The sequence below is a fragment of the Salvia splendens genome, chromosome 14 (assembly GCF_004379255.2).
Source record: "Salvia splendens isolate huo1 chromosome 14, SspV2, whole genome shotgun sequence".
In the NCBI taxonomy this organism is placed as follows: Eukaryota; Viridiplantae; Streptophyta; class Magnoliopsida; order Lamiales; family Lamiaceae; genus Salvia; species Salvia splendens.
Window position 1 is genome coordinate 4,723,233 of NC_056045.1, and position 61,699 is coordinate 4,784,931.

The 61,699-nt window shown below is 39.0% G+C and overlaps 5 protein-coding genes and 1 long non-coding RNA gene across 13 annotated transcripts; 3 read left to right on the forward strand and 3 right to left on the reverse strand.

Annotated features, from left to right (window-relative positions):
* Positions 1-12,219: 12,219 nt before the first annotated feature.
* On the reverse strand, positions 12,220-13,069 carry LOC121764050 (serine/threonine-protein phosphatase 7 long form homolog). Its single transcript, XM_042160140.1, has 3 exons — positions 12,522-13,069; positions 12,367-12,454; positions 12,220-12,288 (listed from the first exon to the last, which is right to left on the reverse strand). The coding sequence occupies exons 1-3, from the start codon at positions 13,067-13,069 to the stop codon at positions 12,220-12,222; spliced, it is 705 nt and encodes a 234-aa protein (XP_042016074.1).
* Positions 13,070-14,887: 1,818 nt separating this feature from the next.
* Positions 14,888-15,418, reverse strand: LOC121764967. Its single transcript, XR_006042670.1, has 2 exons — positions 15,316-15,418; positions 14,888-14,953 (listed from the first exon to the last, which is right to left on the reverse strand). It is a non-coding gene; the product is annotated as an uncharacterized LOC121764967 (long non-coding RNA).
* A 9,698-nt stretch (positions 15,419-25,116) lies between these two features.
* On the forward strand, positions 25,117-29,043 carry LOC121766076 (zinc finger BED domain-containing protein RICESLEEPER 1-like). Of its 8 annotated transcripts, none has more exons than XR_006042893.1 (8): positions 25,117-25,403; positions 26,068-26,182; positions 26,357-26,434; positions 26,548-28,176; positions 28,265-28,444; positions 28,510-28,574; positions 28,649-28,775; positions 28,861-29,043. XR_006042893.1 is itself a non-coding variant. In XM_042162415.1 (8 exons), the coding sequence occupies exons 4-7, from the start codon at positions 27,931-27,933 to the stop codon at positions 28,762-28,764; spliced, it is 594 nt and encodes a 197-aa protein (XP_042018349.1). In that variant the 5' UTR covers positions 25,117-25,403; positions 26,068-26,182; positions 26,357-26,434; positions 26,548-27,930; the 3' UTR covers positions 28,765-28,775; positions 28,861-29,043. The 8 variants fall into 8 exon arrangements, 5 of the variants coding, with proteins under 5 accessions (XP_042018349.1, XP_042018346.1, XP_042018345.1 ...); XR_006042891.1 differs by having other exon boundaries at positions 26,548-26,707; positions 26,818-28,176; positions 28,265-28,574; XM_042162415.1 differs by having other exon boundaries at positions 28,523-28,574.
* Positions 29,044-34,617: 5,574 nt separating this feature from the next.
* Positions 34,618-38,166, reverse strand: LOC121764051 (exopolygalacturonase-like). Its single transcript, XM_042160141.1, has 3 exons — positions 38,071-38,166; positions 35,834-35,911; positions 34,618-35,670 (listed from the first exon to the last, which is right to left on the reverse strand). Exons 1-3 carry the CDS (start codon positions 38,164-38,166, stop codon positions 34,618-34,620), a joined length of 1,227 nt encoding a protein of 408 aa, XP_042016075.1.
* Positions 38,167-40,279: 2,113 nt separating this feature from the next.
* Positions 40,280-41,893, forward strand: LOC121764978 (polygalacturonase-like). The gene is made up of 2 exons (XM_042161007.1): positions 40,280-40,399; positions 40,838-41,893. The coding sequence occupies exons 1-2, from the start codon at positions 40,280-40,282 to the stop codon at positions 41,891-41,893; spliced, it is 1,176 nt and encodes a 391-aa protein (XP_042016941.1).
* An 8,550-nt stretch (positions 41,894-50,443) lies between these two features.
* On the forward strand, positions 50,444-51,648 carry LOC121764052 (polygalacturonase-like). Its single transcript, XM_042160142.1, has 2 exons — positions 50,444-50,515; positions 50,590-51,648. The coding sequence occupies exons 1-2, from the start codon at positions 50,444-50,446 to the stop codon at positions 51,646-51,648; spliced, it is 1,131 nt and encodes a 376-aa protein (XP_042016076.1).
* Positions 51,649-61,699: the final 10,051 nt, after the last annotated feature.

Consider the following 61,699-nt stretch of genomic DNA (forward strand, 5'->3'; position numbering starts at 1 on the left):
CTTCAAAAGCTTTGGCCATTTCCGATATGTGACTGTGAGCAATATTGGATACTGCATATCTTGTCTTTTTTCCTCTCCAATCTGGTGAGTATCGGCGTGGAGGTACCCCTCTAGTTTGTCGTGGGGGTAGTTCATAGCTGCCCGTACTTCTTCCACTGACTCCACATTCCTCATTTGATTCCCTATCAAGGTTAGTATTTTCCAAGGGTGTATTATCCAAATTGGGACTGTTTACCTCAGGAATCGAAGTCGGGTCTGACAGTTGGTCATTGGCACTTTGCTCGTCGTTCTGCGGTACGGGAGGAGACTGCCCGGCGGTGTCGCTAGCTTCCTCAGGTGGACCAACGTCTGTGACAGGGCTTGGCTGTGGTTCTCTCCCTGTCTGATGTTCCCCCATATGTGGTTCTCCCCCTGTCTGATGTTCCTCCATATGTGGTTCTCCCCCTAAATGGTTGTTTCCAATGTCTGGCAGCCAATCTAGGAGGCTATTGTTTGGATTGTTGTCCGAATTATATATCTCCCCCTGACTACTGGAATGGCTGTAGAAATATTCGCCTTCGACGAAATCGCAGTTCATGGTAGTGTGGATTCTACGGGTTTCTGGGTCATAGCAGCGGTATCCTTTCTGATTTTTTCCGTAGCCAAGAAAGACACATTTGAGGGCGCAAGGATCTAATTTGGAACGTTCATGTTTCGGAATGTGAACAAAGACCGAGCAGCCGAAAACTCTGGGTTCGAGGGACAGGGATGACGGTATTTCGAAGTGTTGTGAGAAGATGTCCAAGGGAGTTTTAAAACCAAGTATGCCTGTGGGGAGTCGGTTTATGAGGTATACGGCGGTAGCTATCGCTTCTGGCCAAAAAGATTTGGGTACTCGGGATTCAATTAATAAGGCTCGGGTAATCTCAAGGATGTAGCGATTTTTCCTTTCTGCGACCCCATTTTGTTCCGGATTGTAAGCACACGTGGTTTGGTGAATTAGTCCCTTTTGCCTAAAGAATTCATGCATTTTATTGTTAACAAATTCCCCCTCCCATTGTCTGATCTAAGAATCTGGATGGTGTGATTATATTGAGTTTGAATGAGGTTATGGAAATCTACAAACCTATCAAACACGTCGTTTTTATGTTTCAAAAAATAGATCCAGGTCATGCGGGAGTAGTCATCAACAAACAATAGAAAATAACAGAATCCTTGGCCTCCATTAATAGGAGCAGGGCCCCAAACATCAGAATGTACTAAAGCAAAAGGAGTTTTAACTCTTGTATTGTTCAACTTAAAAGAATGCCTATGGTTTTTGGCCAACGCACAAGTATCACAATGAAAAGATTTTAACTTCCTAGCTAATTCAGGAAAAATAAGGCGAAAATAGCCTAAAGATGGGTGCCCTAACCGACGATGCCAAAGCCAAGCCTGTCTGTCTGTCGGTCCTGGAGTCAGCATCATAGCAGCACTCTGTTGGGCTATCTCGTCCACATAGTACAGTCCGCCTCGCTCAGTGCCACGCCCAACTATCGTTCCCGTCTTGATATCCTGTAACATGCAAAATGTAGGTTGCATTAGTAATTTACAGTTCAGCTCTTTAGTCACATGACTAATTGATAACAACTTATGAGACAATGACGGAACGAAAAGGTAATTCGGGAGGCAGAGAGTTGGCGAAATATTGATTGTGCCTGCCCCCATAACACGTGCTAGGTCACCACTGGCGGTTTGGACATAGGGTTTTTTTGAGGTTGTAATGGACACAAAATCTGAGGCTTCGAAAGAAATTGTATCTGTCGCACCACAGTCAAATATCCAGAGCGGGTCTTTTGGGCCGGAATTGGAGGTGGAGGAACAGGCTAACACATCAAAGGAGTTCTGACACGGTATGTTAGGTTGGTATTGGGCGTGTACTAAAGTTTGGGGGTTAAATCGTAAGGATTTGGCAAGTGAGGGGCCAGATTGATATTTGTCCGAAGTGTGGGGGCGGTCCTGGAATTTCTCAGACTTTTGGGGTGGTTTCTGAGATTTTGGGAATTGCTGGGGTTGATTTTGGAATTTCGGGAAGGTTTGGGGTGGTAATTTAGAAAGAGTTTTAGGATGGGGTATTGTTTTGAATTGTTGGGAATGTGGGGGGTTTATGTTGGATGGAGTTTCCGGATGGAGTAGGGTGTGTGATTTGGGGGAATTGGTGGGAACCCTAGCCGCCTTCTTCCGATGGTCCTCCCCTGTGCGAACCCTAGGGGTTTCGATGTCCCCTTCACCGTCGTCGGTTTGGCTTTGACGTTGTGATATGTTACCTTCCGACCAGGTTCTTGCAATGGCGACCGATGCGATTGGTGGATTTGTGTCCATTCCACTGTCGCCGCTGCCTGGGTTGACTCCACCGCCGTCGCCGCTGCCTCCGCTGCTGCCCGCCGATTTTTCGGTGAAGGTGGCGCGTTCGAGAGCAACCGCTGGCGACGCTCTTCCACCTCCTCTGCCTCCGCCGTTTCTGCCTGAACTTCAGGCTTGCCTTGCTCACTTCATTTCTTCCCACCACTCCGGGAATCCGTGGATGTGGAAACAGGTATCTCTGGTGTGTTTTTTACCTCCACAATGGCTGCAATGTAGTTTGCTCTTGTCTTCTTCCTTGTGTTGGTTGGGATGTCTTGGTGGTTGGTTGAATTGCGGCGTGGGTGTTCGGTTTCGGTCGTAGACTGCGAGGCCGATTCCGATCCCCGTGTCTGGGGTGAGGAGTTTTTCATTTACGGATTCCCGTCTCACTAGGCTATACGCCTTTCTTGCTGACGGGATCAGATCCATGTTGAGGATGTCCCTCTTGACTTTGCCATATCTGTTGTCATCCAGAGCCCAGATAAACTGGTACAACCTGTGCCTTTGTATATACTGGTTGTATTTCTCGATACTTGCAGGAGTGTCCATCGGATTGGGGTCTCTGGTGTCAATGGATATCCAGAGGTCTTGGAGTTTTTGCCATAGATTTTCCAAGGTTAAATCCCCTTGTTTGATGCTATATGCCTGTCTGTGCAGGTTGGATATCTGGAATTGATCGGCGCCGCTCCCATACGTTGTGGCGAGACTATCCCACAAGTCGAATGCCGTTTCGTATTGCGAGACCTCGTTTATGAGGCTGGCATCGATGTTGCTTATAATCAAGTTAAAGCAACAATCGTCTCACTGTTGCCATCGACTATAGTTCGGATCTGTTGGGGATGGAGGGTCTGTAACTCCGTCTATGTGAGAGGACAGACCCTTCCCCCGAATTCCTCTTCTCATCAACTTCACCCACAAGGGGTAGTTATCTCCATTGAGCTTTTCTGCCAGACGGATTTCGCCTAGGGATTCAATGGATGAAGGCTGTGGATTTTGTGTTTTCTGAGACAAGCTTAGTCTCATGAATTCAGCGAATTGTTCGGCTGAAAGGGTTATCGGTTGGTTGGGTTTTGGTGGATTCTCAGATTCGGAATCTGACATCGTGTTTGGTTGTGTTTTGCAGGTTTCAACGGGTCGGGAAAAGGTATATGAGACGGTGATGAAATTTTTCTGAGTCTCAATCCCACGTAAACCTGCTCTGATACCATCTTAACGATGGTAATCGAGCGGAGCTACGCATATTAGAGAGAGTTTTGGGAGAAGAATATTGATATTGAGTTTCTGTAATTTTTGTGTGTCTGTGATACATTCGTTCATCTCCCTTAAGTAAGGAGGAATACATGGTATTTTTGGTAAAGAATAACTCTATTCTAGTACAATGTATTCCATATCAATTTGTGTATCAATTACTCTTTAATGACTCCCAATTTGGCTCCTCTGATTTAGGTATGTTTGACAGCCAGAGCATGAAAAAATAATGGAGATGGAGATTTTAGAACCTGAGGAATCGGATCAGGTGGAGGCTTCTGGAGCTGACAGAGATGTTGAGTCCGAACAGCAATCAGAGGCTCATAATGAGGAAGAGGAGCCAAGCACTGGTGTTATGGATCCTGAGGAGTCTCAACAAGTTCCAAGTGACTATATCCTAGCAAATGCACAATTAATTTAATAAAATGTTATGGGCTTCCAAATGATGATAACAATTTGAATATGTCATCAAGCGATTAGGGCGTATTATTATTTGAAACTAGTCAACCGAAAAATATGGTCATCCTGCATGTGAAAAAAAAATCAAAGCAAATTGCAATTTTTAAACTACTATAAATCAAACGTATTATACAACTCCAATTTCAATCAATATCGTGATTATTTATAAGAAACGATCCCTTATCTCTTCAAACCCTAATTCTCACATCCTCTTCCTTCTCTTCTGCTGCAACTCTCTATCATCGTCAAAGAAAACGTAGATTTATAGAATCTCAGGAAATTTTACGCTTATTAATTTAAATAAGCATTATCGGAAAGACCACTCTGGCTATGCAATGATCAAACGGTAATATTGTTATTGAATCTTGAGATATAATATGAATTTATTGCTACACCTTCATTGCATATGAGAAATAGAATATATGAAGGCATTAGAAGTGCACACCACTTGCTATCTTGCACTATGGGAATTCCAGTTTTATATTTATATGTATTATGTTGTGCATATGGGAGTATAATATTGTTACAAATTTGTTTAGTTGGATGCCCAAACTATAATGTGATGTGCAGTATATATGTGTGATACGGATGATAATTTTAATTGTTGAAAGCAATATATATACTCCCTCCGTCCCTCTAAATGGAGTATTTCTATTCCGATTTCCGATACGAGATTTTATGTTGTTTTGTGAGATAAGCTGAGAGAATAAATAAAAGGGAGAGAAAAAGTAGAGAGAGTGATGTTTCTATTTTTATAACGTGTCCTTTAGAGTAGGACATCCCATAAATGGAAATGGTTCACTTAGAGTGGGACATAAGGAGTATATTGCAGTGTAACATATGCAATATCACAGTTCTGTGTATCAAATTTTGCTTTCTAGAGTTGCAATATTTTGTAATTATGATTGAAATACTCAGTGTTGGTGAAAATAAGCATGGGGTGAAGATCCTACTCTTCAAAATGACACCAGATTTGTTTAAAAATGTTGTGGAATTCTTAAACATGAAGCAGAAGAAGGCTGTTGTAGAAATGGGCTTCGGTGCCTCACTAAACTTCAAAATGGACTAAATACCTCCGAAACTCGGTTACTGGCTTGCAGCGTATTTTAATCCAGTTGCTTGTGGCCTACCTATAGGAGAGCAGGGGACTGATTGTAACCACATTGACGATGTTGATGGTGCAGTTTTCCTAGAGAAAGAGTACCGATGCAACAGATAAAATGACAGAATAATGTGTTGTAGATGAAACAAATTGCAAAATCTCTTGATAAGCCACGGAAATATGTGAATGCAAATGACATCGCGGCGCTTATGCTAGAGGAGGTAGATGGTGGTGACCACCAGTTCAAGAAGTTATTCATGGTATTGATGGAGTATTCTTTGATAGAACCTCCCGCAGATGGCTTCCTGACACTGAAGATATTGCATTTGATTGAAGATGTGTCAAACATCCACAGTTACGATTGGTGCGGATACGTTATTACAGTTTTATTAGACGTGCATAACCGATGGCTCGAATCTAGCAGTAGATACTACATTGGACCAATAGTATTCCTTGTGGTAAGCTTAACTATCTTACACTATTTAAAAATGTCATGCATATACTAAGCTTTGTTTTGCTTCCGTTTGTCGGGGGTGTTATGTAGACCGAACCATCGGACGAGACCACGTCACTGTACATTTGATAGTTTCGCTTAGATATTGCATCGCACCAGAAAAACGATTTCAACTCATTTGCAGACCCAAGCTCATATTGGTAAGTGAAACCGGCACACGCATTCTTTTTCCTCCGCATTTCATCTAACAACATTTGTGCATCATAACCTTCTACATAAGTTTTCAATTCATAGACATAAATACGAAGTTTTTTCTCAGTGAAGTGTCATAGCCTCCCAAGAACTCGTTCAAGTATTTGAATGTCATGGTTGGTCCAATATTCACTTTTGTGTACTCCCATATGAATCTCCTATATACTTCGCTCAACCTGCGATTTATATGCATGTAACTTGTAAAAGGAAGTTCAATCATGCTTGTGTACCTCACAAATTCGTGAACAACATAACCAACAAACCACCCTCAAAGTCGTACTTGAGTGACATTCACGCCTTACAGTTACACCTTTTAGATGTACATCTACGCTTGGTAATGAAACCCTCCTGATCCATTTCAATCTCCACCTTCACACCCCCTATTGCAAACAACATATTACCAAGTAATAACATCTCTTTTCACTTTGGTTCCACGTTTACGTACATCAAAACCAGTAGCGCGCCCATAACCTTCATTGAAAGCAATCCCCTAATGCTGGCACACATGCAACTAATCCAATTGATGTTTTTATCATGGGATCCAGTTCCATGTGTGCCAGCATGCCCTGACGAACTTTGACCTGTCGTTGCTAAGAAATTCTGTACATTAGATTAGGGGATTGCTTTGTATAAACCTTATGGTCACACTACAAGTTTTGATGTAAGAAAACGTGGCACCAAAGTGAAACGAGAGGTTGTTACTTGACAATACCTAGCTTGCAATGAGGAGGAGTGAAGGTGGGGACTGAAATGGGTGAGAAGCATGCACGTGAGGATTTCATTACCAAGCGTAGAGGTACATATAAAAGGTGCAATTGTGAGGCTAGAATGTCACTAAAGTACATCCATGAAGCTAGTTTTGTGGGTTATGTTGTTCACAAATATGTGGAGGAACACAATAATAGTATGATTGAACTTACTTTTAGACATTACATGCATTTAAATCAGAGTTGAGCGACGTAAATAGGAGAATCATATGGGATTGCATGAAAGTGAATGTTTGCCCAACTATGACGTTCAAATTCTTGAACGAGTTATAGGTTTGTTACGACACTGTGGGGGATGACGGTGGAAGAACTCCGGAATTGTGTCCATGGTTCGAAAACATATGTGGAAGGAAGGCTCTGATGCACATATGTTGTTAGACGAAATGCCGAAGAAAAAGAAGACGTGTGACGAGTTCACTTACCACTACGAGTTTGGGTCTGCAAATGAGTTGAAATCACCTTTTTGGTGCGATGCAGTATTCCAAGCGGAACTATCAAATGTATGGTGACCTGGTCTCATTCAAAAAGTGTTCTCAAAACACTTGTACCTTATTAGATTCTCACTTTCTCTCTCTTTGGCTTTCATCATTCTTTGATAAAGTGTTTTCAAAATTAGATGATGGTTTTATTTCTCAAGGGGATTTGGTAGACATGAGGTGGATGTGATGTTGATTTTGTTTTATTGACACTTCAGCTTTAATTATACAACATCAGTTTTGAATTTTGATATTTATGACCGATGTTAAAAGTGTGTGAAAATTTTGAAATTAGACCAAACATCAAGGTATTAAAGATCAATTGCCATAGATTTAATTGAAACATCAATTTTAATTTAGCAACGTGAGTTTCAATTTTGGGGACGAAGAGAAACTGACAATAAGAGTTGTGTTAAAATTTGAAATTCAGTCAAAGTTCCGTCATATTAGCAATAAATTGTCCTTTTAAAAACACAAGCAATCAAATTGTTTTTTCCAAACTAAAAATTAAATGAAGCAGACAACTTCACTTTGAATCGATTTTATGAATACTTATAAGAAACATATATCCTACTCCCTCTATAATAATTTATCACCATTTGATCCGATATGTATTTTAAGAAATGTAATAAAAAGTGGGTTGAAAAAGTTAGTAGCATGTGGGCCATACTTTTATACTTCCTCCGTCCCTGAAATTTTGTCACATTTTTTCATTTCCGTCTGTCTTACAAAATTTGTCACATTTCACTTTTTACCAGTTTTGGTAGTGGACTCTACCTTCCACTAACTTAATCTCACTCACGTTTCACTATAAATTTAATATTTAAATATAGGACTCACATCCTATCAACCTTTTCAATCCACTTTCCATTACATTTCATAAAATCGGTGCCTGGTCAAACTGTGACAAAATTTGGGGTGGAGGGAGTATATGTTAGTTTTATTTATAATAAAATGCGAGTGAAAATGAGTTAGTGGAATGATAGATCCACTATTAAAAATGATAAAAGTGAAAGATAACAAATTTTTAGGGACGGACGAAAATAAAAATAAATGATAAATTTTTAGAGGTGGATAAAATTTTCTTTGTATCTTCCGTCTATTCATTTCCATTAAATTCATCATTTTATAGATGAAAGTCCAAATCATCATAATGTCTGAATGATAAAACATCATTATTGAAAATTGAAGAAATGGTTAATCTAAAAATGGTCAGCCAAAAATATGACTTTCATGTGAGGAATACAAATTGATGTACGCCATGGATATCAGAAAATAAATATTGCTATCTAATGAATTTATCATCAATGAGTCATTTTAAAATATGCCCAAAGTATATTAGAAAAATGCTATGAAAGTAAAAAATAAATAAACAGTGAGCCCTAATTCTATTCTCTTGCGCCGCCAAGCATCAAACTATTCATTCCTGGGTTTTTTCTTCTTTTGTACTAGACAAAAGATATCATTCCTCGTTTGTACTGCACTTTTTTTTTGTTCCGGATTTAGGAGAGACGCATGACCCTCATGCGTCACTTTTTAATGAGACGCATGACTCTCATGCGTCTTTCATAGAGACGCATGAAAGTCATGCGTCTATCTTTTTTTCCGTTTTATTTTAACGACGCATGAGCGTCATGCGTCTCTATAAAAGACGCATGAGCCTCATGCGTCTTTTATTTTTTTTAAATTCCACCGACGGCGCATGAGCGTCATGCGTCTTATGGAGAGACGCATGAGGCTCATGCGTCTCTAACTTGCTTAAATCTGCAAATCCAGCCAGAATAGGCAGACTACACGAGAGAAAGGGAGGAAGACAAAAATTGGCGATTTCCTTGGCGGTTTCTTGGCGATTCCCGTCGTATTTCGGTAAGTTTCCTTCAATCTTTCAACATTGCTCCCTTATTTGTTGTTTATATGCATATTATTAGGGTTTTTGATAAATTTATTGTAAACTTACTATATTAGGGTTTATTGAAAAAAATTGTCTTTAATTGTTGTTGGTTTGTATGTATATTTTTGCAGAAATCATGCAAGTATTCGTGAGTTTATATTGGGGTGGAAGAATATATCAACTTCCTCATGTGGGCATTTGTTAAGATCCTCCTCGTGCGAGAGCTTCCATCGTATTAGATTTATGTGTTTCATTATCTGAATTAGTTGCAATGATATGTGCTAAGATAAGGATAGATTCCAACCAACACTTCATCGAAATATCTTGGAGGCATTGTTTCTTGGGTACCGGTACGAGTTATGTATGTACTGCGGTTGACAGTGATCAAAGTGTGTTTTATATGTTCAATGCGGCTCTAAATTCTACTCGGCATATTGAATTATTTGTTGAGTATTCGTCTGTTGGAAATGCCTTCATCCTACCAATTGTTGATCATGGTGTTGGATCATCTACGAGGTTTGAACCTATGAGCATCGATTGCGGTATGAATGAGCAAACAGATGCTGCAGATTTTGCAGATGTTGGATTGAATACTCAAGAGAATGTACAAGAGCATGCTGATGTTGATGTTGTACGAGGAGACCTTGCAGATCCAGAATTGTCGTCCTCATCGTCTGATGATATTTTAAGTGATGATTCTGGTGCTGACTCTAGTGATGAGGAGGTAGTGTATAAACCCGTCGTACAAGGTGAACAACCACTTCCAGAATATGTTCACACTGGGTTGAAATATTTTCGCAAACTGCCAAGTGGTCCTACTGAGGTACCTGAAGTTGGTAATGAACGCAGTACCATGTACTGGGATGAAGAACACCCATATCGGATTAATGCTGGAACAAAATTTGATAGCAAGCTGCATGTGAAGACTGCTATTACTATGTGGAGTCTGAGGCAACACCGGCAATTTAGGGTGGTTGAGAGTAAATTAAGAAGGTGGCATGCCGTGTGCAAATTTCCTAATGGACACATTGCGTATCACCCCTGAGCAGTTGCTTTCTCGAAAGCGCGGACCAGGCAGAAGAAGGAGGATTCCTAATCAAATGGATGTCCGCGAGGAAGATTAACCGAGAGCTCCCCGCAAGTGCAGGAATTGCGGTGTAGAGGGTCATGACCGAAGAAACTGCACAGTCGGTCGTGTTATGTAGGGGTTATTAACATTTGCAGTGCAGGTATTTTTTTACCTCAATTTTTTTATGTTCATATAATTTTGATGTTTAGTTCTATGAGAAATCATACTCTTTCTGTTGTAACAGGACTTGTGTAGGTGAAGACAGTGTTGGACAAAAAGCATGAAACAAATTTGAAGACTTTGGAATGAATTGAAGATTTGTTCCATTTTGTATTAACTGAATGTTGAAACGTTTGAGAAACTAGGCGGTTATTGCAATTGTTTGCTAATTCACTAGTTTGTTTCTATTAATTGCTACCACAACAGCATGTTTCGATTGATAGTTGGATCAGTAGATGGGTGTATTTTCGCCTGTTCTGTGATTTAAGCTAGTTAGAGACGCATGAGGGAGATGCGTCTCTACCTAAGACACATGACCCTCATGCGTCTCTATGAACGACGCATGAGGGTCATGCGTCTTAGGTAGAGACGCATGAGAGAGATGCGTCTCTAACTTGCTTAAATCACAGTACAGGCAGAAATACACCCATCTACTGATCCAACAATCAATTCACACAATACTCCTATCACAACAACCAATTGAATTGAGTTTGCAATCCAAATAAATTATAAAAAACACAACAATGTAGTGATTGAGTTTGCAATCAAAATAAATTATTACGGATAAAACACAACAATCTAGTGATTGAGTTTTCAATCAAAATCACCCAACATATTGCAATCTCCAACAAATCATCTAATCAAAATAAATTATTTCGGATTACAGTTTCTACTTATACGACGACGGAGTGTATTTAGACGGTCCAGTCCCCTTATTCTTCCTCGTTGACAGTCTCTTGTACACTTTACTCATGAGCTTCCCAACCCCGCCGCGGGATGAACCCTCCATAGAAGGTCGAGGGTCGACATGGATGCTCTGAACCATTTGAAAAATAAACAAGATTAAGCACATCGATCCAATGAAAATAAGAATGATCGAGCAATAAGTTGAAAATAATACCTGTTCCTCCTCGTTTTCCTCCTCTATGTTGCCAGTTTCTTCTTTTCCTGCATCATCCTCTTCGGCAGATTGTACGGGAGGCACGATCTGGTAATTCTGGAAGAATGAATCGACCGACGCTCGGGCTCCACTCCATTGCTGCACGTCTTGGCTTTGTGAATATGGGCGACGAGTCCAATCGGGCTCCGGCTGGCTAGGAGAATACTGGGGACGCTCCCACTGTGACTGGGACTCATGCTCCGGGTATGCATACCACTGGGGTGGGTCAGGCTCTTGATACTGTGGCTCTGGTGCGGCATAATCGGGCAACGGCTGGGACATCCTAAACTGCTTTGTGTAGCCGTGTCCCCCAGTCCGAACACCAGGCACTCCACGACGCCGTGGCACTACTTCTGGTTCATAAGGCATGACCACATCCTGATGTTGCGAAGCGTGGTACTCCATGACATCAGCGTTGTTCATAGATTCGAGGATATTCTTCACAATTTCTCGAATCTGGCGCACTCGTGGGTCCATTTCGTCTTCCGTAGTTAAATGGAAAACCTGCTGAAAACCCTCAACCTAGACAAAAAAATGATACACGTATCAATACTAAACAATCTATATCACATGAAAGCATATAGTTTAATATAACAAACTTACAAATAGTCTCATCGAAGCAGCCGACTCGTTCATCCCACCAGTGGCCCGTGTCCCAGGCTGAGTCATGTACGTCACGGTAATCCTGTTATACCACGCCATATACCCCGGGTTCATGGGAATACTCATGGACATCGGTACGGCGTATTCGGCAGCTTGGAACCTCTCGTACCTCATGTCCCACTCCCCAATGTAGAACTGATGCGTGTTTGCCCAGTTGTTGCCCTTCCTGCCACGCCGATCATTTTTGCCCAAATGATCGGCGTTCCTTAGCATCCTATCTACGTAATGCGGTATATCCTGATACCGATTGAACTGTCGACGCACTCTTCCAGGCTCATGGGCCTCGACATAGGCCCAACATACCAAGTAGGTTTCGCACTAAGAGCATCCATTCACATCATTGCAGTAGTCAGGCAGTATGCAAGATGCGTATGGCGTCCAGATAAACTACAAAACAATATTGCAAATGCCAAATTAATTTCATAATAAGTTCATAAATGAAGTCTAAACCGAAAGAATATTCACCTGGCCAGGTCTAATCAGAGATATTTGGTCACGGTAATGCTCAACCGAGTATCTAGGAGCATTTCCTATCTGTGTTGTTCCTTTCCACCTATACATAAAATTGATGTAAGAAAATAACCCAATATGCATTAATAAATAAATACTTAGGTATATACCTGGCGCCACATGGTGTATATGGCTCGTGCACAACTGGTCCTATGAACGCAGGCCTCAATGTGGGCATTCTTTCCCACGCCCATAGCTGCAGAAGGATCATAGGCCCGCCCAACTCTTTTCTCTTATCCATGGAAGCCTCGCACAGATAATGATAAAGGTAGGCCAATGCCACACTTCCCCAACTAATATTCTTCACCTCTTCCGGATCCCCAAGCCCATTCAACCACATAAATGGCACCTTACAGCCCGTGGTGTCCGGTAGAATGAGACCTCCTAATAAAACTAGGGCATGGATACGTGCCCTTTGGATGTAAACGTGCGTAGGTAGGTCATCACCCAGTGGCATCCTAGTCTGGTTGATGAGCGCGGTCATCAGCAAACCGTCTTGCTTTGTCTCTGTGGATGAATCTGGTATCCATCCCAGCAGATCGCGGCACTTGCTGGTCCAATCTGGAAAGTTGTCATGATAGTCACGCCCTGTGAAAACGAGACCATCCGCCCTCAAGCCCCAGATGGCTTGCACATTGATAAGGCTAATTTCATGCATCGGTCTAGGGGTTCATTTCATGAAATTGCTGGGTTTAACGCATTGAATTAAGTCAGGTATGTGAAGTTTTTCGCTAGATCCAGGAAAAGAAGAGGACGCTTGCATGGTCCTAGGAAACTGGCGAAAGGGTGAACAATTGGAAGAAAATTACTAGACGGAGGAAGCCTCGGAGTTGAAGGGTAGAATAGGGATTTCTACGAAAACTCTAGAAGGCTATGTCCGCATCTATAAAAGGGAGAAGCATGCAGGCTGGAGGGACCTTCTCGGTGGAGGCCTCACTAACAGCTCCTTGCTCGATTCACCTTTCCACACACTTGACTCTAAATTCGCGAGAGATTCCAGTTGGCACTTGGCTGGTGGTTCACGTTTAGCTTTCCGACAATGGTTCGAGGGTTGTAACACCGTCCTAGTTCAAGGGCGAAGAAACAATTTACATTTCCGTTGCTATTTACGCTGATTCCGCCGAGCTTCGCTGTTCGAAGCTCGGTTTTCTTTTGACAACCAATATTTCCGGTTTTATTCCAGATTTTACTTTCGCTTATGTCTATTGTGTTCATTTCTGGTTTGCTGGTTGAGTTCGATTGATTTCGAGTTAGGATTGTCGGAGTTAGTTATTTTTGCAGTTGGTTCTGATTTATTGCCGATACTTGTTGTTTGGATCTGAAGAATGGTTCTGCTTTTTGGATGAATCGGAGGTTGGGTTTTGCTGGAATTTGTGATTTGTTTGCAGATTGTTCATGATTGATTGAGATTGGAGTAGATCTGTGAAAATCGGAGTTATGGCGTTGGTTTTGCTGTTTGTTGGGTTCGGATGGCTTGGATCCGGAGTGGATTAAGCGTCCGACGTAATCTGAGAAGGAGTACTTGATTTCCATGCCTAGTTTACGTATTTACCTTTCATTTCGCCTAGTTTACGTAGATCTGTCGTATCTTCGAGTTATTGTAAGTTTCCGTCGACCAAATCTGTTTATTATGTTTGAATCTGGGCATTTCCTCTGTTTTCTCCATTTGCGAATCTGAATTAGATAGAAAAGTGCACGAAGATTGTTAGCTGCAGCTTTACCGTACGTTGTCAGGCTTGGCTTTCATGGTCCCCACTTTTTATTTCCTTTGTCTAGTGGTTATCGGTAGTTATGTACTCGGTCTAGGAATTGTTTAAACTTTTCTGCCTGTTACTTAGTTTAAGAGCCCTTTGTTCTTCGGTCTAGTATTTACGTTTTGTGCCTAGGTCTAGTAGTAGTTAAAATCTCAACCCCTTTTGCGTGGCAGCAGCCATTTTGTCCAATTTCTCTCAATACTAGCCTACGAATCCATCTCTGTGGGATCGACTCCACTTCCCTATACTAATCCATAGTATTCGGGTTGAGGAAATTTAATTGTTGAAGGAGAGTCGTGAGTGCCCAACGACCGAAGCGCCATTCGATCCCTCGAGTTACTGGACCCTGTGATTCAGTTAATTCGGAGAAGCGTGGTGTCTCGACCTAGCAATTGCTTAGATCGAATTTTGCAAGCGCATAACTACCAAGACACTCAAACCCCAAACCTTCACACATCTTCCAAGGTGATCGTCGTCTCACCGATCGGTAGATGGAATGTGTGTGTCTCCGGCCTCCAACGCTCAATCAACGCCGTGATCAACTCATTGTCGACCTTCATTGGCTTCCCACAATCGATCACGCCTTTGAAACCAAAGACGTCAAGCCAATATCTTACATTCTCATGAATGTCGACGTCCCAAGTCTTACTTTCAGTCCTTCTGACTTTAAATACTTGGGTTGTTCCCTCTTTCATGAGTTTATTTGAAATGTGATTTTTTTGCATATTTAAAACGGACGGGTCTTCGGGTCCATACAATAAATGTTCGGTAGAACTTGAAGTCGCCATCTAGTATAAGTACATATTCACAAAACAACAATTACAAACTCACAATGGCATGTACAAATAACATAATATAACAAGAGAACAACGAGTGATAGGGTTGCAAGTGTAATGAGTTAGGTTATTTGTTATAAACCCTAATTTACAACCAAAATCACAACATCAATCATCTAAAACATACCAATATTATACAATAGCATGAATTTAGCCACTAAAATCCTTTACAATTAACTAAACAAGAAAAAAATCAACCAAATTGGAGCTATTTGTTATAAACCCTAATTTACAAATATTAGGGGAAATCTAATCAATCTATTCAAATTAACAACAAATAAGGAAGGAAGGTAGAAGGATTGAACGAAACTTACCGGAACACGAGTGGAAATCGTCTTCTTCGCCGAATCAGAAAGAAAAAATCGCCACCAAGTTTCGTCTCTCTGCGTCGTGAATGAGCTACTGCCTTCGCTGGTGTTTTAATTCGAAGTTAGAGACGCATGAGCCTCATGCGTCTCTCAATAAGACGCATGACGCTCATGCGTCGTCGGTGGAATTTAAAAAAAATAAAAGACGCATGAGGCTCATGCTTCTTTTATAGAGACGCATGACGCTCATGCGTCGTTAAAATAAAACGGAAAAAAAGATAGACGCATGACTTTCATGCGTCTCTATGAAAGACGCATGAGAGTCATGCGTCTCATTAAAAAGAGACGCATGAGGGTCATGCGTCTCTCCTAAATCCGGAACCAAAAAAAAGTGCAGTACAAACGAGGAATGATATCTTTTGTCTAGTAAAAAAGAAGAAAAAACCCATTCATTCCTCCATGAGATGGAGGAGGAGACACTTGAGGCAGTAAGTAGGCCAATCTATTTTCTCCAGAATTCATTTTGGTGGAGTAATGTTTGGATTATCCGATCGATTTGAAAAGCATCTTATCCAGCAATCACAGTTCTCGGAATGAGCGGTATTGGAAAATTTACCTGTCGGTAAAATTACTCTTGCTATGCAAATCGATAGCATAAGGTAATATTGTGTATTGAATCTTGAGATTAATGAATTCATGACTACACATGTTTGATTACTCCTATTAAGATGAAGTCTTGGATTGAATTATATTGAAATTTCTAGATTACTCATGAGTTATGACCTCGAATATTAGATCGATTAGTTAGACTAAATGCATAAATTAAATATGAGGAATGCATGATTCAATCTATGAGCTTTATTAAACTACCGTTTGATTTTTCTGTTTGCTGATTTAATTTTAATTTTGGTTATTGATTCATGTAGTTATGTGTAACTGATCCCTCCCCTGCTCTAAATAAATTTGACAATTTGCATTTGATTCTATGTTCTAAAATGCTTTGCGCCTTTGTTCTTGGTTTTGATTTTTTTTGGAGAGAAAAGTATGTGGACTCCATGTGGGTGGTTTGTTTGAAAGCATTTTGAAATTTGAGAGTTTAATTCTAGTCAAATTTCTAGCTTTTTATTCTATGTTCTAAAGTGTATGACTTGTAAAGGGTTTTGCAATTTGAGGCTATTAAAGTAGTTGGATCCTATTTATAAATTCTCTGCAAAACTCTGTAAAAGAAGATTACGTATGAGTTCAAAGCCGTGTCCAACCTATCTTCAAGAAGATAGTTCTCCCAAAAGATTCTTCCAAAAATATCTTTTTGAGGAAGACATTAACATTTATTAGGAAGAATTTGAGGGAATTGTATAAAGCATTACTACAAAGAATTGTCAAGGTTTTACTTGATTATATTCTTTTTTTTATCAATAGGATAGTCTAGAATCTACCTTGAATGTTACCAGAATAGCAAATTTGGAACACTCCTTTTTATATAATTATTTGATGTTGATCTAACACTTTCCTTTTTCTTTTTGTTTTGCAGAAATAGATGCACTAGTTATATCAACAGTATAAAAAATGAGAATAATAAACCAGCCTACTTCACTAATGCCTTGCCTCTACAAACAGCAAACACCTTGCCTCTACAACCTAGACAAAAGATGAAGCATGTGAACTGTTGTTTAAAGATGGTGTATGGTGACGCACATCAAATGAGTTGGTGGAGGAGTTGAGAAAGTCAATCTTTGACTTATTTGAGTTGTACAAGAGAGAATTTACTCGAATGGCGGACCAAACACATCCACGAGCAACAACGGCTACCTAAATGTCGAATAGATCGATTGATCTACGATTTCTTGGTTAAAGTTCTTGTAACATTCTCTGTGTTGCTAGTGAGGATATGACGATGAAGATAGTAGCTCAGAGCTCACTCATTACTTCGCAGAGAAGCAATACCGGATGAATGACCGTGAACGTGCGAATTTTGACATTCTTATGTGGTGGAAGAAATATAGTGTTACCTTTCCTATTCTATCAATTGCTTCTGAGTCGGTATTCAGCATGGGGGCATGTGGTTTTGTTATTTAGAAACTCTTTGGAACCAGAAATGGTAGAAGCTTTGATATGCCCTGAGCATTGGTTGAGATCTAGTTCTACCGATCTCATGGAAGAAGGCGAACTAATACCATTTTTGTAAAAACAATTATGTGATGGTGAGTAATTCATTGCTATGTATTAGTATACATTATTCTTCATTTTGAACCCAATTTCTTTAATTCCTTATTTGTGACGGCGTTTTTTGAATCTCCATAAGGATGGAAAATTGACATGGCCATTGGACGATGCCGATGTAGATACGTGATTGGAAGAATTGGAAATGAGTGATGATGTTCAAAGTTAAATTAATCGTGCATTTGTTTTGGATCTATTTCTTTTCTCTTGGTGAGTTCTCTATTATAAGTACTCTTTTATACTTGAATATTGTAAACTTTGTAAAAGAAAAAATACGTATGACTTCGAAGCTGTGTCCAGTCTACGTCATGAGGTAATTGTATAAATCATTACTATAAAGAATTGTTAAGGTTTTACTTGATTGTGTTCTTTTTTATCAACAGGATAGTCTATAGAATCTACCTTGAATATCACCAGAATAGCAACTTTGGAACACTGCTTTTTATATATTTTTTTGATGTTGTTCTAACACTTTCCTTTTCTTTTTTAGTGTTTTGCAGAAATAGATCCGGTGGTTATTTCAACAGTATGAAAAATGAATAAACCAACCTACTTCATTGATGCCTTGTCGAAAGATTACTCAGACGTGTGGAAAAAGCCTAAGCATATCAAGGCTTAAGATAGATGCTCAACAAATGGGTCTTGAAATTTATGAGCAAAAATAGGTGCTCGAAAACTTACAAAGTAGACAACCACGACTGTTCACCATATAGCGAGCATGCAATCGTGCTGGAAATACTTTAGCCTCGTGCTCTCAAATGCTACCGACGAGGTTCTTACAAGCCCGCTTGGTGCTCGGAAGATAGTTCTTAGAAAATGTATATTACGTTTAGGGGTGGCGAAACAGGTTACCCGCGGGTACCCGCACCCGACAAGTCGGGTACCCATATCCGATTTCAGCCAAATTTGTTGTCCAATACCCGCCCGAAACATATCGGGATTACTCGATACCCGTGTTGGGTATCCCGTACCCGACATTGTGGGTACCCGTACCCGATTCGAAACCCGTATGCTGAGTATGACCCTTCAATCGTTCAGAAAGTGCTTCAAACCAAAGGCTGAGTTCATGAAACCAATTAATATTTATTTTTTGAGTTTTTTTTTATGAAGTAGTACTTATCATCAATGCTAGTCATCTATTGTCGTATTTTATATAAGTCTGTAATGCCAGATTGAATTTTGAGATTGTTACCGCACTATAATTTCAGATTTTTGTTTTTTAATTTGCTCTTCAATCTTCATGCAAAAATTCCAACTATCAAGTATACACATGTGGTGATTTCTAGTCTCACTTAATATGTAATTTGAACATTTCCAAATTTCAAATTCAAATTCAAATTACAATGCAAATCAAAATTTACCGTATTAATTTTGATTGTAAGCTTTGAATAGATTAAGAATAAAAGTGAGGGAACACTCTATAGTTAGTTCTGGTGAGTTTTCAAATGTATGTTCGTTGGAATATAAAAATATTTCAAAAAACTCTTAGAACTTTTAGATTCTATAAAGTATTAAAAGATTGTATATAGCTAATATAATAATATCGGGTATTATCGGGACTAACGGGTATACCCGCGCGAGTAGCGGGTATACCCATTACCCGCAAAACTCTAAAACACACCACTTGATCTTGCTCGGTTTCCATTATCGTCGGGTAGCGGATACCCAAAACCCGGCAGGTATCGGGTTGAAATGGGAATTACCCATTGCCCGCTGCTCATTTTCCACCCCTAATTACGTTTTCCAAGCAATAAAGTAGTTCTTGGAATAGACCTTTTCCTGCAATGATAGTGTTAAAGTGGTTGAAAGTATATATTCATATGTATTCTTTTCATCCATAAAAAATATACTCCATCCATTTTGGTGCTCGGAAGGTACTTCTTAGAAAATGTATATTCCCTCCGTTCATGAATAGAAGTCCTATTTTATTCCGATACGGATTTTAAGAGATGTTAAAAAAAGTGGGTGAAAGAAAGTTAGTGGAATATGAGTTCCACTAGTGTATATTAATTATTAAATGATAATTTTTAAATAATATGTGAGTGGAATGAGTTAATAGAATGTGAAACCTATTACTCCTATTTATAGTAATAGAAAACGGGACTCCTATTCGCGAACGGACGGAGGGTTATGTTTTCCAAGCAATAAAGTAGTTCTTAGAATAGACCTTTTGTTGCAGTGAGTGTTAAAGTGGCAGAAAGTACTCTTATATATTCTTTTCATAAATCAAAAATATGCTCCATCTGTTTTGTTCCTGTCGCGGGTTAAGTGAACTACTATAATATTTTTGTATCCCGAGTTAATTGATCATTTCCATTTCGTTTTGGCAAAATCAACACTTTAATATATCTACTTTATCCTATTTGTTATTATATTATCTTTTCACTTAACAAACTAAACGATAGTACTCCCTTAAATCTGATGCTGAAAAGAAACCTCTTCACTCAACCTGGATATAGTGAGTATTAATTACTTCATCCGTCCACAAATAAGAGTTTTGTTTCTCCATTTTAGTTCGTCCACAAATTGAGTCCCAATTCAATTTTACTATAAATGTTACTCCCTCCGTCCCGGACTACTTGCACTTATTTCCTTTCTGAGCGTCTCAAGTTATTTGCACTCTTTCCATTTTTAGTAAAAATTATCACCTACAGCCGCAATTGTTGACTTTGCTATACACTCATTCCTTAATCTCCGTGCCGAAAAGGAAATGTGCAAGTAGTCCGGGACGGAGGGAGTATTAAATTGTTTTTATTCTATATGTTTGATAAAAAAGAGACATTTAACAAACTTTCATTAAAATGAAAATTACTTCTATTTACAATTTTGATAGTATATATGACATTGTTATTTGACTAATTCACTCATTACATACATCCGACACAGTAAATTTTGAATTCCTTAAAAAAAATACTACTCTCTCCGCCCCGCTTTAGCAGTCTCGGTTACTTTCGAGCACTTATTTTGTAAAAATGATAATAAATAGTTAAAGAGGAGAAATGGTAAGTAACAGAGAGAATAATGTAGAGAAGAGTCTTCACTACATTATTCTCTCTGTTATTTTACCATTTCTACACTTTAACTATTTATTATTATTTTTACAAAATAAGTGTAAAAAAGTAACTGGGATTGCTAAAGCGGGACGGAGGGAGTACTACATAACTATTTTTATTTAATGGAGTCTCTATATATTTATGAAATTATGATCTAAACAACTATTAAACCAGACACCATAAGGGAATGAGCCTATTTCCAAGCCAAGTGCGCAACAAAGTATATAAGTGTGGCACAGCCATGGAGGCGCTCAAGGCACAGCCACAAAAACTTGTCCAGCCGAATAATGGACTTGTCCACAACCACAAATCACATTATTTTATTAATTGTTGGTATATTTTGATTGGATTTGAACAAAATTAATTATACAAAAATAAATAGAATGGAATGGAATGAAAAAAATGATTTGAGAATAGATATTTTATAGATAAAGATTTTAAATAATAATAAAAAAAAAAATCACACGGCTGCACCGCGCGGCTTGCGGCGCCGGGCAATAGGGCGTCGCGACCCCAAACCCACCACCGCGGGCTTGCCGCGAACTCGACAAATGCCCGTCCACCCCACCCTGCCTCGGCCGCCCGCGTCCTTGAAGAGGTTGTCAGCGGAAGCGTGCATGGAATTAATCACATAATAATTATGATCAATTTAAAAGATTATTTAGACAAATTATATTCGTGTAATTCTCACATATATCATGCTTATAACTTGAATTCAAACATGCTTTAGCGCAATTAATACCTAAAACATGCTTACTACGGAGTTAGCCAATTTACCTCGTTGATTCTCCAAAGAATTGAAGATAGCTAGCGTCTTCTCCACGTGAAGATCTTGAGTACTAAACCGTGGATCTTCTGACTGGTTCCCAGACTGTAAACTGATATCAGTGTGGACTGATCTCACCAGAATACTAGGACTCAAATAAAGAAAACAGAAACTGCTCACGGAGAAGAGCTGAAAATCGTCCCTCTGCTTAAAGGAGAGGGGGACGAAAATTTGATGGACAATAATGTGTATTTTCTGTCTCATTTATTCTCCTATTTATATTAAGTCACATATTAGGCCCAGTCAGGGATCTATGGAAGAATTTGGATATGATCTTCCCCAATTAGCTTTTTACTAATTAAATTGAACCCACAATTTAATATAAGCTTATATTGGAATATTACGGGCAGCCACTACAGGTGTAATATTGCACTGCCCATCCAAATCCGAAATTACAAGTATTCCGGGTTTCCATTTGTTTGTCATTTATTTCCCGTGCTTAAGATAAAAACGTCCATTAATTAATTAATCTCTGCTATGGACTTAATTAATTAACATATTATTAACTCTAAGAGTGGACTTAGCAAGAAACGCTTATTTATTATTCATAGAGTAATCAAACTCCGACTAGCTAGGTTCTGAATAATAAAACCTTGTTTCGAGCTCCTCTTGTGGACGTTATCAAACGAGACTCACCTCGCGCACGATTCAATATAATAGCAATCCTAACACCGCTAGATATTAATCACCGCTACCCAATATACCAGGATTCTTGGGTTGCGAAAACCCGCACCTTTTGGTAAGTCAAAGTAGTGCATAATCAATATCGTATGCTCAATGCTAACATACATTGATTAAGAAATTAATTATCAAGACCTCGTCTTTCAGTAGATGGCATAAAGACTCGTCTTGCTGTTAGATCCAATTCAGTGCTGTACCACACCAATGTCATCTTATTTTAGTAAGACTTAGAAATATGCGGACTAACATTGCAACCTTTCACGATAGGTAGTCTAGGCCTATCTAGGTTGTGAAATTCTTATTTTTCTTTGTTCAGAACTGACCGTGTTACCTTAAAGTGGACGATGCCCACAACCGATCTACTAAAACAAAGACTTAGACTTTGTTACGTTGCTCATACATTTAAATATGCAATAAACATTCATTAAATGTGAAACATAACAACATTATGACAAAAATAATTTGTTGCATCCATTGGAAAATAGAATATAGAGTTTTACAGTATTTAATCACTCGAAAGACGATTTCTAGTCTACAAACTCTAACAGTCCTCCCCTATAGGGAGGCGCGGCGCCGCCGCGACTCACTAAGTGTTTCCATCTCGCGTATTAAATTAGTACTATAAAAAACGTAAGCCAAATTCGTTTTTAAAAACGCGTATATGGTACATGTGTTTAATTTTTACTCTATCCTTCCATGATAAATAGTCACATTTCGCCATAAAAATAGTTCCATTACTAACAATGGAAAGTTGCTCTCATACTTTCCAACTTTTTCTCTTCTCTTTCACACTTTACCCATTTTTTCTCCTTATCTCTCTTACTTTACCGACTTTTCCACCTCATCTCTCTTACTTTATCAATTTCTAATTAAAATATGTGTAATCCACAAATGAGACTATTTTTTTGGAACCCTCCGCATTTATGGAAATTAAAAAAAGTGCCTATTTTTCTCCTATTTTAGGAGCCAATATTGTATACTATCACAAAACAAAAATATATATACATGTCTATTAATGATGCTAATTTGTGTATCTAATTATGCCACCAACACTTCTTAAAGTGTACTTATTGTTAGTGTCCCAATTAAAATTAAAAGATACATATAGAAGCGCCCTAAAAACCAAAAGATTAAGAAAATTTGCCATCAACTTAGGAACGTTTTCTTTTGCATCCTAAATTGTGGTTATTTAAAAAATTTTCAAATGCTAGAATTGCGTGTCAAATTTTATGTATCTAAGGCCATCCATAATGGGGCGGACAATAGCGCGCCCGATGCTTCGGGCGCGCTATCGTCCGCCACTGTGGCACCCCGGACGACGGACGATGCGTCGTCCGCGCCCGACGCTTAGTCCGCGGAAGAAGTGCGGATGATAGGGCATCGTCCGCGTCATTGTCCGCCCACTGTGGGCGACGCGGACGATGGCGCGGATGATGCAACGCGTTTTAGTTTTTTTATTTATTTTTAAAATTCAAAAATTTTGTTATATATAGAGCGCTGTTGTCGTACCAGTCCGTGTACGGCGACTTCAAGCATTTCAACATTTGGGCGCTCTTGAGGGACAAGCAGAAGTTCCAAGGGGGGATTCTGCACAACAGTGCGGCGAAGAGGACGAAGACCACCGACACTGGTGGTTACACGACCAGCGAAAGCGGAACTCGTCCGGTAACAAAAAAAAAAACCAGGCGTGCACGGAGGAAGAGAGTTCCGGCTCACCGATGTCCTCCCGGCGGCGTCCCATAGGCGTCAAGCCTGCGAAGAACAAGGGGAAGGCGAAGGCGACATCCTCCTCGGCCGCCGCCCCCATCACCGATCCCGACCCCGGCGACGATCCAGGCGACACCTACGCGGATTTGGCAACGTCCTCGGTGGCGCGGACATTGTTGGATACGCACAACGCCCTTATGAAGTGTACGGATCCGGCCCAAGCCGAGCGCATCCAGAGGTTGAGCGATGAGTTGAGCCGGAAGTTGGGGCTTTTGTAGGATAGTCATTTTTTTTATTTCTAACTCGTGTAACTTTTTTTTTAATCAATGAATTTTTTGTCGTTCTTTTAGTTAATCTTTGTGTTTTTTAATAAGTTTGCATTTATATATTTGAAAATATTTAAATTAAATAACAAAACAATAGTAAAATGCTTAGGGCGCACCTTAGGGCGCCCTACTGCAGGTGGAAGGGCAGGAGGATAAAATGATGACGTGGCGGTGCATAGGGCGAGCTTTAAGGTGCCCCATTGTGGATGGCCTAAAAGATAATTTTTTTTTGGTAGTGAAGGGAGTATTTATATCTTCCGCCTATTCATTTAGATTGAATCCTCCATCCTATAGATTGGAGTTCAAATATTCAAATCGTCACAATGACACATAATAAAAAACATTAATAATGAAAATTACCAAAAAAGTAGATTATTAGTGAAATCTCACGATTACATAAAAATCACACCGTGTAGTCAACCATAAAATATGGACAACTATTTGACCATACAAATTAATGCAAGGCATAAATTGCAATTAGACATGCCCACGGTTCGTAAAACGGAGGTTCCGGTTCGGAATCGCCGGTTCCGGTTTCGAGAAATGTGGAACCGGAACCGAACCGTGAGGCTATTTCACGGTTCAGGTTTTGGTTCGAAAACCGGCGGTTCTGGTTCCTGTTCCGAACCGTCGATTTTCCGGCGAGTTTTTTACGGTTTTTCACGGTTACGAACCGCCGGTTTCTGGCTGATTTTCGCGGTTCCGGCTAGATTTCACGGATTCCGACGGTTTTTCACGGTTCCGGCACAGTTTCGGTTCATAAAATTTAGAACTGGAACCGGCCCGCGGTTCAAAATATGGCGGTTCCGGTTCAAGAAAAAAGTCACTGTTCCAGTTCGGAACCGGAACTGACGGTTACAGTTCCGCGGTTAATCACCAAAACCGAAAATCTTGGGCATCTCTAATTGCAATGGGGAGACATTTACTAGACATTTTAAAGTATGCCATTATAATAAGTTGAATACTGCTTTATAAAAACATGAAATCAAAAAACACACGGAGCCCTAATTTGATCTCCTCTCCTCTTCCGCCGCCAACTTGAGAAAAAACACAAAGATATATCTTTCCATCTCTTGGAGGAGGAAGTAGACCAATCTATTTCCTCAAGAACTCATTTTGGTGGAATGATTTTTGGAAAATCAAAAAGGTTATCTTCTCAAGCAATTACAATTTGTCGGAATGGGCGGTATTGGAAAATCAAAGAGGCTCCCTCTGGGCCCTCTCAAGCCCAACTGCCGCCGTGCTCTCCACGGCCGTCAGCTACCAACGGCCAGGGACCAGGTATCCTTTTTCTTTTTCTTCATTTCCAACTTGTTTAATAAAATGGATCCTTTAATGAATTAATTGTTGGCAATTAGTGGATTTGTTTGTGTGATGATATATGAACTTCCATATAGGCAGTACCAAATAGCTGATCCATTTGATATTTACTTCTAGTTGTATTTGAACTTTAATACACTCCTAAGATAATCCAGTTCAATTACTTATAAGCAGAAAATCTGTAGATTCTATACATAATTCTAGCTTGATATTCAACTTTAACAGTAGCAGTGATCTCCTTACAAACACTAATTTCTAGGGCTGACAATTTTTGACACGACACAATAACAGGACACGAACCGCCACGAAATTAATGGGTTTGAGTCGGAGCTTATTGGGTTCGTGTACTTATCGGGTCGACTCATTAATGACACGAAAATTTCGTGTCGTGTTCGTGTTAACAAATAATATTTTAATAATATTAATTCTTATTATTTTCATTTTTCAATACTCATTAAATTTAATTGACTCTCACAGTCACAGTCATACGGCCCCATATCAATTTTAATAAGGCATATCTAATATCTCATTTAAATAATTTAATCACTTTCCAATTAGGGTTACACAATACACACCCACTGCCGCTGCGCCTCTCATCTCTAAACCATTCTGGACTCTGGTATAGGAACTAATTCATCGTCGATTCGTCGTCTGCTCTTTGTCACTGTTTCTAATTGTCGGTCGCTGGAGTTCGTTCACCACTTCTCAGATTTCAGTGGCCCCTTTGGTTTCTCCCCAAGGTCAAGAACTTTCTCTCATTTTTCATTTAATTTTATCCTTAAATGATGCTGAATTTTGTGTGGTTTTACCTTTCGTATGTGAGATTTTTTTTGTTTTTTCTGTCCAAAAATCAGAAAGCATCATCATATTAGTTTACTGTTTAGTGATGTATTTAATATTGATTGATGATTCAGTTTTACGAAAGAAAGTAGGAGTTGTTTCTACCTGATGATTCAGTCACTGAAAAAATCAAATTATGCTGCAAGTGCCATGTAAGATGTTTTGGACTTGGGAATTTCAGCTTTATTTCTACAGATTAGTCAAAAAGCAGAAACAACTATATTAAGCTTTATTAATTAATACTATGTTTCTTGATTCATTGCAGGTATAAATTGATAATTATGTCAACAAAATTTGGATCTGGGAGCTCTCCAACAACGACAAGTCATGCTCCACAAGACTCGGATGATGATGAGGTGGAGATTATAGAAAGCTCTGATTTGAATGTCCCTAAGCCACCAAAGTCAACAACAAAAAAAACAAAGGTCAGATGTATGAAATCATTTTAAAGTTGAATTGGATGGTTTTGGAACAAAGACAATGCCATTGCTTATATTGTGACCATAAATATGAGTTACAAGTAAATTTGGAACAGGAAACTTGCGTCGTCATTTGGATAATTGTCCTAGAAAGAGAACAAAGGATGTTGGCATGATTTTGTCTGAGAGAATATCAAAGTTTGACCTTATGCATTTCCGTCAGTTGTTGTGTAATGCCATTATTGTTCACGATTTGCCATTTCGATTTGTGGAGTATGATCAGTACCTTAAATGGGATATTAACTTGTTTACTAGAAACACGTTGAAGGCTGATGTCTTAAAGACGTATGAAAGAGAAAAGGACCTGATTAAGTCTAGTTTAAGTGCAATACCCGGTTGGCTCTGTTTGACTTCTGATTGTTGGAGTTCTATTACTAGTGATGGTTATATTTCTCTAATCATGTCACTTCATTGATGATGATTGGGTCTTACAAAAGTTGGTGTTGAATTTCAGTTTGATGCCATCACCACATACTGGCATAGCATTGTGTAACAAATTATTTTCTACGCTATGTGATTAGGGGATTGAGAACAAAGTATTTTCTTTGACATTGGACAATGCTACGGCGAATGATTGCTCAATTGACTACTTGATCACTCAAATGAATTTGAATAATTCACTTCTTAGTAAGGATGAATTCTTTCATATTCGTTGTTGTGCACATATAACCAATTTGGTTGTCCAAGTTGGTTTAGAAGGCATTTCACAGTATGTGATTAAGATTCGTGAAAGTGTCAAGTATGTGCGAAGTTCACAAACGAGAAAACAAAAGTTTTTGGAATGTGTGAGCAAAGTTGGTTTGGAGAGTAAGAGAGGTTTGAGGCAAGACGTGATTACTAGGTGGAATTCAACATTTTTGATGCTTGATAACGCATTATATTATAGGAAAGCTTTTATGAATCTGGTACTTTGTGATCCTAGCTACAAGTTTTGTCATTCTTCAACAGAATGGAGTCAAATTGAGAAGATTTGTGGCTTCTTGAGCTTGTTTTATGATGTCTCCAACTTGTTTTCTGGAAGCAAGTATCCTACAACAAATTTATATTTTCGCCCGGTTGTCATGTGTTATAATTCGTTGAGGCAGAGTATAAATAGTCCAGATGAGTATATCAGGAATATGGCAGAAAAGATGCTACCAAAATTTGAGAAATATTAGTCGGATTTCAGCATGATCTTGACTATTGCTGTAGTGTTTGATCCACGTTACAAGCTTCAGTTTGTGGATTTCTTTTATAAGATGTTATATGGACCTGGTTCCCCTCAATTTGAACTAGTGAAAGGGAAGTTGTTTGCCTTATTTGATGAATATTCCAATTCTTACGTGGATAACGGTAATCAAGCTAGAAGTGGAAGTGCTACCGGTAACAATGTGAATTGTGACTTCACAAATGCAGACTCATTGGCAATGGTGGAGGTAAGTTATTAACTTCAGATAAAGTTTTATCAATTTTATTAGATTTTTTGATATATTCATTTTTATTTTATTTGCATCTTAATTGCAGGAGTTTAACTCTTTGGATGTTGAGTTTAGATTGAGCCAACAACAATCACAGTTGGAGCTGTACATGGAGGAAAAAAGATTAGATGTCAAATCCAATCTTGATATTCCTAATTATTGGAAAGGAACTCAATTCAAGTATCCACAAGTTGCTTGCATGGCTCGTGATATTTTGAGCATTCCGGTAACTACAGTTGCATCTGAATCTGTGTTTAGTGTTGGTGGAAGAGTTCTTGATCAATACTGTAGTTCACTCAAGCAGGACACAGTACAGGCGATTATATGCACCCGAGATTGGTTGTTTGGAAAAAAAGGTATTGGTTATTTGTTTAGTTCATTCTAAACTTATTAGTAAAATCAGTTCATTAATTCTATTTTTTTTTCGAAGTCATCAACAATGAAATACCAACAAATGACTTAGCTGAAGACTTTTTAAATGTCGATGACGAAGCTCAAACTGGAAGTTCAACAGCCTCCACATCCACCACTTTTGCTACTTCTTGAAAGCTTCATAGGTTAGACTTCATACTTGCTTAATTTGTACAATATACAATACATCAATTTAATTGTTACTTCCTTAAATTATGTGTTTGCATATAGGAAGATCCTGATGGAGTTTGTTGCTTGCTGCATTGACTAAGAATTTGGAAGAAAGAATGAAGTATTTTTTGTTGGATTTTGTTACTAAGAAATTATTGATGTTTTTATGTTTGGATCAGATTTTATAATCAGCAATTGGATGTTTTTGGATGTTTTTAATAGGTTTAACCGTTATCAGATCGTGTTGTTATCGAGTCGTTATCGTGTCATCTCATGTACTTGTTGTTATCGTGTCGTGTTTATCCGAAGTGATTCGTGTCGTGTTCGTGTCTGTGTCTGAGGGTAGCGGGTCGTGGTCGTGTTTGTTGTTATTGTGTTCGTGTCGTTATCGTGTCGACACGATAACGACCCGACACGCACGATTTGCCACCCCTACTAATTTGACAGCATGTATTTATGTAGTTGCTATATTGTCATTGCTTAATATTGGATTGAATATGATTTGCTTGCCATTTTCTGAAACATATTGGTATTGTTATGTCTAATGGAATACTCCCTCCCTCCATGAAAAATAGGACACATTGTGAATGATGAAAAATAGGACACATTGTGAATGATATGGATTTTAATGTGAAATTGGTAAAATAAGAGAGAAGGGAAAAAAGTAACGGAAAAGTAGCGTCAGTGGAATGTGAGTTCCATATTATTAGTAAGATAGAACGGGAAAAAAAGTAAGAGAAGTTTTTGAAAACTTTCATTTTTAAAATGTGCTCTATTTTTCGTGGACGGAGGGTGTATGTTTTAACTTTTTTAAAACTATGCTAAACTTGTAGGATGTTTGTGACACTAAGTGAAAGAACACTAATCATATCGCAACAGATGAACACGCTACCAGAAAGCAACAACATTATTATGAATGAAGATGATTTAGATGTTTCCGTATTAAAGGATAATGCGGAAGAGGAAGGTGTAGATGAAAGTATTAGTCAAGCATGCACAAAAAAAAGAAAATTTTAGATAAAGTAGCTAAGATCTATTCATTGGAATGATTACGAAAGAGTGAAGGTTATGTCCGGCAATCCTCCTGTTGAGATGCTGAAAGGAAAGTGCAAACGTTGCTTGTTGCCTGCATGCTGTACATGAATTGCTTTAATTGAAACATATAGGAACCGAGTCTATCTTCCTACTGTTAGTGCAATATGTGCTCAATTCGTGGCTTGTGCAAGACTTTTGGTTTGATTAAAGTTTGGGGGAGTTGGGTATCTCGTAAATATCTGTTTGGTTTATTGTAGAGCGGGTCTAATACTTCCAATTTCTAGGCACTATTTGTGCACCATGGTTTCTAGCCCCAACGGAGTCACCCTCACCTCAAGAGAAAAAGATATGGACTATTCTTGCCAAGTTGCCATACCAAGTGGCTAGACACCCATGCCCCGTCACACTTCGTTAGCTCGGAATCGACCAATGCTTTAATGAGGTATGCGAGGAAGGACAACTCTCTGGCTTATTCTTGGCACAAAGGAATCCTTCGTATCAGAGGCTCACCCTTGAGTTTCTATCTACATTAAAGGTGAACAAGACTAGACAGACGATCGTGTCCATCACATTTCAGATGAGGAATACAAGGTATGATATGGCGATGGCGCAGTTCAAGGAAGTATTCGGATTCAAAGGGGAGGTGACTAAGATGCCATTTGAATTCAGTCACCCGTACAAACAAGTTTTGGCAGGACATTACCACCGAAGACAAGTTTTCCGCCAACAGGGCAAAGGGTTCTTCTATCAGGAATCCTGTCTTGCGTGTCCTTCAAACGGCATGTGCTTGCTACCCCTTTGCCCGTGCAGAGCAAGGAAGTATAACCAGAGATGAGCTCTTCATATTGTGGCAGATCTTGCACAAAAAGCCACCCTTGAACTTGGGCCACTTCGTGATTAAACATTTAGAGGGGGCAGCGAAGAAGAAGAAGGGTATGTTGTGTGTTGGGGCAGTGGTATCCGCATCTAAATACTCCAATTCCCATAATTGTGTTTCTCCAATTTGGGAATTTGGGGTTGAACCATGTTCAACATTGCCGCCATATGTAGGATCGAGTGGCTCTAGATACCAGATTGGTTGGATATTTGATACACAAAATATAGGAGCACTCAACAAGAATGAAATATGGAGGATAAGTATTAATAGGCTTCTCACAGAAGGATTACAAAATACACAAAATGCTTCAGCACTACACGATTTCTTTCTCTCCATCTAACTATGAGCTACGACTCTTTTCTTCTTACTCTCAATTCTTTTTCTTGATTGATTATACAATCAACAACTACACCCCTATTTATACATATTCAAATATAATAAAATAATCAACTATTGCTAGCTATTATACACATCTCCATTACGTGGCTCATTAGCTTAATTAGGAAGATATTGCATGTAATCCACTAGTTCCATCGCCTGATAGAAGTTGATGAGGTAGATGGGTTGTGGCATCCTTTTGGCCATAAAGTATTCACTAGTTTACACAACTAAAATAAGGTGGTGATGCAGCAGCTTCATCACCACTCCTTAATTGTGAAGTAATTGAGTTAATAATTTTAACACATTTGCTAAATTTAAAAGATTAGAGATCTATTATCGAGTATCTAATTGTAAAATGGCCTTTGAATATTTCTTTCTTTATTTGTATTAGTTCTCAAAATTCCATTAAACGTGTATTCTCATCTAATATTATAATTATTGTTACATATTTTTTTATATATCACTAAATAAACTTATCTAGATAAACACATACTTATATGAAGTAAATATTTTTTAATTTCTTCTAATTTCAGTTTTATAATTTAAAATTTCAACTTTATTATTCATATTCAAATTATTTTTAATTTTTAAAAATTTGGAATATTACAGAAAAAGTATACTCATTTCATCCCGCCATCCCGCCATAAGCGACTCTTATTTTTTATGTATGTCCCAAATAATATAAGTCTTTTTATTGGCAAAATATAACATAATTATTCGTTTACTTTATCTTTTTGCTTCTTTGCTTTATCTTATCTTCTATTTTATTTTTTCTTTGCTTAATTCTTTAAGCGTCATTTTCTTAAATCCATACTCAAAGGGTGCGACGAAGGGAGTATGTTGTTTTAAGAATATCCATACTCCGCATAAATTATTGATATTAAAATATATTTTTATAAAAATAATTAATATAAATATTATTTAAATATTTATAATGTTGTTCGACCTCACGATATTTAATTTCTGGATCCGCCATTGCGTATACAACATGCATAATCCGATCTAGCAAAGAAATGTTGTAAAGTCTAAGGTGAAGAGGGTTTTATTTTCTCCACTGAAATGTTATTGCTAATTTCCATTCTGATTTTCTTTTTTCTACTATCTTTGGTTACTAATTAGTTTGATTTTAATTTTCCTTTTATAATAAGTTTTGCAAGCTCTGGGAATAGGGAAATTAATTTTTTGGGATATCATAAATTGCTACCGAAGATTAGTTAGGGCTACTTAATACTTTATTGGCCCAATATATGTTGTTCATTATTGCATACAAATATTTGCATAAAGAATAGGGTAATTAATCAACATTTTATTATTGTGTTTTATATGGGATATTGAAGACAAGATAAGGATGCCCACATACATTTTATCGGTATCAGGTATAGAATTTGTGATAAAATATTAATATGGATGGTGATTAAATGATAAGGTTTAATTTTTGACATGTTTATTGTATGATTTTTATATTATATAGCAGAGTAGGACCATTAATGTAATTAATGTAAATCTTAAATTCAATAGAAATAGCAGAGTAGGACCATTAATGTAATTCATGTAAATCTTAAATTCAATAGAAATTTGATAAAATATTAATATAGATGGTGATTAAAATAATAGGGTTTAATTTTTTATATGTTTATGGTATGATTACTGATATTGAATAGCAGACTAGGACCATTGGATGTGTCGTATGCAATGACAATTAAAAAAAGTCAAGATCAATCTCTCTTTCACGTTGGATTATTGTTGAAAAAACCGGTCTTCAGTCACGGACAATTGTATGTTGCTATATCTAGAGTCACAAGTCGAGAAGGTTTGAAGATTTTAGTTTGTGGAGATGATAATGATAGTAGAAGTGATTCTACTATTAATGTTGTTTACAAGGAAGTTTTTCAAAATTTATGAACTACTGGTTTGTTGTTGTTTTTCTAAGCATTTGTCCTTTGAATTTTTGAATACCTATGTTTTATTGATCGAATGAAACATAAACTATTTATTCGTTCAAATAATTTTTTCTTCTTTTATACCTGGTAAACATTTTCCTTTATCTGTATATCTTATTCTATTTCATTCACGCATGTCCTTTTTTGTTACCTTTTTTTTATTTATGTCACTACACTTATAATTGATATTAAAATTATATTATGAGTATGAAATGTTTTGAGAATTACAAATATCTGTTTGTTGTTGTTTGTAATTGTTTATTATCTTATGAATGCAAATTTTAATTAATTTCTATTCTTAATTGTCAATATTTTTTCTCTGTATTCTTTATTTTAATCTATTTAGTTGTAAATAAATCTTCTTTATTTGAAAATTTTTTGTCCCGTGCATAGCACTGGTGGTAACACTAGTTTGTAAAAAACTAGAACTTTAACCATCTAAAATCACAAAAAAGGGAACACAAAATTAAAACGACAAGTAGGGTAGGCTGAGAGTTTGTTCTCTGCTTTCCATTCTGAGCACAACCTATATATATGGTCTCATTATATGCAAATTTACCCATTAGTATAGAATTAGAGACCAAATTAGGACCATTTGATCTTATTTTTGACGGATCAGATGAGATGATTTGTGTTAAATTTGATTCGCGCCCCACTTCTCAACTCCAATTCCCTCCTCCGCCAACTTCTCAACCCCAATCCCCCATGCACAAGCGACTGATCGACGACAGATTTAGTGTCTCCTTCTTACACCCGACTTCATCTCCTTCTGCCGACTTCAGCATTTTCATCCGCTGACTTTAGCATCTCCATCCGCCTCAACATCTCCACGCGATTCGAAATTCTTGACACCAGAAAATCGTCGATGGAAGGTGAAGGCTTAAATTATACTCCCCCTGTCGGCCTGTCCTACTGAAGAAGAACCACTTTCCTTTTTGGTTTGTTCCCAACCAAAATGACATATTACTAAAAATGGCAACACTTTTTTTCTCTACTTAACACACAAAGTTTCATAAAATCCTGTGCCACCCACTGAAGGGTCGTCCTCCTTGGTACTGTTTTTCTAAACTTCTATTTCAAAATGTATGGCTAAAATTTATTCGATTTACTATTTTAGATGGACGCCGATTGTGTTCTAGCAGAACGTCTCCCTCGGGTAATACATTGTATTTAAGCTTTATAGTTTTTGAAATTCTACTTTACTTCATTTGTTCTTAATTTGGATTTTGATTTTTGTCTAATTACTTCATCAAGCCCAGCGAAGGAAGGCAAACATAAGACATAAAATATACTCGTAGGACGGTGGTCGAGGAAGCAAATTAAATCTAGTGGATTTATATAACATAAAACCCGTGTTGCATTATATAATGCACACCACTTAACTTGATGCTTATCAAAGTAGATGTTGAATCCATGCCCATGGGTACTTTGTCTTGCAGAAATATGAATTTATGATACTATAGTAGAGCAAGGAATCTTTAACTGATTAGTTTTTAGAAAAAGCTACATCTCTGAAAATACATAAAAAATGGTGTAAACAGGATGTAAACTCCAGCAAGCCTAATAGTAGTATGATTTGGAGAGCTAGCAGACGCGGGGAGTCTGTCTGGCAGAAAAGATAGGCCTAATGTTTTCACATATGGTGATGGCCTTATTTCCATTGTATTTGAGATCAATGAGCCCTATCCTGATGTTGTCGCACGGCTTGGCTTTGCTGCACATGAAGCTGAGAACGTCGGGGGTGGTGCTAGTGCCCCTGATGTTCTTGATCTCGACGTTGCTGATCTTAATCAGGGAGGGCCTACGCAAGTCACATTGGTTCCAAGGGCAGTACTTCTGATCAAACACAATTGGGTTTCCAGCATTAACCATGGTGAGGTCGAGGAAGTGGAGGTCGGAGACTGTGAGTGTGGCCGGGGCAGAGGGCCATGTCTTGATCCTGACCCCGTTCTGGGTGCCGGTGAAGGTGCACCCCTGCACGGTTATCCCTTTGATGTTCTTCTCCTGCGCGTTCTTCCCCAAACTGCCGATGCTGATCCCGTGTCCGGGCCCGCATTGCACGTTCCTGATGAGGACGTCGTTGAGGTCGTCCCCCATGGAGACGCAGTCGTCTCCCGTCTTGATGATGGAGTCGAGGACCCTGATGTGGTTGCCTCGGGCGATGTGGATGCCGTCAGTGTTAAGGCTGTTACCTGGGGCGGAGACAGTGAAGCGCTGGAAGGTGACGTTGCGACTGGAGATGCAGTTGACATGGAAGTTCTTGCTGTCCTTGGTGGTGATGTCTTGGATGATGGAGTCGTTGATGAAGTTCAAGCTCAAGTTGATGGGGAGCTTCACGCAGTTCTTGTTTGTGTTGCAGTTATTCATCTTCCAGGCTTGCTGGCCATGCCCGTCGAGCACGCCACCCCCCGAGATGGTCAGGTGGTTCACGTAGTTGATGGTCACCCATTCTTGGCTTTTCACGGGGAGTTGGGCCGGGTTCCGGTAGGCTTGCAAGGTGCCTCTCACCGCAAGGTTGATTGGGGCCTTGTTGGGCCCTTCCATGTGGGCTTGGCTCAGTGTCCAATGGCCTTTTGGGATCAGGATCTTGCTTGGCGTTGTTGATGCTATTGCGTCTTTCCATGCTTTCATCAACGCCTGCACATGCAAGTGAATATATATATATATATATATATATATATATGGAAGCGTTATTCGCTATATAGGGGAAATGAATACATCCCTATATATATATATATATTTAGCTAGGGATGTTATATCCCCATTTGAGTCATGCATCTCAATTTACTTGATTAATTACCTGGCTGATGTCTATGCCCCGCTTCGCTCCGTATTTTCTGACGTCGAACACCCTCTCGGAATTTGCCTTCAATAGTATCTGCAAAACTAAAATTACTAACCATATAATTTTTTTATCCATCTTGGATGGGATGAATTACTCAGAAAATGGTGCAAAAGATTATGGGAGTAAACGGCTTTGGAGAGTTGTGATTTTGAGAAATGAGTTCAGATGGCTTGGCTTTTATAGGTGTATTTGGTACCTTAATTTGACTGCTTATCTCTAACAAAAAGGATTAAAGTTTGTTATTTTCTCATCATTCAACAACAGAATAACCTCATTAATGACTTTCTATAATAGTGCATCTTTTATCCATACAATACTGCTTTTTATGAATTACTATGTTAAGAAACATAGTACTCCCTTCGTCTAGGATAATTTGTCCCATTTTTTCATTTCGGTCCGTCCCACATAATTTGTCTCATTTCACTTTTACCATTTTTGATACTGGACTTCATATTCCACTAACTCATTCCTACTCACATTTTACTATAAAACTAATATATAAAAGTAGGACCCACATTCCACTAACTTTTTCAACTCACTTTTCATTACATTTCTTAAAACTCATGCCCGGTATCACAATTAATTACTTTTAAGTGTTGGATAAAAGACTCATTTCATTTATATCTCACATTTATCACAAACAAACAAAGGCAAATGACTTTCCAGATTTTTAATATCATATTCCAAACCCACAAATAGAGGTTAGACAACTTTATTTTCTTTTCCCATACTTTCCAAAGCAATAGGATTAGATAAGAATTGGGCAGGCAAGAATAAGTGAAGATGGCCAGCAATAAATCTAGAGGAGGGTAACTCTTTGAGTATTACATCAATATAGATAAAATATTCTTGTTCATCCATAATTTCCTTCATTTTTGTAACTCTTCCATAACATTTTACCAATGGCATACTTGATTATTTTATTTTTGAATTAACATAAAATTTCTAATAGAAACAATGAAGATATGCACTGCATGTAACCTTACTCCATGCCAAGTTATTGAAAAATGACTGTATTCAGTCATGAAGCTATGTAAATGGGGCACTTTATGCAGCTTGGACATATTCTTTACGTAGTTCAGTTTGTCAAAAAATTATTGGTTTGACATACCTCATTTGGTATGTCTATACTAGGGAATTTTTTCCTTTCACCATACCAAGTTATTGAAAAATGACTGTACTCAGACATAAAAGTAAATGGGACTCTTTATTCGGCTTGGACTTATTCTTTAAATAGTTCAATTTGTCAAAAAAATACTGGTTTGACATACTTCATTTGGTATCTCTATACTAGGGAATATTTTCTCCATAAACTCAATAAATAAAAGACAAATCAGTTTAATTAACCCATAAATTATACTATCAATCTTGGCAATTACCTATGTTATGTGAGCCATATATTGGCCATATGGTTCTAACTTTATATTTTAAGTTTTATATAATTATATTTTCAGTTAAATCTGTCGGTTATTAGTTATAACCGGTATACCGAGAGTCATCGCTGGCCGGTGTTGTCATCACGTTAAGGATGGGATAGTTTCCTCACTGTAGTTATATGTCTTTGCTTAGTCTCAATTCTCATCTAGTAAAAGAAAATAAAGTTGTCTTTCCTCAATTCGTGGGTTTGGAAAATGATACTCCCTCCGTCCATGAAAAATAGTCTTATTTTGCCATGGGATGTCCATAAAAAATAGTCTCATCTTTTAAAATGAAAAGTTTGTCTCTCATACTTAACCAAATTTTTTCCCTATGTCTCTTACTCTATCAACTTTTTATCCCCTCGCTTCTCACTTTACCAGTTTCTTATTAAAATTTGTGTCATCCACAAATGAGACTATTTTTTTTAGATGAAGGGAGTATTTAATATCATGAATGTTCGTTTGCTTTGGTTGTATGTAATAAATGTGAGAAATAACATATAAATGAGTATTCTATCCAACACTTAATGTTAATTGTGATAATTTTCTTTTTTTACTTGTATTTATTATTTAAAAATAAGTTTCTTAGCATCCTAATCGTAAGTAATTAATACATAGAAAGCATTAATGTATTCATAAAAGATGCACTATCATAGAAAACATTATTAGTAACTTCAAAATAATAATAAATATTTAATACTATCTTTGTATGTGTGAAAAAACAATGTATAGTTAGTAACTTCAAAATAATAATAATAAAATGTTTGAGATTACCTGATCACTTGCATCCGCCCTTAATCTGTATGGTTTTCCGATCATATTCATCCTCCATTGTTGGTGGATCGTCTGTATAACTATAAAATGACACATTTCTTAGGCGGCATAAAATTGCATGTGTTTGGTCAGGTTGGGTAGGGTAATACCCGCTATTCGTTTGACACCCCTTACAAATGAGTTCTGAGTTTTGGGATATTGCGTTATTCAACTTTTTTTTTGACATTTCATAGATACCCGCTGGTCATTTTTCTTTTCAACATGTTTGGTTATTTGATAACTAATTTGACTAGTTATTCTACCACAATAAACTTCACTAAATTTTGACATTTTAATAGATGAGTAATCCTCTTTTTATTCTATTGACATATGTAGTTCCTAGTTTTATGGGTTAATTTCATAAATAGTCGTTAAACTATGGTATTTGTTTCAAATAGGTTACTAAACTTTAATAAAATCAATGGTACTAAACTTTATATTTTATGTTATTTGGTATTTAATTTATTTTTTAAATTATTTTATTTCAAATGGCAAATCAAAATAGTACCTAGCTTTTTTGTTTAAATTAATTTAAATTAACAGAAAAATTATGCTAAAATTCAATAGGTAAAATGTTATGGAAGAGTTTCAAAGATGAAGGAAACTATAGATGAAGAAGATGATTAGATATGAATTACCGGCCAGAGTTTAATTTCTTCAATTGTTCTTGCCTACCCAATGAATTTAAATATGAGTTTAATTTATTCAATTGTTCTTTGGAAAATATGGGGAACGAAAATAAACTTGTCTTTCCCGTGTTTGTGGGTTCGGAAAATGAATTTAAAAATCAGGAAAGTTCATTGTTTGTTTGTAATAAATGTGAGAAATAAATGAAAAGTTATTTGATAAGTTCTTTTTTTTATATTTATTAATTAATCTTAAGTTTCTTAGCATAATAACACACAAAAAGGAGTACATAATATGCATAAATGATGCATTATTGTATGTGTAAGAAAACATTATCTAAGAAAAAGATTATACGTTAAGACTTTATTATGTCATTTTGAATATCACTAAAAATGACATTCTATATAGATGAAATAATCAAGAAAAGTATAAAATTTTGTAATTTAACATTCTGATTTCAAATTTTGTGGAAGGGCCTTTTGGCTAAACTTCATGATTTAGTGGCTAGTAATTCACGGGGTTGTGATCTATTTTTAACTAATTAGCAATTCCAAATTAAGACTAATTCTTAGCTATTAGATTACGAAATCTGATGGTTAAAATAGAGCCAAGTGGATTATATTTTAAATTTAAAGGGTATTAATATTAATTTTTATATCGTAGAAAATTAACTACTTTCTCTCTCTTCAAAATCATCTTAAAACTTTAAATTTATCTAACTCGCTTGATTTAAATTACTCCCACCGTCCACCATTTAAAGGACCATTTTGCCATTTTTTGTTGTCCACGATTTATAGAACCATTTAATTTATTCCACTTTTAGTAGGCGGAACCACATTCCACCAACTTTTACACTCACAATCCAATATAAAACTATTATTTTAAATAGGTCCCACATTCCACTCACTTTCTCCCTTTACTTTCCTTCATAAAGTCAAACAATTTCTTAAAACTCATACCTAGTTAAAAGGGCTCTTTAAATGGTGGATGAAATTAAAGGTAATTTTATAAGAATTCTAACGAGATCTCAATTGCATATGTTCCGACAAAAAATCACTAAAATTATCATATGATAATAGAATGACGATCTTACCCTTTTTTTATATTTTGTTTGTAATTTATAGAAATTCGTGAGTTTTATCCACTCATCTCAAAATTTAAGGGTGTAGATTTAGTTTTAGTTTTAGATTATGATGCTATATAGCATTATAGGAGGACCCGGTAATTCATTATTGTATAAAAACATAATTGTATATGGACAAAATTGTATAAGGATGCATTATCATATAAAAACATAATTGTATATGTACAAAATTCATTGTCCAAGAAAGAGATTATAGCGAGGAAGGTTTGACTTTGAATGATGGGATAATAAACTTAATCCTCTTGGTGTAGAGATAAGCAGTCAAAAACAAAATTTACTCACACTGACTCCTATAAATACCCCAAACTCAGTTCTACTAATCACAGCTCTCCTAAGCCCATAATCTTACCATCACTTTCCGAGTCATCCCAAAAAGGAACAAAAAAGATCCATTTCATGATGAATACAAAAATAATATGGTCAATAATTTTAGTTTTGCAGTTACTATTAAAGGTTAATTCAGAAAGGGTGTTAGATATCACAAAATATGGAGCAAAGCCAGACGCAGACATCAGCGAGGTAACTAGTGAAGTAGAAATTGACTGTATGATTCGAATGAGCATTATCCTTAAATATATATATATATATATATATATATATATATATATATATATATATATATATATATATATATATAGGGTTTTGATCTATGCAAAACTAGATTTAAATACAGAAACGCAGAACAATATCATAATTAGGGCACTTTTATGTCATAATTAGGTAATTTTTAGGTCATGCTAACAAAACATGACCTAAAACGATCTTAGCATGACATTAAACCCAAATATTATAATATGACCTAAAATTGTTTAATTATGACCTTCCGTGTTTTTGGTTAATTATTGACCATTAGATCATCTAATCCTAGGGCCAAGATTTGGTCTGCATTTCTGGATTTAAACACATACTTATTTTGATCATCTCCCTATATATATATATATATATATGAACATGCAGGCGTTGATGAAAGCATGGAAAGACGCAATAGAATCAACAATGGCAAGCCAGATCCTGATCCCAAAAGGGGATTGGATATTGAGCCAAGCTCACATGCAGGGTCCGAACAAGGCGCCGATCACCCTTGAGGTGGAAGGAAACCTTAAAGCCTACAAGGAAGTGGAAAAACTCCCCGTGAAGACCCAAGAATGGGTGACCTTTAACTACGTGAACTTTTTGACCATCTCGGGCGGGGGCGTGCTCGACGGGCAGGGCCAGGAAGCCTGGCTATTGAATGACTGCTACAAAAACACATCATGCCCGAAGCTCCCCATCAACCTGAGCTTGAATTTCATCAACAACTCCATCATCCAGGATATCACCACCAAGGACAGCAAATACTTCCACGTCAACTGCATCTCCAGCAACAACGTTACTTTCCAGCGCTTCACTGTCTCCGCCCCTGGTAATAGCCCTAACACTGATGGCATCCACATCGCCCGAGGCAACCACATCAATGTCATTGACTCCACCATCGAGACGGGAGACGACTGCGTCTCCATGGGGGACGACCTCAACGACGTCCTCATCAAGAACGTGCAATGTGGGCCCGGCCATGGCATCAGCATCGGCAGTCTGGGGAGGAACGTGCAGGAGAAGGACATCAAAGGGATAACCGTGCAGGGGTGTGCCTTCACCGGCACCCAGAATGGGGTCAGGATCAAGACATGGCCCTCAGCCCCGGCCACACTCACCATGTCCGACCTCCACTTCATCGACCTCACCATGGTTAATGCTGGAAACCCCATTGTGTTTGATCAGAAGTACTGCCCAAATAACCAATGTGACTTGAGTAAGCCCTCCCTCATCCAGATCAGCAACGTCGAGATCAGCAACGTCAGGGGCACTAGCGCCACCACTGACGCCCTCAGCTTCATCTGCAGTGAAGCCAAGCCCTGCGAAGATATCAGGATAGGGCTCATTGATCTCAAAACCAATGGAAAAACCCCCACAACTAAATGTGAAAACATTAAGCCCATCTTTTCCTCAACGCAGAGTCCCCGCGTCTGCGCCTAATAATCAAATCATATTTAGCTAGGGTTACTGGAATTTACATCTTTGTTACACCATTTTTTATATGCATTTTCGGAGACGTAGCTTATTTTAATAAATAATCGGTAAAAGATTCCTTGCTTTAGTATAGTATCATAAATTTAAATTTATGTTGCACTTCCTTTGAATCCACGAAACAAGGTTATTAGACTATTTTGATTAGATACTTGTCATTATTAAAGCCGTGCTCCATAACTGTCACGACCGCCCTTTCTAAGGTCAATAAATGCGGGTGGTCGCGACTAATGAGACTTTATGAAAAGGAAAAAATTCTAGGGTTTCAATAAAGAGTTTGACAAAGATAATTAATATTCAAATAACGGAGGGAAAATCAGAGTAAATGCTTGGGTTTTAAAACCAAAGTCGACAGATGAGGTTCAAAACATAATAGTGAAAGATAATAATAATCTCAGCCAATAAGACTTCAATTTTAATTGCTCAACACCACCAATGCTCGTCACCGCTCAACCTGCACATAAGGAAAACACATGCAGGGCTGATTACCATAAAATACTCAGTGGACTTATGCCGAAAACAGTTTATCAAATTATTTATATTTATCATGCCAGTGTTAAGTAACCATCGGGGTTTTAGCTTTAGAAAGGCCCGAGGCACCAAAACATTTCATCGTTCAAAATCACGACTGCGCAGTCATTTTCCCATAGACGTCAACCATATCTGCACATACATGACTTGGAATGTGGCCACAAACCAAGTCACTAGACCGGCCAACCCGTACGCTGGCACACGATCTACCATAGGTGTACACTAATCCATGTAGGGTTTGCAGCCCTATAAGGACCCGAATTCGATTTAAATAATAAATGGCAAAGCCATTTCAGATAGGCACGTTTAAACCAAATACGACATGATAAACATTTTCACATTTCATTCCCATCGATAAAATAGTTAGGACATTGTTCTTATTTAAAAGAAAGCTCACCTCAAGTGCTTAATCCAAAATTACATTCTTTCTCTTGCGATCACGGTTCACTTGCGAGGAATCACCTTTAGAAATTTAAATAACCCATAGGTCAACATAAGGAATCAAACAATAACTTAGATGCATGCACCCTAAGGCTTTGATTATTTTTATCGACAATATTACAAATTCTCCCAATTAGAACTTAGGCATTTCGATTAATCTCGGCCGCCCAAGGCGCCGGCCACTCACGTCCCCAACATTTTTGCAAAAAGATAAATCGACCCGAGGATTTAATCATCTCCAATCCAGCCCATAGATAAGTATTTTAAAACAACCCACTCCAAAAGAAACAACCCAAAAAGTAAATGCCAATTAATCCAACAAATTGAATATTTCAAATCCGCTTTATTTAATAACCCATTTGGATCACCACTAAGTATCAAATTAGGGAGAAGTTTGAATAAAACAAACCAATGCATTTTAATCCCATTCCCAAACCTACGTACACATACAATTCCACTTCAAGTCAAATAAAAGAAATATTAAAAGAATAAAACAATTAGGAATCCAATACTCCCATTCCCAATCCATACCGTCGGCTCCCTCACTTCCCAACTCAAAAACTCTAACTCTCTTCTCAAAACAGAACCCACCAAAATCCCAAAATGACGATCAATCTCTTTTCTCAGCGTCGTCTCCACGAGCAGCCGCTGTCCCACCGCGCGACCGCTCTGTTGCCGTTCCGCCGTTGTCCAGATCGAGCAGCAGCAGCCACGGCTGACGCTTGGCAGTGCGTACTCGTCCGGACAGCCCCGGTTGCTTACTCGGCAGCCCCGATTCGCCCGAACAACCCCATGATAAGTTCTTAACTTGATTTCAGTTCTTTACAAGTTCGATCTTTAATTTGGTTGCTTCGATTACCCTATTAATAGATTTGATTTCGGATTGTGTTAAACGGTAGTGCATGTTTGAGTGCAGCAGTAAAAAGTCAGATTTGGGTGAGGGAGGCGTATACCTTCAATCGGGCAGGTGGTTTGTGAACAAAGGAAGGACTTCTTCTGTCTCTGGTTCTTGATTTCTGTCGGAAAGGTTCCACGTCATTGGCTGAATAAAATGATTTAGATTTGTGAAGCAGAAACAAACGTGAATTACCTCTGCAGATGAGAAATCAAAACTCGAAAGGGATTGAATGAATGCGTGCAACATCAAGACACTCCTGCTCTTCAGTTGAGAATTGAAAGAAAAGTATATAAGAGTGTGTATGTGACGGCTGGGAGAGCAATTAGGTATAAGAATGAATAAATTGGGTAGTGAGGGCAGAATAACTTGGATTTGATATACCGTTGTTTGCAGGAGTAATGGAGATAATTGATTCTAAAAAATAATAGCAATTAAAGGTTGATGGATGGTTTATTTTTGGAGCAGCTTGAAGAAATGGAGGAAAAATCGTGTTAGTTGATTTCACAATTAATTTGGACTCTAATTGCTGCCTTTGACTAATTCTCAAATTGTAGAATTATTTGCTGATTGGGAGAAGAAATACGACAGATTTGGAGAGGAGAAACTCTGCGCTGGGATCTTCTAATTTCTTGGAATCATTTACTAGGATTTAATTTGCTTGGGCTCAAGATCATTTGTATTTTATTTAAATTATACAGCCCACAATTTATTTTCCATAGTTTAGACTTGTTTGAGTCCAATAAATATTCCTCACGGAAAGGATTTAATTAAATTCACACTGTGATAACCATCACAAATTTCGAGTTTATAAAACAAGTTATCAATTTGTCGAAACAAATAAATTCACCCCGCATCAAATTATTCAAACAACCACGTCATGTAATCAACAAGTTGACACAGTCAACGCACAATCAAAACTCTAAATTAAAATTAGGTCACAAGAATATCAAATAACAATTTCACTCGATATTATATCCACGGAACTTACGACATTAAAAGCATTAATTGCAAAAATTTTAGGATTCAAAAATTAGGGTTCAAAAAGTGGGGCATTACAATAACCTTCCTTTGTACTACCTAAGCGTATTCCGTATGCCTAAGAAAGTGGCAGAGCGCATTATACAACTTAAACGAAGTTTTTTCTGGGAAAAAAAGATGGCGACAGAAGGGGCAACCTGATCTCTTGGGAAGTCATTCAAAAACCAATGGATCAAGGAGGCCTAGGGCGCAGGGAATATTTTCATTAAAAATGCTTCGTTAATCTTCAAGTGGTGGTGGAGATACGCAGACAAGCAAAAACCATTATGGAAGGAAATCATCAACTCAAATCGTGATCATAATTACAGTGGGAGGCCCCAGAACGAGCCACGCGAGGATGAACACTCTTTGGTGTCAAATTGCTAACTTTGAGAATTTTAGCAAAGAGACACAGGAAGTTGCGAGAAAAGGATTCCAGTTAAGGTGGGAAATAGGGCACAAGCGAGATTCAGGGTGGACTTTTGGGTCAGGGAAGATAGTCTTATGGTAAAGTTCCCTAGATTGTTTTGATTATCTACCCAAAAGGAGGAGGTTGTCGCGAACTTTGGAGAATGGGAACAGGGAGAATGGACATGGAAGTTCCAATGGAGAAGAAAGTTTTTTTCCTGAGAAGAGGACTTAGTTGGAGATCTTCTGCATGTCCTGAATCGTTGGAGGATGAGAGAAAGTTCAAGGGATGTGAGGGTGTGGGCTTTTGACAATGCATCTTCCTTTATGGTCTCTAAATTTATTTTGTCGCCAAATGGAGTCAAGAGACCTTTCCTTGGAAGGTGGAAGATTGGCTTGGAGGAAAATTGCTCTGCCACGAGTGCAATTGCATTTGTGGTTTTTGCTCCATGGAAGAATCAACACAAAAGAACGACTATTCAGGCATGGAGCACAAGGGATTGGTGATGACAGGTGTGCGCTATGCAAGGATGAAAGTGAAACCATCGATCATCTCTTTTTTAAATGTAGATTCTCCAGTAGCTTGTGGTACTACTGTTGTCATCAATGGAACTTTTCTTACAGTCTCCCAAACCAAGCCAAGGCAAGTCTTCTCTCTTGGAATGGGGCGCCTTATGTTAAGTTCGACAGGAAGATTTAGATGTCACTGTTCTATGTCATTACATGGTCCATTTGGAATATCCGGAACAAGGTGGTCTTTCAAGGCTTTACTCCGAACTGGGATTTTGAAAAAAGGAAACTTTTCTGGCAGCTTGGCTTGTGGACTCGGGGTTGGTGCCATGATTTTCCCTTCTCCCCTGAATAAGTTCTTGAAAAGTTAAATGATTTGAGGAGATGGTCAGGCAAAGGCAACACACATAGCTCGAACCGATGGAGGTATGGTCTTCAGGTTTGACAACTTTATCCTTGTGTGAGTTGTTTGTTTTTGTGCTGGGGTTGGCTTGTTTTGTCACGTCGTCTGTAGGTTTGTTGTTGGGACTCTTCTTGGGCGGCCTTGTTTTTATTTTTGGTTTGTGTGTCGCTCCAGCTGCTTGGCTTTTGTTTTTCCTTGTTCTCTGTAACAATTTCTGGACATTTTTATTTATATAAAAAAAATCACTGTACAAAGGGATTTATGTTGAATTTACCCGTGAGGCGAGGATCGTAAGTGTGCATGATACGTACCAATAATATTAGGGTTAGTGGAATTAACATCTTAATTAATTGCATCTAATAACCTCTTGAAACAAAAATTTAACAAAATGTACCCTAAAATCAATCATCTTGGTTTTAAACACATAAGTATTTCTTAACTTCATTATAAATATATATACTCTCCCCGTCCCAATAAATATGAAATATTTAGATTTCGGCATGAGATTTTACTTAGTATTATTTTTTGAGTTAAGAAGAGACAATAATGTAAGAAAAATGTAAAAGTAGAGATGAAATTGTTTCTATTTTAGAAAAAAATTCATTTTTAATGATAACTTAAAAAAGGAAAATTTTCATTTTTAATAGGACAGATCGATAAAGTATTATATTGCATCTTATTATTCACCAAACCCCTCCCCCATTACCTGCTTAGTTTATGGTTTATTATTGTTTACAAATGAAAATGGTAGGTCAAACACAATACCCAAAAGAAACAATCTTTTGGCATTATCTTGAAGGAGAAAATTTCCCATAAGAGTGAACACGGTAAATATATCAACGGTTCATCCTAGAAAGCAATAGCTGAACTATTCGTTTTCGATCATATTCAGATGTAAATTCCACTAATCCTAATATCATTTTATTAATTTTTTGTAGATGCTTTACTTATGATACTCTATTCAAGTCACTAATTTAACCATAAAACAAAATTCGCAACACTTTCTATATACACATTACTGACTTATAATTTTGTGAGCACTCGTGCTCGTAAATTATTCGTAAATAAAATATTCCAAGAACGCATGTGCTCAGAATTTTTAAAAATAAATACATATAGGGGCGGAGCTAGAATTTTATTGGAGAAGGGGCAAAAATATAATACATAGGAAAATTTTATGTATTTAAGAAGGGGCATTTAGTGTTGTTGAAGTATATAATAAAAACTTCATGTATAAATATATAAAGAAATGAGTAGATGAGGAGGCCCATATCCATAAGGTGGCTACGCCCTGAATACATATATCAAATTACAAACAATTCTCAGAACACGTTTGCTCGGTAATCTCAACAAATACTAGTAATTTATTTAAAAATAACAAACTTTTCTGAGCAATGATGTTGTTAAGGATGAAGTTCCTTAACTAGTAGATTTTGCGTCAAACGTCGCAGGAGCTTTTGCCCGTCGATCAATCCGGCGTCAAAATTAGGGTTTTGTGCGTTTTGCACGTTTGAAAGGAAAGAGAGTAAGAGAAAATAAAATAGAAGGATAATTGATATTTTTTGAATGATCAAAATGACTAACAATGTCCACTATTTGTAATAGTGGATACTAACTTAATGAGCAAGACAAAAGATATGAAAAAGATATGCAAATCCATAATTAATTCTCCTAGTTGGTAGTAAGGATTCATAGTCTGCTCGTCAATATTAGGATTCAAACGCTGAGGCGGTTGATAAGGCTGAGAGTATCCCTGCTGCGTGCACAACCTTGGCGGGTCCCAACAAGAGGGCGGTGGTGGCGAGTACAAATCTGGCTCGTAGGAAGATGGTTGCTGATACGCAGTTTCCTGGCGCAGTCATGGCGGGTCCCAGGAAGTGGGTTGACGGGCTTGGTAGGGATGGTGTTGTGGGTGGAGTCTCCCATCCTGTGGATATGAATATGATGGTTGTTGATCTAACGCTCTGATCGGATGGAGCAGGGGTTGAGATACGGGCTGCCATGGGTGGTAATCAGCCTGCCAGAGTTGATATCCGGTGTAGCTGTACAACATGTAGACAGCGATTCGGAGGAAGAGATCACGATGAAAGCACCAATTGTTAAGGATAAAGTTCCTTAACTCGTAGATTTTGCGTCGAACGTTGCGAGAGCTTTTACCCGTCGATCAATCCGGCGTCAAAATTAGGGTTTTGTGCGTTTTGCACGTTTGAAAGGAAAGAGAGTAAGAGAAAATAAAATAGAAGGATAATTGATATTTCTTGAATGATCAAAATAACTAACAATGTCCACTATTTATAATAGTGAATACTAACTTAATGAGCAAGACAAAAGATATGAAAAAGATATGCAAATGCATAATTAAATAATAATAATAATAATAATAATAATAATAATAATAATAATCGTATCAGATGTGCTCATAGACGAATTGAGAAACCCTAATTAAAATTAAAAAGCATTTCCAGGCACGTCGATGCTCGTTATGTGGTCGTAATTTCTCATGAGATTAAAGTTGATCTAAAATATCATAAACTTTAACTTCTGTTTATTATATTTCAACGGACTCAAATAAGATATTTCTGGCTAAAACTTATTCAACGTGGCAACCGTGAAACGTTTATGATATTTTAAATCACGTTTTAAGTTTGTGGCAAGAATGATAAAAAGTCGCATAGAAAAAAGCCACGTTGATTTAGTAATGTCAAGTATGATAAAAAAAAAGTAACATATATTAGTCCGATGTAGTTTTTGTGATATTTAATGACCAATATTCCATAAATTAATGTGAGTTGACCTCCTATAGAATAATTGCTGAAATATCACCGTCGTCATCGCCGGGAGAGGTTGTCTTCACGTCAAGGGTGAGATAGGGTCCCTCCTCTAGAGTTTAATTTCTTCACTTATTCTTGCCTACCCAATTCTTATCTAATCCTCTTGCTTGGGAAAATATGGGGAAAGAAAATAAAATTGTCTTTCTTGTGTTTGTCGGTTTGGAAAATGATGTAAAAAAACAGGAAAGTTCATTTGCTTTTGTTTGTTTGTAATAAATGTGAGAAATAAATGAAATGAATCTTTCCTTAAAACTAACTGCGATAAGTATCTTTATTAATATTTACTGTATCATTTAATACATAGAAAATCATTATTGTATCCACAAATCATATTGGTTGAAAAATAGGGGAAAAGAAAATAAAGTTGTCTTTCCTAAATTTGTGGGTTTTGGAAAATGATATTAAAAATCAAGAAAGTTCATTTGCCTAAAATAGGGTTTTGGAAAAGAAACCCTAAATAAGTTCATTAAGAAAGTTCATATTGGTTGAAAAATAGGGGAAAAGAAAATAAAGTTGTCTTTCCTAAATTTGTGGGTTTTGGAAAATGATATTAAAAATCAAGAAAGTTCATTTGCCTTTGTTTGATTATAATGAGAGAAATAAGATTGTTAAATGAAATAACTGATCCATACTAAAACTAATTGTGATAAGTTTGTTTAATTAAGGATTAGCCGTCATTTGAATCTCAAATTTTTGGTTAATTCTGTAAAATTTTAAATTAAAATATTAAATCATAAAATTTCAATTTTTCAATTTTTCTTATCAGGTTAAGAAACGGCTGTTTCACTAGTATTTTTTTTCATTTTCCATTTCTTATTTTAGGCACACCGTCAATTTGAACATCATTAAAAATGACATTTTATATATAGATGAATAACTAAGAAAAAAATGAAATTTATAATTTAATATTCTGATATCAAACATCATGGGCTAATCAGAATTATACCAAACTTTATAATTTACATGAATGTTAATCAATTATTAACATTAGTTTTTTACCATCTTGATAGTAATATTATATACATAAAGATGCATTATCATAAATTTTTTTTACTATATGTTTAAATGTAACACCCCGAGCGGTCGTGACAGTACTATAAAACATTGTCTAAGAAATGATATATGTTTATCAAAACCATCCATTAATCAATATATGCGGAGGAAGGTTTGACTTTGACTGATGGGATACTAGACTTAATTCTCTTTTTTAATCGGTAAATAAAGTTAAATTTGTAAATTTAATTCTCTTGGTATAGAGATAAGCAGTCAAACACAAAATTTACTGACACTGGCTCCCATAAATACCCCAAACTCAGTTCTACAAATCACAACTCTCCTAAACCCATAATCTTAACACCTAAAAGCATCACCTGAGTCATCCTAAAAAAAAGAAAAAAAAAATCCATTCCATGATGGGTAAAAAAATAATATTGTCAATAATTTTAGTTCTGCAGTTACTAATGAAGGCTAATTCCCAGAGGGTGCTAGACATCACAAAATATGGAGCATGGCCAAACGCAGACATCAGCCAGGTAACTAATTAAGTAGAAATTGACATACATGATTCAAATGAGCATTATCCCTAAATATAAATATGGACATGCAGGCGTTGATGAAAGCATGGAACGACGCAATAGCGTCACCAACGGCAAGCCAAATCCTGATCCCAAAAGGGGATTGGATATTGAGCCAAGCCCGCATGTCGGGGCCCAGCAAGGCCCCGATCACCCTTATGGTGAAAGGCAACCTGAAAGCCTACCAGGACCCGTGGAAACTCCCTGTGAAGACCCAAGAATGGATAACCATTAACTACGTAAACTTCCTTACCATCACGGGCGGGGGCATGCTCGACGGGCAGGGTTGGGAAGCCTGGAAATTGAACGATTGTCACAAAAACAAGAACTGCCCGAAGCTCCCCATCAACCTGAGCTTGAACTTCATCAACAACTCCATCATCCAGGACATCACCACCAAGGACAGCAAATACTTCCACGTCAACTGCATCTCCAGCCGCAACGTCACCTTCCAGCGCTTCACTATCTCCGCCCCTGATGAAAGCCCTAACACCGATGGCATCCACATAGCCCGAGGAAACAACATCCGTGTTCTCGATTCCGTCATCAAGACGGGAGACGACTGCATCTCGTTTGGGGACGAACTCAGCGACGTCCTCGTCAAGAACGTGCAGTGCGGGCCAGGCCATGGCATCAGCATCGGCAGTTTGGGGAATAACGTGAAGGAGAAGGACATAAGAGGGATAACCGTGGAGAAGTGCACCTTCACCGGCACCGAGAATGGGGTCAGGATCAAGACATGGCCCTCAGCCCCGGCCACACTCACCATCTCCGACCTCCACTTCATCGACCTCACCATGGTTAATGTTGGAAACCCCATTGTGTTTGATCAGAAGTACTGCCCACATAACCTATGTGACCCGAGTAACCCCTCCCTTATCAAGATCAGCAACGTCGAGATCAACAACATCAGGGGCACCAGCTCCAGCCCCGATGTCCTCAGCTTCATATGCAGCAAAGCCAAGCCATGCGACAACATCAGGATAGGGCTCATTGATCTCAAATACAATGGAAATAAGGCGAGCACAACTAAATGTGAAAACATTAAGTCCAGCTTTTTCTCCACGCAGAGTCCCCGCGTCTGCGCCTAATAATCAAATCATATTAGCTAGGGTTACTCGAATTTACATCTTTGTTTACACCATTTTCATATGTATTTTCAGAGATGTAGCTTATTCTAATAAATAATCAGTAAAACCTTCCTTGCTATATATATTATAGTATCATAAATTCATGTTTCACTTCCCTTGAATCCACCAAACAAGGTTATTAGACAGATAAACATTACCAATAATGATAAATTCACTGTACAATGAGACCGCACATGTGTGTGCATGATACCAATAATAATAAAATATGTACATCTTAATTGCATCTAATAATCTCTTGGAACAAAAATTTAACAAAATGTATCCCAAAATCAATCATTTTGGTTTCAAACTTCTAACCATTGAGACCTAACTAAAATTAAAAGTCTTTCCGGGCCCATCGATGCTCGGAATGTTGTAATTTATCCCCTGAACTTTTACCACCAAAAATATTGTCAAACTTCTTTTGCATTACTTGATAAGTACACCATTTTTCGACGTGCTCTAAAAGTGCCTGTATTTTTGTTACGTGGTCGGGAAATGCTTGGAAACGGCTTGGTATATTGCGTGCACACGGTGAGCCCTGCATTGTAAACCGCATTTTTATGTAGTGGGCTAGTCGTTGCCATGCTATATATTTTACAGGAAAAGTCAGACAAGGCTTCTTCATATTCATTCTGCGTATTTCTTAGAAGTACTAAAAACAACTCCATGAATGAGCAAAATGAAGGTTGCATTAATGATAAAAATGATAAGTTTGACAAAGATAGATAAGTTGTTGAGAAAATTGTCAATTAAATCAAACTTTTAGTTAGTTCTGGTTTATCCCACAACTTACAAAGTTAGCTAATTAAATCCCATAACTTAAAATTTTCAGCAATTATGTGGTGAGGTGGATGCCTGTGTTTTCTTACGTGGATATAAACGTTGTTTATTTAAAAAGACGTCGTCTTAACACCCCTTCCATCGTTTTTCAAATTTAGTGGTTTTTTTAAAATAAAAATGTTCTTACCAATGCATTGTTTTTTTCAATTTTGTAATGCAACATCAGAATGTCATGTCATTAAATAATGCCACATGAATGCCATTCACAAAATAATGTAACGTACTCGCCGGACATTTTAAGTTATCTGACAGTTGCAAAAGTCTCATAAGTTATTATTTAATTAGTTAACTTTATAAGTTATGGGACAAACTAGAAGTCGAACTTTCATGATAATATAATATGAGGAGAAATAATCTAATGGTGTTGGCACTATTTACTACTCCGTATAAATGGAAAAAAAAAACAAGAAAGTATGCCTCTAAATGGTGAATGTTAAAAAATAGCAAAACATGTTAAGTCAGACTTGACAGACGGAGAGTGTATAGTGTCACGCCCGCATTTCCTAAGGATAGGAAGTACGGTGGACCGCGACTAGGGGAGGAGTAAAGAAGCGGGGAAGAAAGGGGAAAAACAAGAATATTTGACCCAAAGACATTTAATAAAAGGAAATTCATTTTAAAACAAGGTACTGTAGCGACATTTCAAAAGTTTAAGTAACCAGAGTTTAAAAGAAAACATTGTTTCGGATTACAAGCAGCGGAAAAAGATCAAGAGACAGATAATGCCGGGTATGACGACACGACATTATCCAAAACAAAGTGAAACGCATTTTGACTTTAACTGCTCAACATCCGTCCTCCCCATCGCCGCTCAACCTGCACATTAAGAAAACAACATGCAGGGCTGAGTACTTATTGCACTCAGTGGACACACGCCAAAAACATAGTTTGTCATGCCACATCAGTGTAACCTTGGGGTTTTAAGTGTAAGAAAGTAACCCAAGTACACCAAATATATTTCATAAATTCGACTGCGCAGTCATTTTCAGATATTGCCACCCTTATTCCCTCTATCATACACTATCTGATCCAACCATGACAAGGGGCGTGGCCACACCCCAGGTCAACTAGACCGGCCAACTTGCTCTCAGATGGCTCCCGGTCTCGTGTACACTAGCCTGAGGGTTCGCAGCCCAACAGACCCGAATTCGATTAAACATATGTGGTAAACCACTTCAGATAGGTTTCAAAACAAAACAATTGGCAAGACAAACAGTTCACCTCCATAAACATTTCCGGAACAAAGTCCGTATTTAAAGATAACCCACATAAAAGTAGGGTAGAAAAGCCCACCTCGATTGCTTAGCTTTTAAAACAGTTCCCTTCAACCACACTTTCCTCGAAAAAGATCACTCTTTTGAAAGATAAATAATATCATGATTAGAGTCAGAAGAGACGAGACTTTAAACGACAATGCATGATTCCTACGTGGACGACTTCAACATCTAGCACGTTACACGTACATACACTTAACAACATATTACAAAACAAACACACAAAGTCACACGTTCGAAACACACCCCGCACGCAAACGACGTACCCAAAACGCGCACACGACACACGAACACAGCACTCCAAGTCCTGGCATACCCTTACTGTGCAAACGGCTCACTTGGCTCGGAAAAGGTTCGGAAAAACTCGGAAAAAGGATCGGCGTCTCGACATGGCTCGGTGTCTCGGCCGCCTGGCTCGGCACGTCGGTCGCTGGCTCGGCACCTCGGCCGCCTGCTCGGCACCTCGGCCGCCTGGCTCGGCATCTCGGCTGCTGGCTCGGCACCTTGGCCGCCTGCTCGGCACCTCGGCCGCTGGCTCGGCACCTCGGCCGCCTGCTCGGCACCTCGACCGCCGGCTCGGCACCTCGGCCGCTGGCTCGGCACCTCGGCCGCCTGCTCGGCACCTCGGCCGCCTGGCTCGGCATCTCGGCCGCTGGCTCGGCATCTCGCCGCCTGCTCGGCACCTCGGCCGCCTGGCTCGGCATCTCGGCCGCTGGCTCGGCACCTCGGCCGCCTGCTCGGCTCCTCGACCGCCGGCTCGGCACCTCGGCCGCTGGCTCGGCACCTCGGCCGCCTGCTCGGCCAGTGCACACTCCCCTTCCTCCAACTTCCGATTCTCAAACCCTATACAACATTCACACCACACATTCTACGTCCCAAAACACACCCAGACACCTGGGATCATCCCTTCAAAAACTCCCCACAACACTGCCCTAGGCCGGACCCTAAAACTCTCGGCCAACCCACGCGAAACCCTCGAACCAAACACTGATTTTCCCGAGCCATCTCTTGGCCAAACACACCCACATTCATCACAAAAACATATCACTCAGAATCACGCCACTTGCACATGAAAACATCTCCCAAAAACATACAACTCGCGAAACTGCGCAGTTTATTGCAAAAATCATAATAAATTCATACGACATCCAAAGAGGCTGAAATTTACACACCACACAAAAGACACATTAACCTTTACACAGTTCAAATTTCGTACCCAACGGAGATCGTTTGCTTAGTTAAAAAGGGGTCGGAACCCACTGCCAGTTACTATCAAAAACATGCTCAACCATATCACATAGCCACAAACCCTATTCAGCATCTAAACCAACCAAAACGTCCTATATGCATGAGTTTTCGAATTAAACAAGGGTTAGGGGTTACCTTCCCCGGATGGTTCAAACGAAACGCAAAAGCTTTACTTCCTTTTCCGACTCCGATTCACGACGAAGGAGGGTATCACCTTGAGGAATCCAAGAAGGTGATAAGAGGGAGTGAAAGGAAGAAGATAAAAACCGAGAGGGAGAAGGAGGGAGACTTACCAGTGAGAGAGAGCAACTTTGCGAGAGAGAGAGGGAGAGATTGAGGGAGTGACCGAAAAGAGAAAAGAAAAGGAAAGGGGAAGAAAAGGATCGGTTATGTGAGGGTGGAGGAAGTTGAGAACATCATGGGGTGATGGGGAAGGGATTTCGAAAATGGGGAGGGAGAGAGAGGTTTAAATCGATTAATTAGAATTTTAAATCATAGCTGAATTAATAAAACCAAATTTTAATTTGTCTAGGTAGAAAATCCCATATCCACAACAAAATTATAAATCAAATAATATTTCCACACCATATATTAAACACAAAATCATAAAAATTTCATCCTTAAATAAAAGAATAAAATTTCACAAATTTTCGGATATTACATTCCTCCCACCTTAACAAAATTTCGTCTCGAAATTTGTTAGATTACTCAAACAGCTCTGGAAACTTCTCTCTCATCTTAACTTCTGATTCCCATGTTGCTTCTTCGGTTCCATGATTCCTCCACCGTACTTTCACCGAAGCAAAAGACTTATTCCTCAATTCTTGCACTCTTCGATCCAAAATGGCCTCGGGCTTCTCTTCATAGCTTAGATCAGGATTTAGGACCATCATCTCTTCTTGGTGAACTATGTGTGTGGGGTCAAACACGTACTTCCTCAATTGTGACACATGGAAGACGTTGTGCACATTTCCAAAGCTTGGTGGTAGGGCCAACCTGTATGCTACCACGCCGACTCTATCCAAAATCTCGTATGGACCAATAAATCGGGGTCTCAGCTTTCCCTTCACTCCAAAACGAGTTATTCCCTTAGAAGGGGAAACTTTCAGAAAGACCTTTTCCCCGACCTCGAACTGTAACTCGGTCCTTCGAACATCCGCATAAGATTTCTGTCGATCTTGTGCCTCCTTGATCCTCCCACGGATTTGTCGGACAATCTCTATCATCTCTTCTACAGAGTCTGGTCCGAGAATTCTTCTCTCACCCACTTCATCCCAATAAAGTGGCGACCTACACTTCTTTCCATACAAGGCCTCATATGGGGCCATCTTGATAGTCGCCTGGTAACTATTATTGTAAGCGAACTCTACCAAGGGCAATACTTCTTCCCAACCTCCGCCTCGATCCAGCACCACGGCTCGTAGCATGTCCTCCAATGCTTGTATCGTTCTCTCCGACTGCCCGTCGGTTTGCGGGTGGAATGCCGTACTGAAATTCAACTTAGTCCCCAACTCGCGCTGCAGGCTTGTCCAAAATCTAGAAGTGAATTTAGCATCACGATCAGTTGTGATTGTCGCTGGAACTCCATGCAAGCGTATAATTTCCCGTACATATACCTTAGCCAACTGATCGGATCCATAAGTGGCACGAACCGGCACAAAATGGGCAGATTTGGTGAGGCGATCTATAATCACCCAAATCACCGTGTTCCCTCGCTGGGATTTTGGCAGTCCTACCACAAAGTCCATTGCAATATGTTCCCACTTCCATTCCGGAATCTCGAGGGGTTGCAATTTCCCATAGGGCCGTTGGTGTAGCGCCTTTACTTGTTGACATGCTAGGCATCTCTCCACAAATGCCGCAACATGCTTTTTCATACCGTTCCACCAAAACTGTCTTTTCAAGTCTTGATACATTTTGGTGCTCCCTGGATGAGCAGCGTATGGGGTTTCATGTGCTTCTCTCATGATTTCCATCCTCAGGCCTTCATCCTTAGGCACACACAACCTTCCCTTGTATGTGAGACCATTATCCGCTGCCTCACGAAAATTTCCGAGTTCACCCGTCCTCACTTCTGAGCGAATCTTTTCTAGTAACGTATCTCGCCGTTGAGCTTCTACAATTCTGGCTCTTAAGTCGGGTTCCATCACCAACGTGGCTACTATCCCTTCCACAGTCTCGGGCATTCTCACCACTTCCAAGCGCATCTTACTGAACTCTTGGATTATACTCTCCTCGATAGTAAGAAAGGTGGCCAGCTGAGATTGAGACTTCCTACTAAGAGCATCGGCCACTACGTTTGCTTTTCCCGGATGGTAATTTATACCACAATCGTAGTCCTTCACCAACTCGAGCCACCTACGTTGGCGCATGTTCAACTCCTTTTGCTCAAAGAAGTACTTTAGACTCTTATGGTCCGTGTATATCTCACAACGGACTCCATAAAGATGATGTCTCCAGATCTTCAAAGCATGTACCACAGCTGCCAGTTCCAAGTCATGCGTCGGATAATTCAGTTCATGGGGCTTCAATTGTCTCGATGCATATGCAATCACTTTCCCCTTCTGCATAAGCACACATCCCAGTCCCACCTTCGACGCATCCGTATACACCGCATAGTCAGTCTCTGGCTCTGGCACGGCTAGGATTGGTGCGGTGGTCAATTTCTCCTTCAACAACTGAAAGCTCGCCTCACATTCTGGTGTCCAAATCATCTTGACTCCCTTTTTCAGTTGTTGCGTCATTGGCCTTGCTATCTTCGAGAATCCCTCGATGAATCTTCGATAATAGCCCGCCAGTCCTAAAAAGCTTCGGATTTCGTTTTGTGTAGAAGGTGACTTCCACTCCTGCACCGCTTCCACCTTGGCCGGGTCCACACGAATTCCATCTGAGGTTACTACATGTCCCAGAAAATTCACTTCCTTGATACCACTCTGTCACGCCCGCATTTCCTAAGGATAGGAAGTACGGTGGACCGCGACTAGGGGAGGAGTAAAGAAGCGGGGAAGAAAGGGGAAAACAAGAATATTTGACCCAAAGACATTTAATAAAAGGAAATTCATTTTAAAACAAGGTACTGCAGCGACATTTCAAAAGTTTAAGTAACCAGAGTTTAAAAGAAAACATTGTTTCGGATTACAAGCAGCGGAAAAAGATCAAGAGACAGATAATGCCGGGTATGACGACACGACATTATCCAAAACAAAGTGAAACGCATTTTGACTTTAACTGCTCAACATCCGTCCTCCCCATCGCCGCTCAACCTGCACATTAAGAAAACAACATGCAGGGCTGAGTACTTATTGCACTCAGTGGACACACGCCAAAAACATAGTTTGTCATGCCATAACAGTGTAACATTGGGGTTTTGAGTGTAATGAAAATAACCCAAGTACACCAAATATATTTCATAAATTCGACTGCGCAGTCATTTTCAGATATTGCCACCCTTATTCCCACTATCATACACTATCTGATCCAACCATGACAAGGGGCGTGGCCACACCCCAGGTCAACTAGACCGGCCAACTTGCTCTCAGATGGCTCCCGGTCTCGTGTACACTAGCCTGAGGGTTCGCAGCCCAACAGACCCGAATTCGATTAAACATATGTGGTAAACCACTTCAGATAGGTTTCAAAACAAAACAATTGGCAAGACAAACAGTTCACCTCCATAAACATTTCCGGAACAAAGTCCGTATTTAAAGATAACCCACATAAAAGTAGGGTAGAAAAGCCCACCTCGATTGCTTAGCTTTTAAAACAGTTCCCTTCAACCACACTTTCCTCGAAAAAGATCACCCTTTTGAAAGATAAATAAATCATGATTAGAGTCAGGGTAGACGATGTTTAAACGACAATGCATGATTCCTACGTGGACGACTTCAACATCTAGCACGTTACACGTACATACACTTAACAACATATTACAAAACAAACACACAAGGTCACACGTTCGAAACACACCCCGCACGCAACCGACGTACCCAAAACGCGCACACGACACACGAACACAGCACTCCAAGTCCTGGCATACCCTTACTGTGCAAACGGCTCACTTGGCTCGGAAAAGGTTCGGAAAAACTCAGAAAAAGGATCGGCGTCTCGACATGGCTTGGTGTCTCGGCCGCCTGGCTCGGCACGTCGGTCGCTGGCTCGGCACCTCGGCCGCCTGCTCGGCACCTCGGCCGCCTGGCTCGGCATCTCGGCCGCTGGCTCGGCACCTTGGCCGCCTGCTCGGCACCTCGGCCGCTGGCTCGGCACCTCGGCCGCCTGCTCGGCACCTCGACCGCCGGCTCGGCACCTCGGCCGCTGGCTCGGCACCTCGGCCGCCTGCTCGGCACCTCGGCCGCCTGGCTCGGCATCTCGGCCGCTGGCTCGGCACCTCGCCGCCTGCTCGGCACCTCGGCCGCCTGGCTCGGCATCTCGGCCGCTGGCTCGGCACCTCGGCCGCCTGCTCGGCTCCTCGACCGCCGGCTCGGCACCTCGGCCGCTGGCTCGGCACCTCGGCCGCCTGCTCGGCCAGTGCACACTCCCCTTCCTCCAACTTCCGATTCTCAAACCCTATACAACATTCACACCACACATTCTACGTCCCAAAACACACCCAGACACCTGGGATCATCCCTTCAAAAACTCCCCACAACACTGCCCTAGGCCGGACCCTAAAACTCTCGGCCAACCCACGCGAAACCCTCGAACCAAACACTGATTTTCCCGAGCCATATCTTGGCCAAACACACCCACATTCATCACAAAAACATATCACTCAGAATCACGCCACTTGCACATGAAAACATCTCCCAAAAACATACAACTCGCGAAACTGCGCAGTTTACTTGCAAAAATCATAATAAATTCATACGACATCCAAAGAGGCTGAAATTTACACACCACACAAAAGACACATTAACCTTTACACAGTTCAAATTTCGTACCCAACGGAGATCGTTTGCTTAGTTAAAAAGGGGTCGGAACCCACTGCCAGTTACTATCAAAAACATGCTCAACCATATCACATAGCCACAAACCCTATTCAGCATCTAAACCAACCAAAACGTCCTATATGCATGAGTTTTCGAATTAAACAAGGGTTAGGGGTTACCTTCCCCGGATGGTTCAAACGAAACGCAAAAGCTTTACTTCCTTTTCCGACTCCGATTCACGACGAAGGAGGGTATCACCTTGAGGAATCCAAGAAGGTGATAAGAGGGAGTGAAAGGAAGAAGATAAAAACCGAGAGGGAGAAGGAGGGAGACTTACCAGTGAGAGAGAGCAACTTTGCGAGAGAGAGAGGGAGAGATTGAGAGAGTGACCGAAAAGAGAAAAGAAAAGGAAAGGGGAAGAAAAGGATCGGTTATGTGAGGGTGGAGGAAGTTGAGAACATCATGGGGTGATGGGGAAGGGATTTCGAAAATGGGGAGGGAGAGAGAGGTTTAAATCGATTAATTAGAATTTTAAATCATAGCTGAATTAATAAAACCAAATTTTAATTTGTCTAGGTAGAAAATCCCATATCCACAACAAAATTATAAATCAAATAATATTTCCACACCATATATTAAACACAAAATCATAAAAATTTCATCCTTAAATAAAAGAATAAAATTTCACAAATTTTCGGATATTACATTCCTCCCACCTTAACAAAATTTCGTCTCGAAATTTGTTAGATTATTCAAACAGCTCTGGAAAATTCTCTCTCATCTTAACTTCTGATTCCCATGTTGCTTCTTCGGTTCCATGATTCCTCCACCGTACTTTCACCGAAGCAAAAGACTTATTCCTCAATTCTTGCACTCTTCGATCCAAAATGGCCTCGGGCTTCTCTTCATAGCTTAGATCAGGATTTAGGACCATCATCTCTTCTTGGTGAACTATGTGTGTGGGGTCAAACACGTACTTCCTCAATTGTGACACATGGAAGACGTTGTGCACATTTCCAAAGCTTGGTGGTAGGGCCAACCTGTATGCTACCACGCCGACTCTATCCAAAATCTCGTATGGACCAATAAATCGGGGTCTCAGCTTTCCCTTCACTCCAAAACGAGTTATTCCCTTAGAAGGGGAAACTTTCAGAAAGACCTTTTCCCCGACCTCGAACTGTAACTCGGTCCTTCGAACATCCGCATAAGATTTCTGTCGATCTTGTGCCTCCTTGATCCTCCCACGGATTTGTCGGACAATCTCTATCATCTCTTCTACAGAGTCTGGTCCGAGAATTCTTCTCTCACCCACTTCATCCCAATAAAGTGGCGACCTACACTTCTTTCCATACAAGGCCTCATATGGGGCCATCTTGATAGTCGCCTGGTAACTATTATTGTAAGCGAACTCTACCAAGGGCAATACTTCTTCCCAACCTACGCCTCGATCCAGCACCACGGCTCGTAGCATGTCCTCCAATGCTTGTATCGTTCTCTCCGACTGCCCGTCGGTTTGCGGGTGGAATGCCGTACTGAAATTCAACTTAGTCCCCAACTCGCGCTGCAGGCTTGTCCAAAATCTAGAAGTGAATTTAGCATCACGATCAGTTGTGATTGTCGCTGGAACTCCATGCAAGCGTATAATTTCCCGTACATATACCTTAGCCAACTGATCGGATCCATAAGTGGCACGAACCGGCACAAAATGGGCAGATTTGGTGA

Coding starts and splice junctions, on each gene's coding strand:
- LOC121764050 (XM_042160140.1), bottom strand. CDS start 13,069: ATGCATGAAATTAGCCTTATCAATGTGCAAGCCATCTGGGGCTTGAGG. Junction 12,455..12,521: donor TATACACCATGTGGCGCCAG/GTATATACCTAA, acceptor TTTTATGTATAG/GTGGAAAGGAACAACACAGA. Junction 12,289..12,366: donor CTCTGATTAGACCTGGCCAG/GTGAATATTCTT, acceptor ATTGTTTTGTAG/TTTATCTGGACGCCATACGC.
- LOC121766076 (XM_042162412.1), top strand. CDS start 27,931: ATGATCTTGACTATTGCTGTAGTGTTTGATCCACGTTACAAGCTTCAG. Junction 28,177..28,264: donor ACTCATTGGCAATGGTGGAG/GTAAGTTATTAA, acceptor TCTTAATTGCAG/GAGTTTAACTCTTTGGATGT. Junction 28,575..28,648: donor TTGGTTGTTTGGAAAAAAAG/GTATTGGTTATT, acceptor TTTTTTTCGAAG/TCATCAACAATGAAATACCA.
- LOC121764051 (XM_042160141.1), bottom strand. CDS start 38,166: ATGTGTCATTTTATAGTTATACAGACGATCCACCAACAATGGAGGATG. Junction 35,912..38,070: donor GGGCGGATGCAAGTGATCAG/GTAATCTCAAAC, acceptor TTAGTTTTGCAG/ATACTATTGAAGGCAAATTC. Junction 35,671..35,833: donor GGGGCATAGACATCAGCCAG/GTAATTAATCAA, acceptor TTGCATGTGCAG/GCGTTGATGAAAGCATGGAA.
- LOC121764978 (XM_042161007.1), top strand. CDS start 40,280: ATGAATACAAAAATAATATGGTCAATAATTTTAGTTTTGCAGTTACTA. Junction 40,400..40,837: donor CAGACGCAGACATCAGCGAG/GTAACTAGTGAA, acceptor ATGAACATGCAG/GCGTTGATGAAAGCATGGAA.
- LOC121764052 (XM_042160142.1), top strand. CDS start 50,444: ATGAAGGCTAATTCCCAGAGGGTGCTAGACATCACAAAATATGGAGCA. Junction 50,516..50,589: donor CAAACGCAGACATCAGCCAG/GTAACTAATTAA, acceptor ATGGACATGCAG/GCGTTGATGAAAGCATGGAA.